The following is a 69,243-nucleotide window of genomic DNA, read 5'->3' as shown; positions in this document are numbered from 1 at the left end:
TTTTGAGATTTTGGCAAGGCATTCTTGGTGGCAGTGGAACACTTCAGGTTCACTTTGAATAGTTTCCTTGCCCACCGCATCCGGTTAATCTCAGAGATATAATAATATTATCTACTAACCTCGGTTTCTCGGTCCGTACCTGTAAGTTACGGATTCCTCATTTTTTTCCGTGGCTTATGGGCCTGCGCGCTTCGCACTGGGGCCCGAAATCAATGGGAAAAACTCAGTCCGTAACTTACAGTATGACCGAGGGGAAACAAGGTTAGTAAGATATTTATTTCTGACTGTGATTGTTCAAAGGTATATAGCCCTAAATTCAATATCGTACTCAGGAGAATTATTAGATATGGCCAAACAAATTGAGTTATCTACTGGGTCATGATTACCCTGGCCCCAGTGTTTCAAAGACTTGATAACTCTAACCCCGATGGATAAGTCGTCCCAATCTAACAGTTTCAGTGCATGCAACTATTTTCCAGTATTTAGTTGCAAAGCCTGGAATATGCCCCACTCTGAGCACTTAGAACTTACAATGCAAGTAAAAGGACTGGCCAAACGTCCAAAATGGGATTATATTTTATACTCTGGATAGTATTTTAACCGCTGCGTAACTTAAACAACATTTCATGATGGATAGCATTGCAACTCGTTCAAACAAACCAGGGGTCAGCAAATTGACGACGATGCGAGGTGTACCTCACATACAACTTACTTTTACCAACCCGTTGAGGAAGCAGGAGGTCATTTGCCAGGAAGCCAGGTGTGTGAGAACTCCTTTGTCATGAGTCTCCATACTAAACAAAACAATGTTTGCATAAACTGCATTGCTACAAAATCAATGACAAGGACATTACTTTGTGACACTGCAGAAAACTAACCTTGCCCTCAAACAAGCCTGCTGCGTATTTTTCTTTTTTTTTTTTTTTTTGTTTGTTTTTTTTTTTTATTTGTTTTTTTGTTTTTTTTTGTTTTTTTTTTTACAGTACCAATGCCTGATATGTGCGAGACAGGTTAACCAAGATGCCATGAACCCTCTTGCCTACAGTTCACCCCAATGGTAGGAATTTCTTTTTCTTCCAGAGGTTTTTTGACAAATTCATGGATAGTGAAAAAACAATTTGCAAACGGAGCATGGTTTTGAGCTAAAATATTCCTACATTAATGCAGGCTGACCCCGGTTGAAATGCTCCATAAAATCCAACTAAGGGAAAGAGACCCTTATGTGGACAAAGTGACCTCACCAGAAAAAGAGCAAGGGAAAACTAGGAGGTCTTTTTTTTGCACAGGCTCTGACTAACCTGCTTTGGTGGACAGCTCAAGACAAACATGGCAGCAAGCGTCCACCAAATTAGCAGCTCTTAATAATTGAACGTAATTAGATGCACACCCAATTTTGATATCCAACACAAAGTGTCTCCTCAAATCTAAGCATTAATTTTTGCTACCCCTTTCCAACAATGGGTTACAAACATGCAAAGTTGGTAAGTGTTAGCCTTATTTTGTGGTGAGGGATACATGTATGTAAATGCTGCGGTTTGTCTTTAGGAGGACTGGACTTTGGGAGACCACTTTATAACACTAATTAGGGACTTCAAGAGGACACCCAAACTATGGACTACTGACTGCTGTTATAAAACGTTCGTGCAACTTCCTCAGCCACTGGGTCGAGTGCAGGGCTGATGGTGCGGGAAAATACCAAGTTAAAGTTACCGGACTACAGAATTATGTGGTATTGGTCAACAGCAGCAGTGTGCCGCTGGTAATAAATTAGTGACAACAACCAAAATTGTCTTTCCAAAAAACTCCAAAAAAGACCTTGTTATAGGTTTGACAGTGCACATAATCAATGAAGAAGACCACCCACCAGCAGAGCGAGCTGAGTTCAAGGAATCAAAAAAAAAAATTCAGGCATTCCACAAACCAAATCTAGAGACTGAGTGCCAAACACTAAATGCCATATTTGGCTTCTAAAGTACTGAGGTAGTTATATAAAGTGACACTACTGACTCAGAAAACCATAATTCCACTTGATAGAATTAAGCGAAATAATTATATATGGTTTCCCTCATTTGCCCTTTGGCAGCAACTTTCATTCAAACTGTTCAAGACTGCCAAAACTCTTCCAAATTATTCTGCCTAAAATGCTGCTCAACATGAAAATCATTCCACTACAAATGCTGATTGGTTCAAACCTGAAATGGAAAATGAAATGGAACTATAATTCTCTTCAAGTTGATAGAATAAATTGTTTTGCCTCCTGCCCTTCTTCCCCATTTTTGCCGCCTTTGCTGAATACGCAAAATCTTACGACTATTGATTGTTGTGAGTTCGCGACAGTGGGGTAGTCCGTAGTACGTATCTTAAAGTCCTTATTGTCTGTATTCCCAGGGAGGAGTGATGTTAGAGCAAGGGGACACTTTGTAATGCTTATCAATAATATTGTTGTGCATCTACATCTGGACTTATCTCAAAGTGTCTTGATATGCCCACCCACATCCTTGTGAGGAATTAGCACTTACAGTGTAGTCTCCTGCTCTTTTCGGATCACACCAATACTGACAGTGCCACCCACTTCCAAGAGCTTTACGATACTTGCTTACAGGAAGACTGGTCTTAATATGAAAGGCGCAAATGTACCATGGGGTTAAACACTTTAATCAACAGACTAAAGTTTGATTCACAGGCCAGCAATGGATTAGTTTCTAAAGATACTGTGATGCTGGTCTGATCAGTGAGTGAAGTAAACATGTTAATTAAAGTGAATTTATAATTGAGAATGGCCCTCAGCCAAGTAGTGAACTGGACACAAAAGGAGCCATAACATGGAGTACAGACTGTTAAAACATCCTGGGATAGAAAGATATCAGCTTCACCGTTTGGTAGGCAAATGTAACAAGAAAGCACACCATTAAGTCAGGCTGATAGGGCTGTAGAATTTTAGTCAATCATGTACATGTATTTAAGGTCCCACAAAGGTGTTACGAGACAGTGATGACAATTGAACATCCTTATCGACAAGACTCAAAAGGATGACAATTAAATTTTTGCAGATCACATTGCAAAAGCAGGGTGTTCTCCTTAAGTATTAAAGACCAGAATATTGGTCCTTCTACACAAATTTGGTGAACACAGTACATGTACACTGTATATACAGTACCTTTGCTTGAACTGCATATGAAGCTAAGAGAACAGATGCTTCTGGTGGACAGAAAATGTCCATGTTCAGAATAGCTTCCTTAACTTGAAGGAAAAATAAGTGTTGTGTGATTTCTTGCATCAATTCTTCAGCAGCATCTTCAGGATAAAACTTGACACGAAAATTGAGACTAACTGGATGATCTTTGGGAACATCTTGATCTAAAACCTGATGTGTAAGTGATACAATCAAAAGTTAGTCTTGAAAAATTTGAATCTCCAATCAGGTGAAAGCACAAGGAAAGCACAAGGAAAAAAGTGTAGGTGCTTAATTAATCCATTAACTCCTGGGAGTGAGACTTTACAGATTTTTACTCTGATGCCAGATGATTTTACTTATCAACTGAGGGCATCCTAGGACATTTGAGGTGTCAATTGATGTGTGAACAGCAGATTCAAGGTTTTCCTGTTAGCAAAGACGAGCAGCTGCAGCTACTCAGGAGTGACCGCTGTCCAGATTGTCCCTAATCCTTTTTTTTTTCTTCCACTTTCCCCTGAGATCTTGCCCTCTTTCATGATATAACAGTCTGCAACAGGTTACACTGTACTGTAGGTGCTAGGAGCATACAATACACACTGACAGTATGGATCAAAGATTACAGCATAAGAAATCATGACAACAGCACAGTTTGTTTGCAATCATTTTATGTGCAGCAAATGGTAGGTTTTTAGCACTTACTTGTACCAAGAGTACAAAACGAGTTAAATTTCATTTTAGGTTTTTAATTAAAACTTTCCAGACTAACAACTTTTTGACACAAAGTGGTTTTAAAGGCAACTCTGACTTGCCCTTTTGTGGCAACCACTTTGAAGATCTTTCACATCTATTCTGGCATAATAATTAATTTGCAAAGACACCTCTTCCTTTTGGGATGATTTATTATAAGCATGGTTGAGGACAAAGGCCATTATCCCAGATAATTACCAAAAAAGTTTAGCCATCCTACTGACTTCGAAACCTGAAAATTCTGTGTCACTCACGGCAACTGAATTTGTATTCTTAATAGCAATTTTTTTTATAATGGTACTGTAAGCTTCAAGAAATCCCTCCAAAAGATTTCTCTTCCTTTCTAGCTCTAATTTGCATCAAAACCTATGGTAACAGATACAAATGGGCTCCCTTGATGTAATATTTAACGTCCCTTTGCTCCATCACACTGATTGACAAATTATTGTTAAAATATAAACTTGTATACATGTACACTGTATGTAGATAAATCTAACTGTCACTGCTCCGCTTCTTAATAGGTGAACAAAAAAATTTGAGACATACTTGAAAAAATTGCGTTTCTGTTAAAAACTGGCATAAATTTTTTTCATTTAAATATTAGTGACCTCTCTTGTGAAAACGTTCTTTAGGAATGCATGCACGGCATTTTTAGAGATTATTTGTAACATTATGAGGTAATGCTCTCTGGGAAGATTTCACCATCCCATTTCTTCAAAAAAGACAATTTATGCTGATTTTAAGGCTCAAAGGAATGCCTTATATCATTGCCACGGTAATGATATTTTGGAAGAAAATGTGAAGTGAGAAATCTCTGATGGATACTGAACTGATAATACCCTGGACAATTTCGTCCTAATATGATTAACCTGAATATATCGAAGAACAGAATATATTAATTATTTATTTGTGTGAAAAAGGGAAACACTATTTCGAGCCTTCTTAAGTGCATGCAATCTAAGTCTGTAAATTATTTCTTTTGATGTGATCAAAATATGAATAAAAGCAACACAATATTAAAACTGCCTGCTAATTCAACACATCTCATAAACATCATACATTTACTCGAAAAATAAAATATCATTATGACTGAAATTTAAAAACACTCTGAAAAATAAAATTGCTTGCAAACCATCAAGTCTCGATAATGATAAAAATCAGTCAATGATAATTATTTGAACATCATTTTCATCACTCAATTTAACATGTTAAATTTCATTCTTTACAAAATACCCCTAAATTGTGAGATAATGATGTAATATAGTCTATCATCACCGATAATAGGCACAAGAACGCAACAATAAAAAGAGTTCCAAACCATGATAGGGAATTATCTTTAATTTTTTTTATATAAGAAAATATTCGTATGAAAATGAGAAAAAGTAAACACAAAGTGGAGGGGAAATAAACAATGACTTACACCTTTTACCGACCGCCAGCCGACAAAAGGCAATTAAAATTGTCACTATTAGAATGTCTAAAAGCTTTTACCTTTTGTTTAGATTCTCAGTAGGTTATTATAGCAGCCTACAGCATTTACATTTGGATACATGACATTTTCAAAATTAATATACCGGTAATCAGCGCTTTTTTGACGGAGTTCCCTCAATTTGCAATGTGAGACTTACATTGTATAAATACTCTTTTTAGTTTGCTAGATTCAAAGTTGGTGTGAAAACAAAAGACGTCATGGCAGAAAACTCATATATTTTGATTCATATGCAAATATAAAAAGCATACAGTACACAAACACTGGAAATAGTCACGTTCCATTACATTGTTTCGGCATACTGTACCATATAATATTGTATGCAAGAGGGGTGAAAATTCTATCAGTTCTCGACATTATCGAAATTCCACTCCTCACTGTTGTACCTACCCTCTTGTTAAATTTAAGCCAAGAACCGACGCCTTTCTTGTCCTCAAACTGTAACCCAAAATACCAAGTCTCGCGGACACCCAATGTTCGCACGATAAGATCAAACAATTCCTTCCCTGTGCATTTTTTCTGCAGAAATAAATAACAAATTGTCACATCACTAAAGAAATCTAGGAAACAGGACATTCTCATACGAATTCCCGGCTAAGCTTGTAAACATTCTGAAAGATTACAACCTCGACAGAAAACTCAAGCTCCGCGTCCAACGTCGTTATGCGAACGTCGAAAGTCTTCGGCATACTGGCCCACCATTTGGAACGATATTTTACGTCTGAAAAATACAATAAACTATCCGAAACATTCTACTCTTGAAGACTGCGTTTTTCTCCTACGTATCCTCGCTGTGCTATGTGGAGAATCCTTGACGTCCAACATGAAAACATCCGTCCATCCGCTGATAAGACCTTCTTTCGTCATGTAGACTGCACAAAACGTCTTGAACAACGCAAAGTTACGTTCGATCGAAATCGAGATTGATTTCTACAAATACCGGTCAAGATGAGCGTATGTTGGCATCTCATTAAAACACTCGTTTGTGAGGATGGAGGCCCGAACACAAGATAGGGATAAACCTTTTTTTTTTTTTTTGTAGGCCGCAACTTCGAACCCAGGCACTTTCAATAAATGACGAACTGGAACGACAAAAAAGAGGAGAAAGCCTGGGTTCCAGCTGAGCAAGTCCCTAAACCCTAAACCCTTTTTTTTTTTTCGTTTTTTAGGGGTATTTCTGTCTTTATGGAGGCGCTTTTTTTGGAGAAATTTTAGGGAGAAATTCCATGTGGTTAAGGTGGTCCCCTTATCCAGACTTTTGGTTTTTGTTTATTCCCATTAATATTATCGAGGTATTCTTGATCTTACATGCTTGACCAAAGTAACATGCACACTCATCCCTTTTGATTTAACACACTAAGTTTGTTTCCATTATCTTACAATGATTAACATGTTTTTTGGAAAGCAGGAAAGTAGCTTGTTTGAGTGATCAGTGTGACACTGTTATGAATTATAAATTACCAGATTTAACATACACAAAGTGGGCATATTCACGGATATCAAAGCAAATACTTAAATCTTTTCACAGATTGGAACGGTTGGATGGTGGCTTATCCATAAAAGATAAAGTTATCTGCCCTTTGAACAACTGGGGCCCAGGGGCCTGTTTCTCGAAAGTCCAGAAAACTCTTCAAGCCGAAAAGCCATAGACCTAATAGGCTAACTCAATGTTGTACCCAATTCAACCCCTTTGGGAATGAAACGTTTTGTTCCAGGTATTTCCATATCATTTAAATGTGAATGCTACATTATCAGGGTTTCGACAAAACACTGACCCCCGGTCAACTGACCCCCTTACTGACCCCCTACTGACCCCCTATAAAATCAATGGGAAAATGAATACTGCTTACTTAAGCCTCAACAACCCTTTTTAAACAGCATTGTTCAACAGTATTTAAGTCTAAGCATCCATTTTAAAAAGGTTACCTTACATGAAGTAATCGGCCATCACAACAATAATCGAAAACTAACCTTTTTAAAATGGGTGCTTAGACTTAAATACTGTTGAACAATGCTGTTTAAAAAGGGTTTTTGAGGCTTAAGTAAGCAGTATTCATTTTCCCATTGATTTTTTAGGGGGTCAGTAGGGGGGTCAGTAAGGGGATCAGTTGACCGGGGGTCAGTGTTTTGTCGAAACCCTACATTATCATGCAAATATAATACACAAAGAATCTTAGTCCCCGGAAGTTTGAATTGGGTACAACATTGAGTTAGCCGATTAGGTCTATTTGTGAAACTTGTTTTGGAAAGACGATCTTCTGACATGTTTTCAAGGGAACAAAGAAGCAAAATGGCTGTTAAGTTTGAGGACTTAAATCCTCTCCATTCTTGAGATACAGAGGGAATTGTAACACTCGAAATTGGCCCGTACAGTTTCGTGATCTTCGAGAAACGGGCCCCAGGCCCCAGTTGTTCAAACTGGATAGCGCTATCCACCGGATAAATCCTTATCCACCAAATAAACAATGGTAAAACCAGTAATATTATTGAGTTATTAAGTGGATAGTGATTTATCTAGTGGATAGCACGCTCCACCCTTCAAACAACTGGGACCAGTTGTTCAAACAATGGATAGCACCATCTGCCGGATAAATCACTATCCAGTGGATAAGTCATAGAGAAACCAATATTTGCACTATCCAATGAATAGTGGTTTATCTGGTGGATAATGTATCAACCTTTTGAACAACTGGGGCCAGGTGTATGATTCTCCCTGCAAGTACTTTCCATTGCATGAAGAGTGTTTTTCAGTAATTAAAAAGATCTCATAGAATAATATTTGGCCCTCAGAGATTTTACATAAGAAACATGAGCATGTGCAACATTTATTATTCTTCCTACCATCATAAATTTATTGGACAGCCATTGGAGTCACATTTCCAGATGTTTTAGTGTTATTAATACCAAATGGCTATAATTCCCTGGTAGAAATCCTATGCAGGATCCTAAAGGATCCTCAAGACCCTTCATATTCTTTAAGATCTTGTAAGAAAACCCTAAGATCCAGATCAGGATCTTGACAAGGAATGGGATCCTAATCAGGATGTTGAGAACGACTAGGTATTATTTATGGGTAGAATCCTAAATGGGAAACAGGATAGCTGGTGGGCTACATTCTCATCAAAAACGACAGAACTCCAAAGTGATTACGAAGATGTAGGCAAAGTTGCACTCGAGCCACTGGGAACTTTATCCCGTCTCTGTAGCATGAAGTGACTGAGTGTTGCTACTGTTTCCTGGATGGGATGCTAGTCTAATGCAATTTTACCCTCAGGAGTATGGTACCCATTTAAAGATCTGTGGGAAAAGAGAGAGAGAGATTGTCTAAGGATACAACACGATGACAAAGCTAGGCCAAAGACAAAAGTTTGTTATTTCCATTATTATTATTATGATCAACAAACAAGTTAGACTTTTTAACTAATATACGTAATGTTATATATGTGTGAAAATAAAAAAAATGCCAGTCTTGCCGCGTGTTGTGTAGTGCTAATGTTTACAAAAATCAATATTAGCTGTGATAAGTTGGAACAAGTCTAGCAATAAGTCGCCTACAAACTGGACAGTTGTTGACCTGTCGCGCACACTCCAAGCAACAGCATATGTGACCACAGTCTAAAATAACCACATTACGTGGTCTATCCATGCAAATAATGCATGCCCCTTGCTGAACTCCTCCTTCGACCCCAGGAAAATCATTCATCTCCTGTTGCATTCTCCTGATGAGGTCGTCTTCTTCCTCCCTGTCATGCTGCCTCTTGTAATAAAAGTAAAGTGAAACTAGAAATAGAATCCCACTACTGAATGCAAAGATTGAGCTCAGAATTTTCCATAATCTTTTCCCAGACTGTAGCTGTCTGATAATGGCATCCAGAGTTAACTGAGAGAGAATATACGTAAGTCCACATTTAGGTGGTCCAATCACAATGCCATCCTCGTTCAAGGTAATTTCACCAATTCCAGTTAACGTTATACCAACAGGGAGCATCTCTTCAACTGTCTGGAAGCCTTTTGTCTTGTCACCAGTGACCCATTGCACCAGGGAATCAGCAACAGTGCTTGAAACAGGTTCAAACTTGTCATGTATTACTTTTAACTCTAGGTTTTGTGCTGACAAAGGCTCCAAGACTTTCACCAGGACTCCATGGCTGACCAATGAGAAAGGAACAGATGTAGCACTGGAACTAATAGTTCTTTCTATGTTGTGCCTGCACATTTAAAGAAATCAAACAATAAAAGACAACCTAATGGATGATAAAGTCAAGAGCATTTACTGACAAAAAAATTAATGCTTCTAACAATTATATCATTCTTAAGGTTTCAGCTCCAAGTCAGGATCCTATACCACTTAGCTGCAGGAGGCAACCTATAGACCATATTCATAAATGGTGGCTATTAATAATTATTCTTTTGTCTTTATGCTGATCATCATCACTAGCCTCGTTAGCACAAACAAAATTCAAAAGAATTTTTGCTCGAAATTGAGGCTAGTGAGGATGATTAGCACAAAGACAAAAGTATAATTTCTTGGGTGCCATTTATCAATATGGTCTCTTAAAACTAGGTTAAGGGCCGACATTTTCACAGCACATATTTCACATATTTCAGCTTCAAACAAAGTTAGAGACAATAGTATTGTAGCGAAGGATAGTGCTAATATTGCCAAGCTCTGGTGACAATCATCCCTATAAACTGCTAGGACATAATTCTCGCATATTTTGAACTTGTTGATGCAAAAAAATTAAACCTGCCTTGAAGCACTTCATAAGACTTTGGTTCAGAAGTAGTACGTAGATTTTACTTTGTCTAATGTCCCAAGATTTTACTCATTGAGTGGGTGGGGGGGGAGGGAGGGGAGGGAGGGGAGGGAGGGGAGGGAGGGGGGCATTTCAGAGATGAAAGGGCTAAACTGAAAATCACTTAAATGTTTTATTCCAAATATAGGAAAATTGATCTTTTTAAAAAGGGAGGCGTCGTGGCCTCATGGTTAGTGTGCTTAACTCTGGATGGAGTGGTCCGGGTTCAGGTCCTGGCCAGGAACATTGTGTTGTGTTCTTGGGCACTTAACTCCCATGGTGCCTCTCCCCACCCAGGTGTATAAACGGGTACCAGCAAAATGCTGGGAGTAACCCTGCGATGGACTGGCATCCCATCCAGGGAGGAGTATAAATACTCCTAGTCGCTTCATGCCACAGAAACAGGGATAAGCTCCGGCTCTGATGGGCCACTTGGCTCGTAAACAGTATTATTTTTTTTAGTTCTGGTACAAAAATGTACACTGATTGAAGTGAATGACTGTTTTACATGTTTGACTGTAGAGAATTTAAAAAGCACAAGAAAAAATTATTCTTGTATTTTTTAACTCAAGGACTGTATTACTTTGCTTTTAAATCTCCATTCACAATTAAAAGGAACAAAAGGAACACAAAATGGTGAAATTAATCTTGATATGAAAGTCTATGTGCCAAATCTAAAAGAATAAAAGATATTTAGAAATTATGGTCTATAATATCACATGAAAAAGTGATGTTTGTAACATAGCTTTTTACAGTTTCTGTACAAACAGTGGAGGATTTAACTGTGCTAGTCAAGAATAAAATCCATCATACCAGAGTCTAGTTGTTCTACTCCATTCAGACCTATGTTCGCGCGTCTTAACACGCTGAATTAATCCAATAGCATCTGTTACATGAGGGCTTCTAATGACATCACTTCTCTTTACAGGTCTTGCCTCTCCTCTGATGACACCGTAAGGTATGGTATGGTTTTCTGCTGACCTTAATGTGTGAAACAGTTTTGGTCCAATCTCCAACTCTACTGCATCCTAAAGAAAATTATGCAAATTCTATCGTTTTAAATTTCAACCGATTTTTTCTCTAGTTACTGACCTGAGTCTATAAAAAAATTGCCAAAATACTGGATGCATCCAGGTTTGTCATTACGGGCCGTAACCCGTAAAAATTTGTTACGGCTAAGCCCAGTCATTGTTACGGGTGATGGTTGCAACAGAATTTTTATTCACGGGGCAAAACAAATTGAGATATATTTTTAAACATTTACCTTCTAAAGAAAATATAATTGCTGCCTTGTGTTGTCTGTGTTCCTGATTCTAAGATGTGTTTTTGGTAAAAATCCAAGCATTTTCCGTGAAAAAACCTTTGGGGAATATCCCCAATCGATTGTTGTTGGATTCTGATGCAATTTTCAGTAACAAAATCATTATCAATGCACAGTACTAGATAAAATTTGGATTCCGCTGACCATTTTTCATGGTTTTGTGACACATGACCATTTACATGTGCTTGGTTTATCTTTATTCATTGTGAAGTTTATCTTTTTGCCCTGTTTGCGTCACTTCTTGATTGAGAAAGTATAAAATTTACACCTCAGAGTGCAGGAAAATGAATTTCCGAGGGTCTAATTTTAAGAATTTTCTGGAGGAGCATGCCCCGAGACCTCCCCCCCAGGGCCTCAGGCCCTTCGGGCCCTTCCTTTACATGGCCTTTGCCCATGTATTTACATGTTACGGGTTAAATCGTGAGTGTTACACCTGCTTCAAAACTTAATGACAACTCTGCATACCCATCATAAGTATGCATTTTGGGTATTTAGATAAAATATAACGTACCCAATGACCACGAAAGGGCATATCTTGAGGGGAGAGCCAATTGGTATACTTCACACTTGGCTTTGTGTTTAGAGGAAAGTACTTTTGATGAGGGGGGAGGGGTTTGTGCCAGCACTTAGATCTTCTTTTTGAGAATATAATTTTTTGGGGATGTTAAAATGGTATACCTTCTAACTTTCTGAGGGGGGAGGAGGGGAGGGGTCAAAGGCATGACATTTTTATCTGGAGAGAGTGAGTTTTTTTGTAAGGGGAGTGATAAAATTCAAACATATATTCCAAACATGTGCAGACATTTTACATTTTAATTAACTCTTTTCCAATGGTTTCCCAAATGAAATTTGAGATTTTAGCAACAGTATGATCACTTCCGCTGTCTTTTCTTTCCCTGCTCTGAAATCATGAGTCCGGCTATAGATGTTACTTTAATTAAATTATTAATTTTTTTTTCTCTATTTGTGTCAGTTGAGGCTGTAATGTCACAAAATAATCCAACAGACGCGAGAAATAATTTTTCATAGTAACATTGTTGGAACACAGGGGTGAGCAGGTATGAGATCGAAGTTTTTGATCCGCCGGCATATAACAATCAAGCCTTCGGCAAGACACTTGGCAGGTATATAACATCAAGAGAGGATGGCTACCTCAAGGAAGTACCTAGAAAGCAGATCATTCTACGTGGCTCTATTAATTTCTGTGTCCTCCTGAACAGTTGTCCCAGTGCTACATAGAAATCCATGGATCTTTTTCATGACAGAATCTTCTTAGCTAAGCTAAGAAGTACTGTAGGAAGATCCAAGACTCATGATAAGTACTTGGCAACAACAAAAATTCCTTATTTAGTGTAAATAGCCCCTTGGTGATCTCATTAGATCAGGAATATGGCCTTAGAGTACATGATTTCTCCAAAAAAATCCAAAATCCTTCAAACAGAATAATGACGACATTGATACTGATCAAAGCAACGTGTGTCTATAAGCGCTTTATACCTTCAAGCTCCTAATTGATCCCTCTCGGTTCTTGTACACTGCATAGAAAATGGTCGACAAGGCAGCACTGCCAACACCAGCCCAGAACCAAATACAGTCCGACATTTTTCAAAATTAGGTCGTCTTATATGATCTTTACAGCAATTTCACTTCAGTCGCCATATTGGCCGAAACACTCATTACCAGCCTTCTGCGCATTTACAAAAAGATAAGACTTCATGTAAATGGAGTAAGTAGTATTGTAATCGCCCATTGGGCAGCTCAAGCTCCCGTAGCACAGTCGGTTAGAGCGTCGTACTTATAAGCAGTACTGGCCAGTGGGCCCGAAGGTGCTAGCTAATGACATGCGAAGGTCGCGAGTTCGAGCCTCGCCGGGAGCAATGGGCTTTTTTTTTCCCTTTCATTTCTTATTACACTCTTGTGTTCACTGATTCAAATCACCGCGAGAAATGCGAAATTTTTATCTGGCGCGTTTCTTGGAATCTATTTAAATTAAATGACACTTACACACAAGGACAAGCATTTTCGTCAAGGTTTAATCCGGTCTCATATTGGGTTTTTGTTTTCAAACTTTCCGGAAATAGACCATCTGTAGAAGGAATGAGGCCTCGAGAACTGAAACTTTCAATAAATTTGCTTTGTCTTATCTCGAAAACCAGTCTTTTAGACACTAATAAATAGACCATAGTTTCGGAAATACGATCGGAACCATTCAGTATCGTGATTCTAGGTGTCGAGAATGTCTGCAAACAAGCCGCGGATTGTAGCAATATTCAACACAGGAATTCACATTTCAATTCATACAGTTCCCAAGGGGAGACTAATTGTTTCAGGCCGTGTTCGGGTTGATTCGGTGGGTGGTATGGCACGAGCCCGTAGCCTCAGTTCAAAGCGGAAGTGAGTTCAGATTTCTCATCAAACCTGGCCCACCAAGCTGGAACTGAAATTGAAGAGCATCACCGAACACATTCCCGGAATTTGTGATCGAGTACATTACGTGAATGCTCTTTTCATAAATTTGGAGCAATTTAAACGATATTGTATTGACTGAAACGAATTTGGTAAATCAGAAGCATTGGCGATCTGACCTAATAAGTTAGCGAAACGACTTTTAGTTGTTAGCTAAACAACTGCACACGTTAGCGAAACGACTTCACTTGTTAGCGAACTGGCCCGGGTTGCTCGAAGCATGGTTAGCGCTAACCAGCGTTAAACACCACGGAAACCTATAGGTTTTGATACCTCTTCACCAACGGTTAGCGCTAACCAGGCTTCCAGCAACTGGCCCCTGGAGGTTGGCGAAACGACTTGTATTTTTAATTATCTTCTTTTTCAAATCTTTAACCCCACAAAATTTTGCATAATCATTGTTTGCAATTTCTCCTGGGACATGAACTGAATATCGAAAACAATGCCTATGCAAATTTTTGGGGGGGTAAAATAGGTGTATGATGTAGAGAATGTGAGAAGGATAGATTTTCTTTTTAATGCGTAAAATGTTCACGAGCATGAAAATGGTCTTTTCTTATTTGCCAAGGGCTTGATGTCCAACGTTTCACGAGTGAGGCAGACAACACGTTTGATTACATAAGATGGTCTGATGGAGTTATACCAACAAAGTACAGTGACATCCTTTCGTAAATGTCTTTAATTTCATGGTTTTAATACTACAAGAATAATGAAACTTCCTGTTCAGTCTCAGTATTTCATTCAATCGCTGTCTTATCCACTCCGATGTTCCATTCTTATTCTCTGTACGCTTCGAAACAGCTACGGTATCTGCAACAAACCCACTTTTTTAATGTTTCTTTGAAACCGGGGTTGCTGTGCGCCTCCTGCTGGATATTTGAAGTCCCTTGTTTCCATCGTTTGGTAACTTTCTGGAATCTACGAGGAAAAAAAATATCTCTTTCGAGACTCTGCTCGCTGGGTAAGGGTTTACCGTCAGAATTGAAAGGAATGGGATTAATGAAAGGTGGTCATGAGTGTTTGAAAAAAAAAAACTTTAAGAAAACTTACTTTGTTATTAAAAACATCTGAGCGACCGTTTACCCTAAAAAGGCTGCCTGCTAGCTGACCATGGGTGGATTGGAAACGCATGATCATCAATGCAAAACACAGTAGAAAAGCAAACATATTTGTTAACCTGAACAAATCGGGCCTTCTTCACTCTAGTTTGATTCTTTGTCACCTAACTGAGGCTGGAAGATGTCGCTTAGCCTGTTAAATATACCGTTAACCCAACGTAATTTAATGTTAGCGATTACTTGTAATTTAGATTAAGGAAAGAACTGATTACACAGGATTCTCTACATGGCGAGTTTAATTTCACTTATTTCCTCGATCTCCAGCTCCTGTATCATTCCCTTAGTTTTAATCTTATCAAACAGACACCATGAGGTAGAAATGAGATAGAGAACCTATCGATATTTTTTCTAATTTTACTTGTGGGTAGTAACACTAAAAACACAACTTCATTTGACAGATGTGCCGCAGTAGTTGTATTCCATTTACAAACCTAAGGCAAAGTCAAGAGTTTTTTAGATTTATGACATAGATGGCGCTATTCCCGAAAAATTCTCTATCCAGTGGATAACTCAATTAGTTATCATGGCAATTTTCCCTTGGAGAGTAATTTATCGAGTCAGTCGCACTATCACCTTTTGAACTACAGAGGCCCTATACCGCAACTTTTAATCAACCGTCCCACGCTACTATGATTGAAGTAGGAGGTATCTAAACGAAAAAAGTAAAACAAAAAATGTTTATGTACGGCAGGAGATATACTACTACAAGAGATTATAAATAATCTCTTGACTACTATCAATTAATAAAACATTTCTTTACTTTTTTCTTCATGGATTATATTTGATCCATCGATCATTGATTGTCGCTTTGTTATATATAATTTTGAATTATTCGCTTGTTTTAAGTTTCTGAGGCACGATTTATTCCCCCCTGCCGTGGATAATTTCGACACCGCGTTAGCAGAATCAGCACCTGCATTATTTTGTACTTTTGGCTAACCAAGAGCAGGAAGATGGCGACCAAGATGTCACTCATTCCTAGCCGGTTGTTTTAACTTTTGAATAATTCATTGCACAGATTACAGCGATACTTCACATTCCACGTTGTCACTAGTTAATATGTAAGACTAGTGCTGTTGCAGCCAAATATCAAATGCGTGCTTCCACCAGAAATTTTCTGCCGAACGTGCGTGGTTCCTTTTCTCTTCATGGTCCTTAAGAAGACTACTGGCCTCGCATGCGTTTCAGATAATCATTTTCTGCCCTTCCTGTTTCCTATTGATATTCATTAGTTTGATCAATGTAGGAAGAAAACGAAAATAAAGGTTTCTGAATTCTTTATATAGCTCAGAAATTGTATAGGTTTCTTGTTTTAACTCAGTGCGGTTTGGGATGAAACACCGAAGTTTTTTCGCTTCCTAGATCCTCGAGTATAATCTCCATGGTACATGTAGGAAAGATTACGCAACCCTATATACAGAAAACGTCAAAAAAAGTGCATCGCCCATCCAGGTAGCAGAAAAACCTTATCCTCTGTTAATACATTATACAGGTGAAAGTTGCATGAAACAAATTGCTGCAATAATATGGATATTACTATCACAGGAAAAAATATAGTTTTAAAATTGGTTTTGATGCCCAGCAGAGGCCAAAGCTGGATAATTAAATTTTACTATGATGAATTGAAAAGTTCAGCGTATCATTTTCCCTTTAACCGGAAACTAAACCGAAACCTTTTATCTCTTGGCTTCCTGACACAAGTTTGGTTGGCGTACACTTTTAGTCTGCAGTAAACAGCCGTCTTGAAAACTTCGATAGAGAAGAGAGGCCCTGGGAACGAGGCAACAGACAGAGCCGCCATATTGGATTTCTCTATCCTGTCTTCCTCAAAGTTCCAGATGGCGCCCAAATACACTGAGCTTGGGTTCGAGTCAGGGATCGATGAATCTCCCGTTTTAAGTAACTGATAAATCTCTATAATCTCAACGAAAAATTTCACACATTTTAATTGAAGAATAATAGAGCCATTAAACTGTACTGGAGATCTATGCAATGGTAATTTATCGGATTTTCTTTTTCAGGCTGCGTGCTGATTGTAAAAAGTTTCTTAAATCTTATAAAATCGATCCAACTGAATTTTTTTTGAAAATTTTATTACTCAGAAAAAACTGTTTGGTTTGACTCACGTGGTTGTCAATCAGTTTTTCTTACTAAACAGCAGGGGGTAACTTCCCAGGTTTTAGTGTAATCTTTGGGTGGATTCACCCATTCATGGTGGCAGCAGTTTGTACCTAAGCTGCCATCATCACAGCACAATCTCCCTATCAACATTGATGTGACGACAAAAACAATCATCTTGCACTGCATGCTCATGTTGTATAATTATGGTTGCAAAATATACATTCTTTTAAATTAAGGGGGAATGTGTGATTGAAATGGGGGTTATAGAAACAAGGGAGAAGTGATCCTTTCATTTATCTCGGGATAATTTAAGCAATTGCCTCTTATGGCTGGCTTCAACCGGATTTGAACCCATGACCTCTGCGATGTTGGTACCACTGCGTGCTGTGCCAACCGAGCTAGGATGGAGTATGATGGTTTCCAATCTCGTTGAAGCCTCCTGAATTTTTCAAGTTTCTATAAGAGGCTGTTTGCTTTGAAGCTTTTGCTCGCGGCTCTTCACCGCAGCTTCTGGACGGAGCCATTCTATTTGCACCACAAAGGCGGCTTATGCTATTTTTTTCAACAGTGGAGGCGACTTAAAAGGACAAAAGGACTTTCGGCCTTAACTGCTATTGGCTAACCAAGAGCAGTAAGAAGACGACCAGGATATCAATCATTTCCGCAGATTGAGATTCATGATTTTCAACCCCAAATAGTTGTTTTTATTAATCATGCAGGTTACCGAAAACCAGCTTTTATCCAGTGCATAAGAATATTACAAGATTATTTTTAAATGGTTATTAAATTTCTTAAAATTCTCAAACTGACAATTCTTTCTGTGTTAAATACAACTTGATATCGTAAGGCTATTGGCTGCTTTCGAATTTAAAGTATCTCACAGATACTTCACTTCACAATCCGTATTGTCACTAGGCAACGAGTGCGTACTTCCATCAGAAATGTTCTGGAACGTATTTGAAATCTTTTGCGTTGTTCCTTTTGTCCTTATGGTCCTTAAGAAGACTAACGGCTCTTTGCATGCGTTTCAGAAGATCCTTTTCTGTCCTTCCTGTTTCCTCTTGATATTCATTAGTTCGATCAATTCTTCTTGACCGCTCGAGGTAACTTGGATTTTCCTGTAAAAGAAAATGTCATCTGCTGCTAAATCCGGCTAATTAAAGACTTAGAACTTCTATAAACATGATAAAAGAGTAGCTTAAATCATTTTTCACGGGAATTTATAATTTAAATCGATCCATGGCACATCTCACGATAAACCGCTAAGGATGAGTTACTTTGGTTCCGGACTGACGACTTCCGTTGGCTGACCATCTGCGACTGTGGCAGCTTTATTTGCTGATCGATGAACCTGGATCCCATTGAAATCAGACGTATTTTGATGAATGGTTTACTTAGCAAAATTATGAAGGGTGCAAACCAAAATAACGGTTTAAGAAGTAGTTCATAATTTTATAATTCTAGACAGATATTTTCGGAGTTAGTTGAGTGAAACGCTATCGGGAACTTTCGTTTATTAGAACGAAATCTCTTTGATTTTAAAAGCTAACTACGTCCTTATTTTGCGGGACAAAAAAGGCCGATTAGCAAGCATTTTTGGAAAGACAAATTAAGCTCGCGAATTCGAGGAACGAGTTCCTCCCATTCCCTACACGTCAACACTCTTACCTTGTAAAGTCTGCTCTTTCCAACAGGATCAAACGATAGCTGAGAATGAATGTGTTGAAAATTTAGGCACAGCAGAATCAAACAACTCAACACAAATTTGTCCATGCTTTCTCAATAGTTAGGTCGCAAAGAGATGGTAAATCAGTTAGATACTGCTTACATTTGTTTCATTGAGATAGACCGTTGAAATCATCCTTTATATAACTCAGAAATTGTATAGGTTTCTTGCTTTAACTGTGGTTTGGGGTCGGTGAAAACAAAACATGCAAACACTGAAGTTTTCTCGTTTCCTCGAGGATAATCTCCATGATAAAAGTAGAAAAGAGGAATGTTTTGATCTCAGGCGTACAGTTTTAAGCAACACTGTGGTCAAGTTGGTCTCAGCCCAGGAGGCAAAAAAGTGCATTCCCTATTGAGATAGCGGAAAAACCTTATCCGCCATTAATTCGTTACATATAGGTGCAAGTTGTAGGTAAACAAATTGCTATAATAATATGACTATTACTATTACAGGAATAAATACAATTTCTGAACACAATCATGAAAATATGTTTGATGTCCAGCAGAGGCCAAAAAATAAATGTATTTTAATATAATGAATACAAAAGTTCGGCGTATCATTTCCTCTTTAACCGAAAATTAAATTTCCTGACACAAGTTTGGTTGTCGTACGCAGCTGTCTTGCAGAGAGGTCGAGTAAACTTTCCTGGGCTCAACAGAGCCGCCATGTTGGATTTGACACTGACAGTTGATTTCTCTCTTCAATCTTCATCTTCGTCAAAGTCCAGGGTTTCGCCAAGAAGACCCTGAACATGCGTCCGCTAAAACGCGCTCCGAGTCAGAGGATCATGAAAAGCTCCCTTTCTTCTCTTAGGTTTCTTTTAAGTCATTAAAGATCGCTCCAATCTGAAGACGCCGAAGACGCGCGCAGGGAATACCATGGTTAGGAAAATATGGTAATCTGGAGAATTGTTGGTTTTTGGTTAGGTTATCGTACGGGCGACTGTCCGTCCGCCCGTCCGTCCGTTTTTTTTCTTTTTTTTTTTTTTTTTTTCATTTAAACGCAAAAAAACCCGAGGTCTTTACCAGAAAGTTGTATGGGATAGAACATGCGGTTATTTGACGGGAAGTTGCACGGGTAGTGTATTGCATTTAACTGTTGCGTTGAAGTAAAACAAGCAAAAGTTTTGATGACAACCAAAAAACAAGATAAGCATTTTTTTTGAATTTGTCGTACGACGTGGAAAGAAGAGAAAGAGAGAGAGAGAAAAAAAAAAACAATAATCAGGTGACGAGTAAGCGATGCTCAAAGGGAAAAAGAGCGACTGAGAGGAGGTGAAACAGGTGAAATGTCAGTGACAAACAACAAAAGAGAGAGCAACAAAGAGTGCGAATAAAGAGACAAAAAGATGGTGAAGAAAGAGCAAGCACGAGCACAAGAAAACAGGCTGAATACGGCGAAAAGTGAGAGCAAGAAAGAGCACGGGAAAATAGACTAATTAATATCAACGAGCAGGCAGGATTGGTGGTATGGTAAGCACACTAGTTATAAAAATATCTGTAAACTAAAACATAACTAATAAACTAAACCATAGCTACAAATACACTTTTAGTGTCGGCTTTTCACCACAGCCTCTGGAACCATATTGATTGTTGATTGCGCCAAGGGTTTATTGTATGTTTCTAACAGTGGAGGCAAAGTCGATCGACAAAGATAAGTTTTCCACACCCAAAAGAGCTTTTCGAAACACAATCTAAAAGTCCTTTTTTTCTTGACTCCTTCTTTTCTTCTCCTCTTTACTGGCATAACATTAATTGGTTCAGTTGTGGCATTAAAAACTTAAGCGCTTACTGGCATTCTCACTGCCATCCACAACTCCTGGGTGAAAATGATTGTTTAGAACAGTAATATAACAGTTTTTATCTCCTTACAAAAAGTTGTCATAGTTTTTATTTCGTTACAAAAATTGTCATGGAAACATTAGTTTGAGGCATTTTCCCAATGTTCAACAACAGAAAATACACCGAGTCAATTACAATCTACAGATTTGTTTAATTAATCGCATTACTGTACCAAAAACATGTTTTTGTTATATAATATAATAGAGAGACGCAAACGATTACGAAGTAAAAAAAGCCCCTTCTTTGCATCAACTTAAATTCTAATTTGTAAAAATCTTACCTAATTCTCATCAGCAGATGAAAATATTTATTTCTAAGTTTTGTTTCCATAAATCAGGACTAACAAAAGTCAAATTCTGCAGCCTGTGTCGAATGTACTTCAACTTCCAAACTAAACATTCTAGGATCTATGTTAATGAGCAGAAAGTCAAAAAGATCCTCATCTTTATTTGTAATCACATCAAAAGTTCTTAATTTATTCAATAGGAATCGCCTTGAATTATCTCGGGAGAAGTTCTCTTGTTTGAAATACCTAATAACACGCCCAGAGAAAGGCAAAAATCCAGTCCAAAACTCCCCTTTGTAACTTTTTTGTCTGGAGTTTTTGGCAAAAATAGTAATATTTTATTACAGGTTGTGCCTGCCTATTTTAATGAAAGTAAACATAACGCAGCAGTTGGCAAGTGTACAAAAGCCCAAAAGTAAGTATTAATCAATCTAACACCGTAAGCGGTGGAGACGTCACGTAGTTATCAGAATCGTTGATTATTGCTTCGAGTTGCAGAGTTATTTCCACCTTGTTCTTGGAACGTTTGTTTAATCGACTAAAAATCTCAGTTTGTTGAGTTGAGTTTTCCAGAGAGGTAAGCAACAAACATTTTGATTTGGTACTTTAATTAATTTCACCCATTCTCGTTTCTTGCCAGGCTGTACAATTAAAATTTAAAGTTAAAATCGTTCTGCCTTGATTTAGCAAAGAGAGACTCAGTTCGTCGGATGCATCGGGGAGGTTTATCAGTGTTGCGGAAAATAAACTTTTTTGCGATTACTACACAGCAGTTTTTCTCGGAGTGTATTTCGCATAGCTTCGCATTTACATATACTTTGTTTAATTAATCAATGCAAGTCTTATATGTAATCCAAAATCTTACGGCCAGCCAAAATCTCACTTGTGGAAAATACCACTTTGTTCAGTACTTAGGTTGGCAGGAAACTTAAAAATGATCTGGAAAAATGTTATAAAGGAAGGCAGACAATGTTTCTCGAATATGGTTAATTACACGCGGTGAAATTATGATATGCAATAAATCCAACATCAGAATTGAATCAAAGAGACAGATATGGAAACTGTATTCGAAATTTCAACTCACACATCGCAGATATATTGCATTTGCATCTTTGTTTCAGAAAGAGTTTAAAAAAATAAATTCAATGAGGAGGTGGACGTGTCTAATCTACTTGTAGTTTTTGTTGCAGAGTAGTTAAGAGTCCCTTCCTTTGTTGTCTTTGTTGTTTCTACCCAACTGGGCAAAATTAAATTGTTTTTATGACGGCCGCGGAACGGAGTAGAAATTTATGTTAAATAGGATGAGCTTTTTTGGTAAACCTCATGTCAAGCACGATGTTCAATATATACAGTACAAAGCTGGTCATTTATGGAACAAACCACTAAATAATCAAGAGATAAAATTGAGCCGAATGTCTTAGTAAAAATAGCTGCATAATTAGAACTTGAAGATTGTGACAACGTCGTCAGCCAGCTGTTCATACAAAGAGCAAACCAACAAGCTGTTGAATACACATAACAGTTTCCACATAACCTCAGTACAATAATTTCTTACCTTGGCATAGGAAAAAAAATGATGAGAAATTGGGCAACAAAACGTAAGTCAAATATTGGCCACACTATTTTATTCTCTTTCGGTGTTGGTGGGTTTTTTGACACAGAGCCAACTTCATGCTTCAGGCTTGTTGTTCCTGGTTTTTTTGTTTGTTTGTTTGTTTGTTTTTGCGTGTCATGTGAATTTTGCCGGTGACTGAAAACATGCAACTGAAGCTGTTGTAACATCGCTGCCAATTCACCATAGCTAAACTGTATGAGGGCTACTGAGATAAGTTGTACTGATTACGAGGTGACCGTGAGGCCAATGGAAGTTCATTGTACATTTCCTTTATTGTACTTCCTTCTGTAAAAATGTATCTGCCTGGAGGTAGGCCAAAAGTATATTCTTGTCTACATATTCTACAGAGAATTCTATGTGATAGCTGCTGGATAGGCGGCTTCTTGTCTTGAACCTGTCGCCTTGTTTAGAACTGACATACTTGGAGACCCAGACGTAGATAATAGTGGGGACAAGGGAAAATGCACAAGTCCTGTCGTTTTCCGGCCTGTTGTTCACAATAGCCATTGAGTTATTTCGGGTGAATTACCCCAGGGTCTTCCCTTTAACATAATTCGGTATGTGGAACTCGGAAAACGAGGCCCTTCAGTTGAAAGGACTCATCGGCCACTGTAAACAACAACTGAATCCACAAAAAATTATGTTTGCCTTTTTCTTTTGATGCTTTTTTTTTCTGCGGGGATCTTCGTTGTCCGGGTCTTCGATCTTAGTGTTTTTCCGCAGATCCAGTGAGCCTCGAAAGCTGGTTTGCTTAATGACAAATTGCTATAACAAAAACGACCAATAGTCTAATAACGCACACAACTTCCAGTTTGCACGCTGATAGTAATAGCAGATACCACACCAGTAAATAATGAGGCTTGAAGGTGATTAGAAATGTACCCTCCGAGAAGCCGAAGAGAAACAAGACACCTTCCCGAAGTTGTGACTCACCCTCATATTTCTTGGTGGAATATGCTAAAACGATTATTCATCTCTACTTTGTATGGTAAACACTACAGTCCATCTGACTTAACTTGGGCTCTACCCGCCAGTAGTGTTTATGGTGTATAAAATAAACAGTTAGACATGAATGTCAGGACTTGCTAAGCTTCAAGTAAGTTTCGAGATCAAAACAAGAATTTTCGATTAGATGATGCTTCTGCATGCGAGAGAAAATGTTTTGAAATAATAGATGGTGGTTGGTTGTCAAGAATACTTTTTCCATGGGTGAAAACCATCCATAAAGCCAGGGTTGAGCGTTTGAACATTTGTCTTTGATTAACGCGAAAAAAATAATGTCGCCTTTATTTCCGGCAGTTATGAGTCGCTAACAACTTACAAATCTGCATGGCTTTTTGGAGAAATTGTTCAAGGATGTCGGTTGATAGGCTATAAAAAAATCAATCGTGTTGGTAAACAAACTGGAGCTGTCTCATATTGCGCTTTTGTACAATTAGAGGTCTCTAAATAATGATTAGAACACGATTATAATGTTAGTCACAATATTTTCGCTCGAAGTAGGTCAATGAAACTTGTAAGTGTTACTCGTGATTGTACGAAAACTCTTTCTGAGAGCATGATTTCCACTTTTCAGTTTTCTTAATGCAAACGACCGAGTCATTAAATGAGTCATTAACGGAGTGAATACTTCGTTCACCCTCATAACGTTCTGCTTATGGAGTGATAATTCATAAAATGTGGAAAGAAGTAAGAACTCAGTTTCCTACTCTAAATTTAGTTGCGTATTTATAATGAAAGTTGCTAATAACAGGAAAAAAGTCATCTTTGCATACATTCAAAGCATCTTCCATAATAAATTGCACCTGTGCTCCAATTTCACCCGTTTTTTTTTTCATTTTTTTTCAATAAGAAATTGAGATGACCAAAGCTTAAGTTGTATGATTGAATGAAACTAATTCTAACTATCTTGTCCGTTGTTGATCAGTTGAGTCTCAGCGTGCAACTTAAGTCATGTTTATCGTTCCTTTTAATTAAAGTAGTCAATTAAGTTTCGTAAAAGTGCTTGTGCCCTTAATTTTTGTAGTAATAAAGAAAGAAATTATTAGTTTCTTTATCAACACATCTAAGGATTTTGAGAAGTTTGTTTTCGTGTCATCTGCGTGGCTTCGCCGGTTTGAGAGCAAAGAAGAAAAGATAAGCGTCATCAATAAAATAAAAAACTCAAACTAATAACAATTTTAAGTGATTCAGTTATGGTGCCAGGAGCGAAAATATAATAACCCACGGCAAAATGAAAATTCATTGCAAAGAAACTTCACACAGTTGACGCACAGTACTCTTGGGTTTAAACGGGAAAATTTTACTTGTTTTTTTGTCCAGATCTACGGCAGCAAAATGGATACAGAAGTTAACGGACTAAAAAACAAACGAGATCACTGCGTTAACGGAGTGACAGAGGCTTGGATATCAGAAAAAGAAAATGCGTCTCGAGTGATCAAGGACTTTGGCTCTTATACCACCCTTCATGGCTTCCATTTTATATTGGACTCCGGTTCCTTGATACGAAGAATTATCTGGATAACTCTGATATTGTTGGGCCTCGCTTTTCTCTTCCTCCAGTTCCGAGATAACTATCGCAAGTTCACAAGCAATGAAATCGTCATTAGCAAAGGTCTTGAACGTAATAAGAAACTCCTTTATCCTGCCATAACTATTTGTAACCAGAACATGATGAGAAAAAGCAGAATTTTAGGGACGGATGCACAAATATTTCTGGATCAGCAAGATCATCTGAAGATTCAGTTCCAAGGTGAAAGCCTTTATCATCAAGACACCGATCCGTCGTTCAACATTGAAGAAAGTGTAAAAAACAACAGCCATGATTTATCTGAGATGTTAAAGATGTGTGAATGGGGAAATCACCCCTGCTCGCCGACCAATTTTACTCCAGTACTTTCATATATGGTAAGGCTAAATAGAGGATATTACAAGGGATCTGTAGGGGGGGGGGGGAGGGGGGTTTAGGGGGATACGAATTTTATCTTCGCGTGCCATCTCGCGAACGAGTGCGAGAAGCTATCAGCACGAGAAGATAAAATTCGTATTCCCAAGCGGCCATGTAATGATCTGTTTATGATATAGATACTGATGAAATTTCCAGATTTTATTCATTTTCAAAATCATCAACCACTAAAACCCACATGTTGTGTAAACATGAAATTGTAAATATGGAAGTTATGAAAAACAAACCGTGATAATGTCAAATTGAATCATAAAAATGTTAATGTATAGAGAAAAAGTTATATTACAGCACAAAAGTATCTAGATACGCGATCTTACAAGAAAGGGGAAGCTCGCTTTTTATTGGCTGATCGTGTTAGTTACCATGATGACAGCTATATCTTCATACGTGAACGATAAAGATATTATCTTCATTGCGCACGGTAAAGATATGATTTTCTAGAAATAGGAAAATCCTAGTATTTCATTATTAGGCTTATTTTGCAACAGAACGGGAACGTCAGTGGCGACGTCGCGCGCAGCAAAACTACCAATGAGAATTTAGAATAGAGAAGAAAAGATTGGAGTCTACTCTATTTTGAATTCTCATTGGTGTTTTTTCTGCGCGCGCCGTCGCCACTGACCTTCCCGTTCTGTTGCTAAATCAGCCTAGTATCTAAATGTAATAGAGCGGTTTGCAAATGAGTGTCGTAAAACCAAAACCAACGTAATTACTTTCGCCAATCAAAAAGGACGGAGACAATCCAGTAAACCAAGTAAAACGCGAAGTAATTACACGTAGCCGACACAAGGCGCGGGAAAATGTGCGTGAGCGAGCCAAGATTGGTTTTGGTTTCACTTCTGATTGGTTGAAAAAATGACCCGAGAACTTTGAACCAATCACTAAGTGAAGTAATGCAAAACCAAAGTAATTCACTAATTACGTTCGACACTCAATTGAAAACCGCTCTAAGATAAATTATCTCTTGGAATTCTAAAACTTGATAAAACTGCCCAAATGGCCAATCTTCGGAAGGTTTACTCCTGTCAGAAGCTCGCTACCCTTGTCATTTCTTTACCAGAGATGGCACAGATATCTTTCCAAACTTCGTCATAAGAGAGTACAGCCCTAAAATCAGTGATAACCGTTGAAATTTCGACTGAATAAAATTTTTGAGTGAAAATGAATCCATAACATAACACTCACGTGAATTCCGTAGACCTACAAGTTCCTGGTAGGGGAAGGTGGAGAGATATTATGCGTTTCTGTAATGAATAACAAATTAAAGAAGACTATTTAGATAAAAAAAATCCCTGTCTTTGTGCAGAGTTTCGTTGGATATGCAACTGTTCCCCATTTCTTAGCAATCCTAAAATTAGAAGCACTTAGTATAAACTTGAAAAGAATTGTTGCTCATTTTGGAACCCACTCGTCCCTTTGAATAGCTATAAACTAGGAACGCTGACACCGGAACTATTATCCTGACGCACATTTGTGCCTTTAGTTAATTAACTTAAAAATAGCAACTGGAGCAGAAACTATTTTGCAACCTTTAAAGAACATGGTTCAAAAGGTACTTCTTAGAATATAGAACGGTTTTCAGTTGAGTGTCGAAAGTAATTTGCGAATTACTTTGGTTTCGCATTACTTAACTCAGTGATTGGTTCAAAGTTCTCGCGCCACTTTTTCAACCAATCAGAAGTGAAACCAAAACCAATCGCGACTTGCGCGTGAACATTTTCCCGCGCTTTGTGTTGGCTACGTGTAATTACTTCGAGTTTTGATTGGTTTACTGGATTGTCGCCGTCCTTTTTGATTGGCCAAAGTAATTACTTTGGTTTTGGTTTTACGACACTCATTTGAAAACCGCTCTAAGGTAATAAATAATGCGCTCTTCCGTTTCTGTTTCAGCGAGGTACTTGTCACACGTTTAACTCTGGTAAAGCAGGTCACCCAAAACTTTATGTGACTACGGCAGGAAAAACTAAAGCGTTGGCATTAAACCTTGACGCACAGCCCGAAGAATACTACGGACCATTTAGCTATGATGCCACTGGATTTAAGATTCTTGTTCATGATCAGTCTGAGTTGTATCCAAATGTTGAGGACTTTGGAGTAGACATACCACCAGGGTTCACTACTAATATTAGAGTTCAAAAAACCAAAGTAAGTTTATTGGCAGCAAAGTGCGAGCAAAGTGAAATGGAAGAGAGAGAGAAGAGTGAGATGGAATGGGATGAAATTGAATGGCTGAAAAATAAGATAGAAAAGAACGCCGCAAAACGCAAAAAATACAGAAGAAGCTACAAAGACTACAGCTGAACACTGCTAAAGTGAAGTAAACTATACTTATACTTATACTTATCAAAATAGAATGGAATACAACTGAATAGAACGGAATCAGGAGAATCGAATTAAGCTAAATTAAATAGAGCAGACTGTACAACTGAATGAAGTGGAAAGGAATGAAGTCGAAGAGAAAGAAATGGAGAGGGATGCAATGGGATAGTCGGTCTAAATGTAACATTTTACTAAACAAAAATGATGAGATGAAATGCGCAAAACGGTCATTTCGTTTTGTGGGTTGAGTTGGCTTGTTTGTGTCTGTAGATGAAGAGTCTGGAAAAACCATTCAAAACTGCTTGTGGTGAGAAGAATCTGGAACCAAGCTACAAAGTGTACTCCGACTACGCATGTCTGGTAGTCTGCTACACTAGAATAGCTGTGAATGCCTGCAATTGTCGAATGCTATCGATGCCTTCCATTGGTAAGCAAACATTTTTTTTAATGTGTAATCTGGCATGCAAAGTGTGAGAACTTTTTTGGGGCCTGGGTCAACTGCAATACAAAAAGTCACCGCATCTCGGGAATGGGGATAATCTGACCGGAAAATAAGTCACGAAGTCCTTTGAAATAAAGCAAGGCTTGCATGCTTTGCGGCTGATAGTTTTACATATCTCCAATATTTCGTCACGCAGGGTAGCCTAATTTTACGGTGCAATGTGATTTTAATTTAAATATTTAAGATTAAAGAGATTACTCTCTGCCTCACTACAGTGTTATCCCTTTGTGAGCTTTTCCCGTATTATAATTAAGTAAAGTACAATCGTCCTGGTGAGTGTAGTCCCGAGAGGGACTGTCTGAGATGGCATTGACTAGCGTTTCGACAACCTGAAGAATTCATCTTCAGAATCAAGTGATTTGTGTGTAACATCAGTAGATACTATAAAAAATTCTGGTCGTAGATGTCATTGGTCAACCTATTCGTGATGTTATTGGTCGATTGTCATTTGCATGGGCCTAGAAGTAATTGGCTCTGAAGACTAAACAGTGATTGGTGCATTTCGACCCGCCTGCACTATGTAGGTCTAAAGTCTGTGCGTGTATCGTAGAAGACGTCGGGCAGTACTGTACCGGAAAACCGTTATTCTCATCATGGTATTCATCACACTGTAGTAGTAGTGGTAGTCATAGTAGTCGTAGTAGTGAACTTTATTAACGTGTCAAGAATCACTAGCGCATAGCACTAATGTGGACACTGATAACTGTTTTCTGTATTTTAACAGGTGTCGGAGAAAATGAAACAAAATTCTGCAATGCAAAGGAACTCGCAACTTGCCTCTACCCAAAATTTGGTGAGAGATCATAAGCGTCACAAATTTAAGTTATAGTTGCGTGAATCACTTTGCAAAAGAGGCCAATTAAGCAGAAAGTCTCCATAGTTTCAACTGTGTCGAAAATAATACTCGAAAAACAAATATACTTGTGGATAAGCATTTTCATCGTAATGTTTATCACTGATTTGGGGTGCTTCGTTTTAGAGTGTTTAGGGTGTGGTTGCTTCGGTCTCAGTTTTTGATTGCTTTGTTATCAGTAGTACCGATAATTTAGTCTGACTGATTGATTGATTGATTCATTGATGGATCGTTTAATGGATTGGTTGTCATTAACATGACAGGTGCCAGGTGTAGGGTCTCAAAGAAGTGCATGACGGGGCGAAGAGTTGGGTAAAGAAGTGAGGACGATAAGCCTACAACCAAGGACCACCTTAAATAGCAAATCATTAAAACACTTTTCTTTCTTTCAGACGAATTTAACCCTAATAACTGTGATTGCCCAGTTCCTTGCGAAAAAACCACGTACAGAGTCCAATTGTCGATGGCTTACTCTCCATCTGATCATGTGTGGGACACGATTTTTCCGCTTTTCAATATTACACCTAATGAAACAGCCGCGAAAGTCGAGGAGTTTCGTAACTACGTCAGGTGATCAAATTCAAAAGAACCCTATTCCCCCGAATATAAGCGCGCTTATATGTGAATATAGGCGCACGCGCCTTTAAACCGTCAAAGTTAGACATGAACAGAATACTTCTTTTATGATACAAATTTAATTATAATAAATAATGATCGTCATTGTTTTTGGTTTTTTCATCTGAGGTATTCTTTTATCACACACTCGGCTTGAATCGCCCTTGATCTTGGTCCTTTCACATTTGTATTTAATGTTTACAATGGAGTTGATATTTTGCACTATTAAAAGGGATGACGATGATGAGAATCGGGTGCGGCTAAACGAACTTTAGTGGTCTTAATAGGCGCATGCGCCTCTAAAACGTCAATTTACGTGCTTATAAAACGTCCAAAGAAAGGAAAGGAAAGGAACTTTATTTAAGAGTGTAGTCGTTCTAGCGCTGGAGCACTAATTGGGGACACTGTAAACTGAAATTAACGATCAACGCAAATCAAGTCAAATTTTGGTTTTTGAGGAGAGGGGAAACCGGAGTACAAGGAGAAAATCTCTCGGTGCAGAGTAGAGAACCAACAAACTAAAATTGCATAAAACTCGCTTAAGGGCGCTACGCTTATTTGTGGGGAAATAGGGTATGGCATTCCCAGTCTTTAGTTAATAATATGTTTCAGAGTTGCAACACAGGCCGGGTACCTTGTTGTTTGCACGCAGCTTTATCCCTGAGGTTGTCAAAACCAAGGTTTGCGGAGCGCTACATGGACGCCGTTCTGTAGCGGCCTACATGGTGGCAGCCTAACTATCAATTGTTTCGGTGAGGTTTTGAGCGTTGAAAAGCCCGGCATTTAACAACAATTCACCGAAGTGGAGATGGCTATAGCTAGTGGTGGATGTAAGTTCGTTTTAGAGAAATTTATATCATTATATTCATATTAACATGTGTTTGTAACTTTTAGAAAAAGAATGGCTCAAGTAAACATTTACTACGAAACCCTGGATACAGAAGTAACTGAAGAGAAACCAGCTTATGACCTTAACGATTTGGGATGTAAGCCTACAAGTTATTCACTAGATTAATGATCCTAATCACTGCTTTTTTGTCGAAAATTGCGGGCCCGACGTACTTTAAGTTTACGTCAACCCAACCGGAAGAAGGGTCGTTTTCGCTCAGAACCATATTGTGTGTAATGAGACCATAATTTCATCGGTAAATGCGGGTTCCATATTAGCATTTGCGAGTTCAAAATTCGCGTTATTGAGTGAAGGTTTTTTCCAGAACACCCCATGCGCGCGACTCGTGAATGTCTATCATACTAATGCACTAGTCAGTGGAAAGCCCCGCACCCCCATACCCGGGGAATGCGGGGCATTAGCGGGGGATTTCAGCGGTTTTGGACTGTCACTTTTGCCACGGTATGCGGGGTTTTCGACAGCATTTGGCGCAAGTATCGGCGAGCGGGGACCTTGAGCGGGGCTTAGACGGGGATTTGCATTTTGACGCCAACTTGAATAGGCACTCAAAGATCACTGGGAGAGCATACGGTCTCAAGATGGTGGCTGAGTCAAGTTAAAATCCATTCTTTTCATGTTTGTAATGGGCTCTCAGTTAAATTCTGGGTTCAATCTGTAAATATTATCATTTCTTGTAGTGGAATTAGACAAAGATTATAGTTATGCTTGATTAGCGATTTATTTATAGCGTTGACCTTTTGTTTCCGTATTTCCATTGGAATGCAACGCGAACGTACGCGTAGAGGGTGACAGTGACGCCACTTTATGATTTTGTGAGATGAACCTTGAAAATGTTACCTCCGATGGGTTTCGTCTTTTTGAGTTTCTACATTACCACGGTCTGCGTGATGGTGGAACATGCAAGTTTCTACCAAGGACTCTTTCAAAGGTCTACTGTAGTTCACTAGATTTTTAATTTTCTTCGCTATAGTTTTCAGAGAAGTTTCAAAATTTGTTACCGATGAAGGGTTATTTCAAGAGATTATCAAGGTAAGAGAGAGAATACCCCCTATAGGCTTTCTACCAAAGGTGATCCCTCTTAAGTTATTTTTAGACATGGTCCCCATTTCTTCCGCGGATGTTACTCGCGCGTTGCGCGGATGTTTTCGAGGAGGATTTGTTTATGTTTCGTTTCTTTTAGTTTCAAATCGAAGGAAAACCTTTAACGCTGTGAGGATTTCTTCTTTGATATTTTAATTACAAGTAGCGTCGGCTCTCGCTATGTTTTAATACATTTCGAAAATTTAATAGGAGTTTAAATAAGAGACACATTTGCCCTGCACAAACAATAACAACTGAATGAACGGCAGAGGAATGAGTAGAAACACGAGTGCTAAGCGAACATTCGCCGAAACACAGCGCAACCAGATGGTCGAAAGTGCAGATAGACGCTCGCCGCTATTAAAGGCGGCAAAAAGCAGTTTAAGGAAAAATGGCAAGAACGCCGGAGACAACGTCGATTAAAAAACGACTTTACATGTATATTCAACCTACGAATCTAGATGCTTTCAGTTTATCTACCACTGTCAGAAATATCCCAAACAGAATATGTGAGACAGCGTCAAAATTCGAGAAAAGAAATTCTTAAAGTTGGCCGTCGTAGATCACGTTTTCTCGAATATGCAGAATGTGGTCATTTCGCGTTGTTGTTTTGTAAAGAAAGGTAATGAAATGAACAGAATTATAACCCTCGCCTACACAGCCATTGTACTCGTTGCCGTTGCGGTTTGCTTACTAAATTCTGAATAAACGGCAAAATAACGAACAGCCAAAGAGCACAAAGCAAACGAAGACCCAGCCGAACAAAAAGACAGCTGAGAGTGCAGAAAACATTTCTCTCAGTTAGTTTTCGAGAAAATCGCTTGGGCAGTCCACGCATCGCGCGAGTAACATCCTCGGAAGAACTGGGCACCATGTAAGAGGGATTACTTGGGTTTAAGGCCTATAGAGCGTTTTCACATGACGTCACGGCGGCCATGTTGGTGTTCCAAAACAAAGGAATGGCGGCCATGATGGTGTATCAAGCTAATCCTCTGGGTTTTGAACTCTATTTGTATGCAAATACTTTCTTTGTTTCAGTAATCCAATATGGCTGCTGGTCACGTGAGTGAAAACGTTCCATATAGGGGATTTACTCTCTTACCTTGGTAATTTCTTGGTTATTTGCAAAATGTAGCTCGATTATGAGGTCATAAAATTTTGGTAATAAGCCATTTCCTCAGTGAAATTTATATAGCTCTTTGAGAATTGTTGTGATAGTGAACCGTTGCAGTCGGTTGAGTGTACTTTAGATTGGGTATGCTTATGCATAGAGGGGAAATAACAAAAGAAGCTTATCTTTACAATTCATGTCAAACAGAAATTTTTGCTCGATTATGCTCGTCAAATGCATGTTTGGACTTATGTCGTTGTTATCTTAATGGTTTTGACACCAAGGAAAGAGTAATTTCTGACGTTTGAATAAATTAGTCGGAAATTATTATTCTGACGGCACGATTGAGAGGTTCGCGGGTTGTTATGGGATGTGCTAGGAATATGTAGGCTTTGCGCGGGAGATTTAGGACATTCTAGGTCCGTCAGTCGTCGCGTTCGCTCGATTTTCTTTTTCTTTTGTAATTTTTGTATGAGAGAGTTTATCTTGTAATGTATTTTTTGCATATTGATCAGTCGTACCCTTTCCTCTGGGTCTTGTGCTGCTGCATTAGATGAGGAATACGTTTCCACATATTTTTTGGCCACATCTAAAGGGTGGTTTTTTAGTGGTTTTTCGTATCTGGCGTAGCACTGTTTCTATTTCCTAGAAAAAACAGATGTAACTTCTAAAGGTCTGTGTCAGGATACATTGTACATCTGATGACTGACGGACGCATCCTTCATTAAACTTCCACGTTCAATGTCTCTTATTAGTGTAGTCAGAATCTGGTATTTTTATTCCCATTTTCAGGGCTATGCTAAACCCAGTGATTAATATTACTGTTTTTGGAGAGATTGTAAGGTTTGGAACGCCAAATCTGTAACTCACGGTAGATTTATTTGGGCTTTATGAGAAATGGACTGCATTGTTAATTTTCATGTTTGTCAAAGTTTAATTTGAGGTAAAAATTCTTAAAGTATATTAATTTTGGTCAACATTGTGTTTTATAGTTTTGGAAGTATTCTATCGTCCCGGGTGCGGGGAAGAAAAGTTTGGTTTTGACGTACGAAATTGCCCCGCATAGCGGGGAATTTGCTTCATTTAGAAGGCAGGCCTGGTCTAATGCCCCGCTATTCCCCGGGTATGGGGGTGCGGGGCTTTCCACTGACTAGTGCATAAGGGTGTCTTAGGTCGGATTTACACGACACGAATTGTTTGAGCATCGGGCTACTGTGCGGGAGGTCGCGGGATCAAAAACTCCGGCCGGACCAACACTCAGGGTCTTTAAATAACTTAAGAAAAAGTACTGCCTTTTGTAATGACACCTGTAAATGGTTGGACTCTCTAGTGTTCTGAGATAAGGATGATAACCTGTAGGCTTTCAATGATCATAACCCTGTGGGACGCGGTAAAAGAATTCACACACTATTCGCAAAGAGCAGGGCATTGAGTTTCCCGGTGTTGTGGTTGTCCTCTATAGTATATCATGATTGGGAGGGTAAATCCCCTGAGGTATTAGCTACATCAAGCTACTCTAAAATCTGAGGGCAAACAAACAGATGGTGATGATGAAGAGTAATGCAGGAGTTGTATGCAAAAATCGTACTGTCTAGATCGTCCTTAACACAACGCACTGAAGGGAAGAAAAGCACTAAGTCTTGAGAGATTCTCGCTTTCCGCTACCAGTCACAGCTCACTAATGGTTTGTTCCTTTGCTTTTCAGCCGACGTGGGAGGTAACATGGGATTATTCTTAGGCTGCAGTCTGCTGACATTATGTGAATTTGTTGATCTGATTATAATCATGTGTTTGCGATGCTGGAGAAAGAAAAATGAGGTGGATATTAACAGAGATCAGTTTCAATAAACATCCGTCGAACATTGCTCCGCTTGACAGAAGCGAAGCTGCCTTTAAGATATAACAGAACGTTATTTCTAGCTTCCTGGGGCCGGTTGCTCGAAGGCTGGTTAGCGCTAACCGTTGGTTAAGAGGTATACGTTAACCATGCTTCGAGCAGCCCGGGCCTGATTAGCCAATATCAAAAATACCACAATATTCTTTGTTTGTCCCTCCAAAATTTTGCATAAGCATCGTTTCCAGTTTCTCTTGGGATCATTTTAAGTCCCAAGAGAAAATAAAAAAAATGCTTATGCAAAACTTTGAAGGGACAATTAAAGAGTATTACGGTATTTCTGATAATGGCTAATAGCCCTTTTCACGGTTAGTTTTTCTCATCTAGCATGTATGTGAGTCAATTTCGGGCTATTTTGTAGTTTTAACCCGAAATTGCCTCGCATTCACTTTAGATTACATTGTAATGCAAATGAGAAAAACTAACCGTGAAAAGGCCTATTGGCCATCTAAATCTCGAGTACCAGCTCGTAATGTATGATCGCACCAAATTTTGCCGAGATGAAAATATGTGTGGCGGTATGCGAAATTTCCAAGTGTATCCAAACGTTCATTGAAATAATTGTTATGTTACAAGCTGGTAAAAGGGATAGAGATCTCTAACGAGTTTGGGCAAGAAAGTGATTTGTAAACACAACCTTGTAAACATCTGAAGGACCTAAAAGTAATTCCAAATAACGGACCCAGACAAAAAAAAATCAATGAAACAAAAACAATTTTTAGCTTTTACATTTTCACTTTTTAAAATATACTTTTTCGGTAAATCTTTCAAATGCGGCAAATTACACTCTTGTATAGCAGACACCATCAGAGATGATAAAGATCAATGCCTTCATTTCGTGTCTGTAATATAAGCAAGCACAAGCAAAAGGATCTAAATTTTTCCTCTGCTTGCGTTTACGCTTGGGTCGTGTGAAAACGAAACACAGCATAAGCACGCATTCGCATAATATAAGCACCAGGCCCCAGTTGTTCAAACGATGCATAGCGCTATCCACCGGATAAATCACTATCCAGTGGATAATTAATAGCGAAACCAAATGCGCTATTATATCCAATGGATAGTGATTTGTACAGTGGATAGCGTTATGCATCGTTTGAACAACTGGGGCCTGGTGCTACCCCAGGAAATTTTCAACGTCCTGGCTCGTTCCAGATTCCTCGCGTTTGAAGATTTGAACAAAATGGCGGATGCCGTGGTTGATTTTGATGCTTATGACAACGTTCGTTTTCACTAGCATAAGGTACTTATTTTTGTGCTTGTGCTTGTGCTTGCGTCGCTAGTGAAAACCTGGCTTAAGTAATCACGTAATTTTTCTCGTGCAATTTGGAATAAATAAGCAATTGTAAACTTTTTAAAAGACTACAAAAAAATGCACTCGCCCTACGGGCTCGAGCGAGCAACTTCGGTCGTCTTTGAGGAAATTTACTCGTGCTTTAATATTTATTTCAAATTGCACTCGAAATCATGTGATTACCAATACTAATGAATTAAGATGTAAACAATGACGTCAACACAACCTCGCATCTTTATACAAAAAATACTGTTTACACATATCAGCAAAAATAAACAACTCACAGGTTAAATCAAAGGTATCCTGTGGTAAGCTCGTGGAGTAAGATACTGCGTCAGGGAGGTGATATAGCGAATTATCAAGCCTATAGAGTGGTTACAAATGCAGTGTAAACATTATATTGAACATCTGTCATTGGAACATTCCATTTTTTATCTGCACCCCCCCCCCCCCCCCCCATGATTCCAACAGGTCCATTTTCTTCTGAAGTTAGATTCCGACAGGTCTCATTTACCTCTAAAGTTGGATTCCAACAGGTCCCTTTTACTCTGAAGATTGATTCCAACAGGTCCGTTTTTGAATATAACAAAAGACTCCGATTCCGACCCCCTCTACTTGGGAAGAAATTCCAGATTCCGACAGGGTCCTCCTTGACACTACAAAAAAATGCCTTCCATAGGGGATGGGGGGGGGGGTGCGGATATAAAATGGAATGTCCCATTGGTAGCCGAATAAGAGCATTCTTAACGGCTATTTAACAAATGCATGAATGCGCCTGCCGAACTTGAGACGATCAGAAATCGATTACAAATTTCCCATTGTTTATGCCTGACAGCCTGATTCCCCAACCATCCTGATAGTTCTCCACGAGCTAAAAAGGAGGATTGATTTATTTGTTGATATCGCTTTCATTACATTAATAGGGAGAGCAAAAAGATGCTCCTCGGGTAATTTTATCCAAAGACACTTTTTGTATTTTGAATCAAACTTAAATTGATGTGTGATGGATCACAAACTATATACTGAATATGGAACACAAGCAATATACGCATTAGTCAAAATCATTAGTACATTAAAAACCCCTGGTATGAATGTCTTTTTGTAAACGTTAAATACGAAAAATAATACACAACTGGCGAATGTATGTCAAGTTGGCCAATTGAAATTATGCTGTGAAATAAACTTGTTTAGCTTCTTTCAATTCTTTGCCTATCTTAATCACAAACCCTCTCATAAAAAAAAATTGAATCTCCCTAATTATTCTTATTACTATAAAGCAAACATCATTACTATTTTGTTGTTTTTTAAGAGGAAAACTTCTCACAATAACATCCATGTCTTGGGAAATTACAAGCAAATTAAAAATAAACTGAATTATGCAGCTGTTTTGTCCTTCCCAGTCAACAAACAACCTTCTGTTATTAACCCTTTATAAATAAGTGAGCCCTGAAAATTTTATGGAAACTACAACTGAATTAGTAAAAACATGTAAATTCAGCAAAGGTAAGCAAAGTCATGGGAAAATTCAAATACATGAAATGCTTCATCATGCATCTAATGTCACCGATTGAATAGTTATTACAGTTATGATCTCCTCCCTTGATAAGCTCAAATTTGTTTAGTAATTTTATGATCACTCAGCATTCTATTCTCCACATTATGAAGTTATGCACACACCCACACTGCCCTCTCATTGAAGCAGAAGCAGAAAATTATTCTTTTTCCTTTAAACCTACAACTGAGGGTCATAATACATGCAATGCTGTTGGAAAGAACCAACATCCCTCTAGACTGAAGACAAAAAGTTGTCATAGTTTTTATTTCGTTACAAAAAGTTGTCATGGAAACATTAGTTTGAGGAATTTCCCAATGTTCAACAACAGAAAATACACTGAGTCAATTACAATCTACAGATTTGTTTAATTAATCGCATTACTGTACCAAAAACATGTTTTTGTTATATAAGAGAGACGCAAACGATTACGAAGTAAAAAATAGCCCCTTCTTTGCATCAACTTAAATTCTAATTTGTAAAAATCTTACCTAATTCTCATCAACAGATGAAAATATTTATTTCTAAGTTTTGTGTCCATAAATCAGGACTAACAAAAGTCAAATTCTGCAGCCTGTGTTGAATGTACTTCAACTTCCAAACTAAACATTCTAGGATCTATGTTAATGAGCAGAAAGTCAAAAAGATCCTCATCTTTATTTGTAATCACATCAGAAGTCTACGGTGGCCCGTAACGGCCACTACCTGTATAAACTTAATTTTCCTTGTACAAACTTAATTTTCCTCTTACAAACTTAATTTTCCTTGTACAAACTTTAGTTTCCTCGTACAAACTTTATTCTAATCGTACAAACTTTATTATAACCGTATAAACTTCATTATCATCGTACAAACTTTATTGTCCTCGTACAAATTTTATTGTCATCGTACAAACTTTATTTGCTCGTACAAACTTTATTGTCATTCTCGTAAAGAACTAATCCGAAAGGAATCTGGGAACGAGCGTAAGTATTTCAAGATGGGGGAAGGTGAAGGTGACGAACGAGATGTGATCGAGCACTATTTTCACCTTGGATATACAAATGAAATCATTTTGGAGTTTCTCAAGCGCTTCCATCATATTAAAATAAGTTTGAGAGGAGTAAATAAAGTTTGTACCATGACAATAACGTTTGTACGATGACAATAAAGTTTGTACGAGTAAATAAAGTTTGTACGATGACAATAAAATTTGTACGAGGACAATAAAGTTTGTACGATGACAATGAAGTTTGTAGGAGGAAAATAAAGTTTGTAGGAGGAAAATAAAGTTTGTAGGAGGAAAATAAAGTTTGTAGGGGGAAAATAAAGTTTGTACGAGGAAAATAAAGTTTGTACAGGTAGTGGCCCTTACGGGCCACCGTGGAAGTCCTTAATTTATTCAATAGGAATCGCAACGAATTATCTCGGGAGAAGTTCTCATGTTTGAAAGACCTAAGAACACGCTCAGAGAAAGGAAAAATCCAGTCCAAAACTCCCCTTTGTAACTTTTTTGTCTGGAGTTTTTGGCAAAAATAGTAATATTTTATTACAGGTTGTGCCTGCCTATTTTAATGAAAGTAAACATAACGCAGCAGTTGGCAAGTGTACAAAAGCCCAAAAGTAAGTATTAATATCAATCTAACACCGTAAGCGGTGGAGACGTCACGTGGTTATCTGAATCGTTGATTATTGCTTCGAGTTGCAGAGTTATTTCCACCTTGTTCTTGGAACGTTTGTTTAATCGACTAAAAGTCTCAGTGTGTTGAGTTGAGTTTTCCAAAGAGGTAAGCGACAAACATTTTAATTTGGTACTTTAATTAATTTCACCCATTCTCGTTTCTTGCCAGGCTGTACAATTAAAATTTAAGGTTAAAATCGTTCTGCCTTGATTTAGCAAAGAGAGACTCAGTTCGTCGGATGCATCGGGGAGGTTTATCAGTGTTGCAGAAAATAAACTTTTTTTGCGATTACTACACAGCAGTTTTTGTCGGATGAATTTCGCATAGCTTCGCATTTACATTTACTTTGTTTAATTAATCAATGCAAGTCTTATATGTAATTCAAAATCTTACGGCCAGCCAAAATCTCACTTGTGGAAAATACCACTTTGTTCAGTACTTAGGTTGGCAGGAAACTTAAAAATGATCTGGAAAAATGTTATAAAGGAAGGCAGTCCATGTTTCTCGAATATGGTTAATTACACGCGGTGAAATTATGATATGCAATAAATCCAACATCAGAATTGAAGCAAAGAGACAGATATGGAAACTGTATTCGAAATTTCAACTCACACATCGCAGATATATTGCATTTGCATCTTTGTTTCAGAAAGAGTTAAAAAAAATAAATTCAATGAGGAGGTGGACGTGTCTAATCTACTTGTAGTTTTTGTTGCAGAGTAGTTAAGAGTCCCTTCCTTTGTTGTCTTTGTTGTTTCTACCCAAATGGCCAAAATTAAATTGTTTTTAAGACGGCCCCGGAACGGAGTAGAAATTTATGTTAAATAGGATGAGCTTTTTTAGTAAACCTCATGTCAAGCACGATGTCCAATATATACAGTACAAAGCTGGTCATTTATGGGACAAACCACTGAATAATCAAGAGACAAAATTGAGCCAAATGTTTTAGTAAAAGTAGCTGCATAATTAGAACTTGAAGATTGTGACAACTTCATCAGCCAGCTGTTCATACAAAAAGCAAACCAACAAGCTGTTGAATACACTTAACAGTTTCCACATCACCTCAGTACAATAATTTCTTACCTTGGCACAGGAAAAAAATGATGAGAAAATTGGGCAACAAAACGTAAGTCAAATATTGGCCACAATATTATAATAATCTTTCGGTGTTGGTGGGTTTTTTGACACAGAGCCAACTTCATGCTTCAGGCTTGTTGTTCCTGGTTTTTTTTTGTTTGCTTTTTTTTTGCGTGTCATGTGAATTCTGCCGGTGACTGAAGACATGCAACTGAAGCTGTTGTAACATCGCTGCCAATTCACCATAGCTAAACTCTATGAGGGCTACTGAGATAAGTTGTACTGATTATGAGGTGACCGTGAGGCCAATGGAAGTTCATTGTACATTTCCTTTATTGTACTTCCTTCTGTAAAAATGTGTCTGTCTGGAGGTAGGCCAAAAGTATATTCTTGTTTACATATTCTACAGAGAATTCTATGTGATAGCTGCTGGATAGGCGGCTTCTTGTCTTGAACCTGTCGTCTTGTTTAGAACATACTTGGAGACCCAGACGTAGATAATAGTGGGGACAAGGGAAAATGCACAAGTCCTGTCGTTTTCCGGCCCGTTGTTCACAATAGCCATTGAGTTATTTCGGGTGAATTACCTCAGGGTCTTCCCTTTCACATAATTCGGTATGTGGAACTCGGAAAACGAGGCCCTTCAGTTGAAAGGACTCATACTACAGTCCATCTGACTTAACTTGGGCTCTACCCGCCAGTGCCTTCATCTTAATATAACCGGCAAACTTCATCAGAGTGTTTATGGTGTATAAAATAAACAGTTAGACATGAATGTCAGGACTTGCTAAGCTTCAAGTAAGTTTCGAGATCAAAACAAGAATTTTCGATTAGATGATGCTTCTGCATGCGAGAGAAAATGTTTTGAAATAATAGATGGTGCTTGGTTGTCAAGAATACTTTTTCCATGGGTGAAAACCATCCATAAAGCCAGGGTTGAGCGTTTGAGCATTTGTCTTTGATTAACGCGAAAAAAATAATGTCGCCATTATTTCCGGCAGTTATGAGTCGCTAACAACTTACAAATCTGCATGGCTTTTTGGAGAAATTGTTCAAGGATGTCGGTTGATAGGCTATAAAAAAATCAATCGTATTGGTAAACAAACTGGAGCTGTCTCATATTGCGCTTTTGTACAACAAGAGGTCTCTAAATAATGATTAGAACACGATTATAATGTTAGTCACGATATTTTCGTTCGAAGTAGGTCAATGAAACTTTGCGTTACTCGTGATTGTACGAAAACGCTTGCTGAGAGCATGATTTCCACTTTTTAATGCAAACGACCAAGTCATTAACGGAGTGAATACTTCGTTGACCCTCATAACGTTCTGCTTATGGAGTGATAATTGATAAAATGTGGAAAGAAGTAAGAACTCAGTTTCCTACTCTAAATATAGCTGCGTATTTATAATGAAAGTTGCTAATAACAGGAAAAAAGTCATTTTTGCATACATTCAAAGCATCTTCCACCTGAGCTCCAATTTCACCCGTTTTTTTCTTTTTTTTCAATAAAAAATTGAGATGACCAAACCGTAAGTCAGTGTATGATTGAATGAAACTAATTCTAACTATTTTGTCCGTAGTTGATCAGTTGACGGTCATGTTTATCGTTCCTTTTAATTAAAGTAGTCAATTTAGTTTCGTAAAAGTGCTTGTGCCCTTAATTTTTGTAGTAATAAAGAAAAAATTATTAGTTTCTTTATTAACACATCTAAGGATTTTGAGAAGTTCGTTTTCGTGTCATCTGCGCGGCTTCGCCGGTTTGCGGGCAAAGAAGAAAAGATAAGCGTCATCACTAAAATAAAAAACTCAAACTAATAACAATTTTAAGTGATTCAGTTATGGTGCCAGGAGCGAAAATATAATAACCCACGGCAAAATGAAAATTCATTGCAAAGAAACTTCACACAGTTGACGCACAGTACTCTTGGGTTTAAACGGGAAAATTTTACTTGTTTTTTTGTCCAGATCTACGGCAGCAAAATGGATACAGAAGTTAACGGACTAAAAAACAAACGAGATCACTGCGTTAACGGAGTGACAGAGGCTTGGATATCAGAAAAAGAAAATGCGTCTCGAGTGATCAAGGACTTTGGCTCTTATACCACCCTTCATGGCTTCCATTTTATTTTGGACTCCGGTTCCTTGATACGAAGAATTATCTGGATAACTCTGATATTATTGTGCCTCACTTTTCTCTCTGTCCAGTTCCGAGATAACTATCACAAGTTCAGAAGCAATGAAATCGTCATTAGCAAAGGCCTTGAACGTAATAAGAAACTCCTTTATCCTGCCATAACTATTTGTAACCAGAACATGATGAGAAAAAGCAGAATTTTAGGGACGGATGCACAAATATTTCTGGATCTGCAAGATCATCTGAAGATTCAGTTCCAAGGTGAAAGCCTTTATCATCAAGAAATCGATCCGTCGTTCAACATTGAAGAAAGTGTAAAAAATAACAGCCATGATTTATCGGAGATGTTAAAAATGTGTTACTGGGGAAATCACCCCTGCTCGCCGACCAATTTTACTCCGGTACTTTCATATATGGTAAGGCTAAATAGAGGATATTACAAGGGATCTTTGGGGGGGGGGGGGGGGGGGGGTTTAGGGGCATACGAATTTTATCTTCGCGTGCCATCTCGCGAACGAGTGCGATAAGCTATTAGCACGAGAAGATAAAATTCGTATTCCCAAGTGGCCATGTAATGATCTGTTTATTATATAGTATTATATAGATACTGATGAAATTTCCAGATTTTATTCATTTTCAAAATCATCAACCACTAAAACCCGCATGTTGTGTAAACATGAAATTGTAAATATGGAAGTTATGAAAAACAAACCGTGATAATGTCAAATTGAATCATAAAAATGTTAATGTCTAGAGAAAAAATTATATTACAGCACAAAAGTATCTAGATACGCGATCTTACAAGAGAGGGGAAGCTCGCTTTTTATTGGCTGATCGTGTTAGTTACCATGATGACAGCTATATCTTCATACGTGAACAATAAAGACATTATCTTCATTGCGCACGGTGAAGATATGATTTTCTAGAAATAGGAAAATCCTAGTATTTCATCAGTATCTATGTAATAGAGCGGTTTTCAAATGAGTGTCGTAAAACCAAAACCAACGTAATTACTTTGGCCAATCAAAAAGGACGGAGACAATCCACAGGGGCACCCAACGAGAATATAGTTCAAAACCACTTAAACATAGCATTGTTAAACGTATTTTAGAATTTAGACGGTAGATGTAGGCACATTTTTATCCCCTAAAAATTTTTCATCTGTTCGGATTTCCTAGCTGAAAGTCTAGTGATCCGAAAATTAAAGGGATCAAAAGTTACCTTTTCGAAATTTTTAGCCAGAAAAAAGGCTCCGAAAATTCTAGGTGACCTTTTTGGGGTAAAAATCCGTTAAAAATGGGCAATTATACCATTTTTCAGATGTTCGAAAATCCTAGGAGAGGCAGGCAAGCAAGAAATTTTACAACGAATGTTCCGAAAATTCTAGATCTCAAATCGTCTTCCGAACAGATATTTTCCGAAAATTGGCTTTGGGTGCCCCTGAATCCAGTAAACCAATCAAAACTCAAAGTAATTACACGTAGCCGACACAAGGCGCGGGAAAATGTGCATGCGCGAGCCAAGATTGGTTTTGGTTTCACTTCTGATTGGTTGAAAAAATGGTGCGAGAACTTTGAACCAATCACTGAGTGAAGTAATGCAAAACCAAAGTAATTCACTAATTACGTTCGACACTCAATTGAAAACCGCTCTAAGATAAATTATCTCTTGGAATTCTAAAACTTGATAAAACTGCCCAAATGGCCAATCTTCGGAAGGTTTACTCCTGTCAGAAGCTCGCTACCCTTGTCATTTCTTTACCAGAGATGGCACAGATATCTTTCCAAACTTCGTCATAAGAGTATACAGCCCTAAAATCAGTGATAACCGTTGAAATTTCGACTGAATAAAATTTTTGAGTAAAAATGAATCCATACCATAACACTCATGTGAATTCCGTAGACCTACAAGTTTCTGGTAGGGGAAGGTGGAGAGAATTAATGCGTTTCGTTTCTGTAATGAATAACTAATTAAGGAAGACTATTTAGATTAAAAAAATCCCTGTCTTTGTGCAGAGTTTCGTTGGATATGCAACTGTTCCCCATTTCTTGGCAATCCTAAAATTAGAAGCACTTAGTAGAAACTTGAAAAGGATTGTTGCTCATTTTGGAACCCACTCGTCCCTTTGAATAGCTATAAACTAGGAACTATTATCCTGACGCACATTTGTGCCTTTAATTAATCAACTTAAAAATAGCAACAGGAGCAAAAACTCTTTTGCAACCTTAAAAGAAAATGGTTCACTATGTACTTCGTAGAATATAAGGTAACAAATAATGGGCTGTTTCATTTCTGTATTTCAGCGAGGTACTTGTCACACGTTTAACTCTGGTAAAGCAGGTCACCCAAAACTTTATGTGACTACGGCAGGAAAAATTAAAGCGTTGGCATTAAACCTTGACGCACAGCCCGAAGAATACTACGGACCATTTAGCTATGATGCCACTGGATTTAAGATTCTTGTTCATGATCAGTCTGAGTTGTATCCAAATGTTGAGGACTTTGGAGTAGACATACCACCAGGGTTCACTACTAATATTAGAGTTCAAAAAACCAAAGTAAGTTTATTGGCAGCAAAGTGCGAGCAAAGTGAAATGGAAAAGAGAGAGAGGAGTGAGAAGGAATGGGATGAAATTGAATGGCTGAAAATTAAGATAGAAAAGAACGCCGCAAAACGCAAAAAATACAGAAGAAGCTACAAAGACTACAGCTGAACACTGCTAAAGTGAAGTAAACTATACTTATACTTCTACTTATACTTATCAAAATAGAATGGAATACAACTGAATAGAACGGAATCAGGAGAATCGAATTAAGCTAAATTAAATAGAGCAGACTATACAACTGAATGAAGTGGAAAGGAATGAAGTCGAAGAGAAAGAAATGGAGAGGGATGCAATGGAATAGTCGGTCTAAATGTAACGTTTTACTAAACAAAAATGATGAGATGAAATGCGCAAAACGGTCATTTCGTTTTGTGAGTTGAGTTGGCTTGTTTGTGTCTGTAGGTGAAGAGTCTGGAAAAACCATTCAAAACTGCTTGTGGTGAGAAGAATCTGGAACCAAGCTACAAAGTGTACTCCGACTACGCATGTCTGGTAGTCTGCTACACCAGAATAGCTGTGAATGCCTGCAATTGTCGAATGCTATCGATGCCTTCCATTGGTAAGCAAACATTTTTTTAATTGTGTAATCTGACATGCAAAGTGTGAGAACTTTTTTGGGGCCTGGGTCAACTGCAATGCAAAAAGTCACCGGATCTCGGGAATGGGGATAATCTGACCGGAAAATAAGTCACGAAGTCCTTTGAAATAAAGCAAGGCTTGCATGCTTTGCGGCTGATAGTTTTACATATCTCCAATATTTCGTCTCGCAGGGTAGACTAATTTACGGTGCAATGTGATTTTAATTTAAACATTTAAAATTAAAGAGATTACTCGCTGCCTCACTACAGTGTTATCCCTTTGTGAGCTTTTCCCGTATTATAATTAAGTAAAGTACAATCGTCCTGGTGAGTGTAGTCCCGAGAGGGACTGTCTGAGATGGCATTGACTAGCGTTTCGACAACCTGAAGAATTCATCTTCAGAATCAAGTGATTTGTGTGTAACATCAGTAGATACTATAAAAAGTTCCGGTCGTAGATGTCATTGGTCAACCTATTCGTGATGTTATTGGTCGACTGTCATTTGCATGGGCCTAGAAGTAATTGGCTCCGAAGACTAAACAGTGATTGGTGCATTTTGACCCGACTGCACTATGTAGGTCTAAAGGCTGTGCGTGTATCGTAGAAGACGTCGGGCAGTACTGTACCGGAAAACCGTTATTCTCACTTAAGCCAATCCCTCATGTCCATAGTAGTCATAGTAGTAGTAGTAGTAGTAGTAGTAGTGAACTTTATTAACGTGTCAAGAATCACTAGCGCATAGCACTAATGTGGACACTGATAACTGTTTTCTGTATTTTAACAGGTGTCGGAGAAAATGAAACAAAATTCTGCAATGCAAAGGAACTCGCAACTTGCCTCTACCCAAAATTTGGTGAGAGATCATAAGTGCTAGTTGCGTGAATCACTTTGCAAAAGAGGCCAATTAAGCAGAAAGTCTCCATAGTTTCAAGTTTTTGATTGCTTTGTTATCAGTAGTACCGATAATTAAGTCTGACCTGATTGATTGATTGATTCATTGATGGATCGTTTAATGAATTGGTTGCATTAACATGACAGGTGCCAGGTGTAGGGTCTCAAAGAAGTGCATGACGGGGCGAAGAGTTGGGTAAAGAAGTGAGAACGATAAGCCTACAACCAAGGACCACCCTAAATAGCAAATTATTAAAACACTTTTCTTTCTTTCAGACGAATTTAACCCTAATAACTGTGATTGCCCAGTTCCTTGCGAAAAAACCACGTACAGAGTCCAATTGTCGATGGCTTACTCTCCATCTGATCATGTGTGGGACACGATTTTTCCGCTTTTCAATATTACACCTAATGAAACAGCCGCGAAAGTCGAGGAGTTTCGTAACTACGTCAGGTGATCAAATTCAAAAGAACCCTATTCCCCGAATATAAGCGCGATTATATGTGAATATAGGCGCACGCGCCTTTAAACCGTCAAAGTTAGACATGAACAGAATACTTCTTTTATGATACAAATTTAATTATAATAAATAATGATCGTCATTTTATCACACACTCGGCTTGAATCGCCCTTGATCTTGGTCCTTTCACATTTGTATTTAATGTTTACAATAGCGTTGATATTTTGCACTATTAAAAGGGATAACGATGATGAGAATTGGGTGCGGCTAAACGAACTTTAGTAGTCTTAACAGGCGCATGCGCCTCTAAAATGTCAATTTACGTGGCTATAAAACGTCTAAAGAAAGGAAAGGAACTTTATTTAAGTGTGTAGTCGTTCTAGCGCTGGAGCACTAATTGGGGACACTGTAAACTGAAATTAACAGTTAACGCAAATCAAGTCAAATTTTGGTTTTTGAGGAGAGGGGAAACCGGAGTACACGGAGAAAACCTCTCGGTGCAGAGTAGAGAACCAACAAACTAAAATTGCATAAAACTCGCTTATAGGCGCTACGCTTATTTGTGGAGAAATAGGGTATGGCATTCCCAGTCTTTAGTTAATAATATGTTTCAGAGTTGCAACACAGGCCGGGTACCTTGTTGTTTGCACGCAGCTTTATCCCTGAGGTTGTCAAAACCAAGGTTTGCGGAGCGCTATATGGACGCCGTTCTGTAGCGGCCTACATGGTGGCAGCCTAACTATCAATTGTTTCGGTGAGGTTTTGAGCGTTGAAAAGCCCGGCATTTAACAACAATTCACCGAAGTGGAGATGGCTATAGCTAGTGGTGGATGTAAGTTCATTTTAGAGAAATTTTCTGAGAAAAAAGGCTTGTCATATTAACATGTGTCTGTAACTTTTAGAAAAAGAATGGCTCACATAAACATTTACTACGAAACCCTGGATACAGAAGTAACTGAAGAGAAACCAGCTTATGACCTTAACGATTTTGGATGTAAGCCTACAAGTTATTCGCTACATTAATGGTCCTAATCACTGCTTTTTTGTCGAAAATTGCGGGCCCGACGTACTTTAAGTTTACGTCAACCCGACTGGAAGAAGGGTCGTTTTCGCTCAGAACCATATTGTGTGAAATGAGACCATAATTTCATCGGTAAATGCAGGTTCCACATTAGCATTTTCGAGTTCAAAATTCCCGTTATTGAGTGAAGGTTTTTTCCAGAACACCCCATGCGCGCGACCCGTGAATGTCTATCATACTAAGGGTGTCTTAGGTCGGATTTACACGAGACGAATTGTTTGAGCATCGGGCTACTGTGCGGGAGGTCGCGGGATCAAAAACTCCGGCCGGACCAACACTCAGGGTCTTTAAATAACTTAAGAAAAAGTACTGCCTTTTGTAATGACATCTGTAAATGGTTGGACTCTGTAGTGTTCTGAGATAAGGATGATAACCTGTAGGCTTTCAATGATCATAACCCTGTGGGACGCGGTAAAAGAACCCACACACTATTCGCAAAGAGCAGGGCATTGAGTTTCCCGGTGTTGTGGTTGTCCTCTATAGTATATCATGATTGGGAGGGTAAATCCCCTGAGGTATTAGCTACATCAAGCTACTCTAAAATCTGAGGGCAAACAAACAGATGGTGATGATGAAGAGTAATGCGGGAGTTGTACGCAAAAATCGTACTGTCTAGATCGTCCTTAACACAACGCACTGAAGGGAAGAAAAGCACTTGAGAGATTCTCGCTTTCCGCTACCAGTCACAGCTCACTAATGGTTTGTTGCCTTGCTTTTCAGCCGACGCGGGAGGTAACATGGGATTATTTTTAGGCTGCAGTCTGCTGACATTATGTGAATTTGTTGATCTGATTATAATCATGTGTTTGCGACGCTGGAGAAAGAAGAATGAGGTGGATATTCACAGAGATCAGTTTCAATAAACATCCGCCGAACGTTGCTCCGCTTGACAGAAGCGAAGGTGCCTTTAAGATATAACAGAATGTTATTTCTAGCTTCCTGAGGCCGGTTGCTCGAAGGCTGGTTAGCGCTAACCGTTGGTTAAGAGGTATACGTTAACCATGCTTCGAGCAGCCCGGGCCAGATTAGCCAATATCAAAAACACCACAATATTCTTTGTTTGTCCCTCCAAAATTTTGCATAAGCATCGTTTCCAGTTTCTCTTAGGATCATTTCAAGTCCCAAGAGAAAATAAAAAAAATGCTTATGCAAAACTTTGAAGGGACAATTAAAGAGTATTACGGTATTTTTGATAATGGCTAATAGCCCTTTTCACGGTTAGTTTTTCTCGTTTGCATTACAATATAATCTAGCATGTATGTGAGGCAATTTCGGGCTATTTTGTAGTTTTAACCCGAAATTGCCTCGCATTCACTTTAGATTACATTGTGATGCAAATGAGAAAAACTAACCGTGAAAAGGGCTATTGGCCATCTAAATCTCGAGTACCAGCTCGTAATGTATGATCCGGCACCAAATTTTGCCGAGATGAAAATATGTGTGGCGGGATGCGAAATTTCCAAGTGTATCCAAACGTTCATTGATTTGTTATGTTACAAGCTGGTAAAAGGGATAGAGATCTCTAACGAGTTTGGGCAAGAAAGTGATTTGTAAACACAACCTTGTAAACATCTGAAGGACCTAAAAGTAATTCCAAATAACGGACCTAAAAAAAAATTAATCAAACAAAAACAATTTTTAGCTTTTACATTTTCACTTTTTAAAATATACTTTTTCGGTAAATCTTTCAAATGCGGCAAATTACACTCTTGTATAGCAGACACCATCAGAGATGATAAAGATCAATGCCTTCATTTCGTGTCTGTAATAACATAAGCAAGCACAAGCAAAAGGATCTAAATTTTTCCTTTGCTTGCGTTTACGCTTGGGTCGTGTGAAAACGAAACACAGCATAAGCACGCATTCGCATAATATAAGCACCAGGCCCCAGTTGTTCAAACGATGCATAGCGCTATCCACCGGATAAATCACTATCCAGTGGATAACTAATAGCGAAACCAAATGCGCTATTAGAGCAGTTTTCAATTGAGTGTCGTAAAACCAAAACCAAAGTAATTACTTTGGCCAATCAAAAAAGTCGGAGACAATCCAGTAAACCAATCAAAACCCGAAGTAATTACACGTAGCCGACACAAAGCGCGGGAAAATGTGCACGCGCAAGCCACGATTGGTTTTGGTTTCACTTCTGATTGGTTGAAAAAATGGCGCGAAAACTTTGAACCAATCACTGAGTGAAGTAATCATAAACCAAAGTAATTCACTAATTACTTTCGACACTCAATCGAAAATGTACAGTGGATAGCGTTATGCATCGTTTGAATAACTGGGGCCTGGTGCTACCCCAGGAAATTTGCTACGTCCTGGCTCGTTCCAGATTCCTCGCGTTTGAAGATTTGAACAAAATGGCGGATGCCGTGGTTGATTTTGATGCTTATGACGTTCGTTTTCACTAGCATAAGGTACTTATTTTTGTGCTTGTGCTTGTGCTTGCGTCGCTAGTGAAAACCTGGCTTAATTAATCACATAATTTTTCTCGTTCAATTTGGAATAAATAAGCAATTGTAAACTTTTTAAAAGACTACAAATAAAATGCACTTGAGCTACGGGCTCGAGCGAGCAATTTCGGTCGTCTTTGAGGAAATTTACTCGTTCTTATTTATTTCAAATTGCACTCGAAATCATGTGATTACCAATACTAATGAATTAAGATGTAAACAATGACGTCAACACAACCTCACATCTTCATACAAAAAATACTGTTTACACATATCAGCAAAAATAAACAACTCACAGGTTAAATCAAAGGTATCCTGTGGTAAGCTCGTGGAGTAAGATACTGCGTCAGGGAGGTGATATAGCGAATTAGCATCACCCAACTAGTGGACTAATGCAAATGCTGCATTTTGATTGGCTACACTACCAGATGACTATTATTAATAGTCCTCGAGTAGCGAAAAGTGTGACGCTTTCTTTCGTTTTATTCCCAATATATTTGAAACTTGGATTTGCTAACTTTATTGTTGTCTTTTCTGTCCGACGAGTTGGGTGATACTAAAACAATTAGCCCATTCGGCTTCGCCTCATGGGCTATTGACCCGTAGGCCACAAGGGCTACGGGTCTAATTGTTAATTATCAAGCCTATAGAGTGGTTACAAATGCAGTGTAATGCATTATATTGAACGTCTTTCATTGGTAGCCAAATAAGAGCATTCTTAACGGCTATTTAACTAATGCATGAATGCGCCTGCCGAACTTGAGACGATCAGAAATCGATTACAAATTTTCCATTGTTTATGCCTGACAGCCTGATTCCCCAACCATCCCGATAGCTCTCCACGAGCTAAAAAGGAGGATTGATTTATTTGTTTATATCGCTTTCATTACTTTAATAAGGAGAGCAAAAAGATGCTCCTCGGGTAATTTTATCCAAAGACACTTTTTGTATTTTGAATCAAACTTAAATTGATGTGTGATGGATCACAAACTATATACTGATTATGGAACACAAGCAATATATGCATTAGTCAAAATCATAAGTACATTAAAAACGCCTGGTATGAATGAATGTTTTTTTGTAAACGTTAAATACGAAAAATAATACACAACTGGCGAATGTATGTCAAGTTGGCCAATTCAAATTATGCTGTGAAATAAACTTGTTTAGCTTCTTTCAATTCTTTGCCTATCTTAATCACAAACCCTCTCATAAAAAAAAATTGAATCTCCCTAATTATTCTTATTACTATAAAGCAAACATCATTACTATTTTGTTGTCTTTTAAGAGGAAAACTTCTCACAATAACATCCATGTCTTGGGAAATTACAAGCAAATTAAAAATAAACTGAATTATGCAGCTGTTTTGTCCTTCCCAGTCAACAAACAACCTTCTTTTATTAACCCTTTATAAATAAGTGAGCCCTGAAAATTTTATTGAAACTACAACTGAGTTAGTAAAAACATGTAAATTCAGCAAAGGTAAGCAAAGTCATGGGAAATTTCAAATACATGAAATGCTTCATCATGCATCTAATGTCACCGATTGAATAGTTATTACAGCTACGATTTCCTCCCTTGATAAGCTCAAATTTGTTTAGTAATTTTATGATCACTCAGCATTCTATTCTCCACATAATGAAGTTATGCACACCCACACACACCGCCCTCCCGTTGAAGCAGAAGCAGAAAATTATTCTTTTGCCTTTAAACCTACGACTGAGGGTCATAATACATGCAATGCTGTTGAAAAGAACCAACATCCCTCTAGACTGAAGACAATCGGACACCCCGGCTTGAAAAATCTCAAAAATTGGACTTTGGAATTTGAATTCCCACTCCAGATACCAGGAATCACACTAACGATTGGAATGCCAAAAACCAGGGTCCCGTTTCTTAAAATCCCCAAAAAAGTCATTTGTGAAACTACCTAAGATCTACCTATTCTGAAAATTGACCTTTTAACATCTTTTCAAGACAAAAGAAAACAAAACAACTGCAAAGTACAATGTACCATGTCTTGAAATGTTTTCCTTTTGAAGATACATAGTGTTTTATGTCACCTGAACTACACCCAAACTTTGGGAAATTTTAAGGAACACCCTACAGGATCCATTATTGTAACTGAATCCTAGTCTGATAGATGTTAAAATGTTTTTAATGATTATTTGCTATTCTCCAAACAAAAGAATCATTATTGTGTGTATTAGGTAGAGTCCTTTTTACGTAGCTTAAAAAATTTTGAACTTCTTTAACCATCAACCGCTTGTTCATACACACATATATATATAGAGTAGCACAAAGTCTTACTTTATGTTCAAGTTAATATGTCAAATATAGATCACTTGTAAGTTTGTGCATGTGATCACAACACTTGATGCAATAATGAATACTATACAAAATTATAATTTTCAGTCCCTTTGGTTTCATACCAATTTAGAGAAAAACATGTCTGAAAACAATTTATGTTGAGATCAAGAGGATTTTAAAATGGTTTTAGAGGATCGCTACAAAAATTAGCCACAGTTAAATGGGAGTACAAGAAAGTCAAACTCTAAGGACTATTACTCAGCAAATTTTACTATGTGCACTGTAGCTTTGTGTTTTACTCATTCGTGGACTTTGCTTCAACATGGCACATCAAGAGAGCTTTTCCACATGCACAATGATTTTTGCACATGTTTCTTTGTCTTCTACTAGTGACTTCCCCACGGAATCACCAGGTTATAGTGTAGCCACCATGCAGACCGTGTGCTTGGCTGCATGCTGCAGGCTTACATGAATCTTTCACATCAGCAGTTTTCCAGTGGATAGGAGGGAGTGGACCTCTGAACAATTCCTGTCATTGTATCCATTCCCATTGATTTGACTTTTGTCTCTATGTGAAGTTAAGTACTCAGGATGCAAGTTTCCACTGGACAGGTGATTCTTCACCCTTTTGCTCAACAGCCAATGCTTTAACATCAACAATCTTATATTTCTCTTTATTCCAATGCTCTGATGCTTGAGTGTCAGTTGCTGTTACAGTAGCAGTTGTGTTTGGTCTCCGTTTTCGTCGTTCGTGCTCGGCTCTGCAGGGAAGATGCTTAGTGAGGCATATTCTTTGGTTGAACGTTTTACTGCAAGCATCACACTTGAATGGTTTGTCCACAGAGTGAATGTAGCTGTGTTCTTGCAAATGGTGCTTCCGTTTAAAAGCTTTACCGCAAATCTGCAAGAAACATATTCAAGTTATAGGCAATGTTATTTTACAGCTCAGTGAAATGACTCACACAAGCTGTGACCATGGATTACTTATGATCTGACACTTTTTTTCACACAAAATGCTAACTGGTCTGTATTTAAATTAATTAATTAAAGAACAAAAAAAATCTTACAATCCCAGATTTCCTGAGATCAACTATTACCCAACCACCTGCTTGTAGATGGCCAACTTGTGTTCTACCCACCAATAAAGATGTTTAACTTGGTACAAAGCATGCACAGTGTATAGCGAAATCTACGGTTACCAATAATATTATGTTACCAACGAGATATGTTACCCCTGTTAAATATACTCGTATTATTATTATTATTATTATTATTATTATTATTATTATTATTATTATCATTTTCATTGACATCGCTGTCGCATGGCATGGAGTCAGCTCCTTCACTCAAAGAATAATTTCACTGATATTCCACTACACAAGCATGCCATGGTCAATATTATTCTGACATTGACAAATAATGCAATGGATTTCCAGTGGAATCATACCACAGAGTTTTACTCTAATATGACCTGGCATAAGTAAGGTCTGTCACTTGACTCGGATCCAGTACTTTTGCTTGAAACTTGGTCAGATTTACATGGGTTGGAATTTTGTGCCGCATTTTGGGTATGCTGTCTTGTTACATGCTGTTTAAGGCCGCTATTTTTTCTGAACGAGGACTCGCACTGCAAACATTTGAAGGGCTTTTCATCTGAAATAGAAGCAAAGTGAAATGTAAGCAAACTATAGACCGAATGCATAAATGGCGGCCAAAAAAATATTCTTTTGTTTTGTGCTAATTAGACTCACTAGCCTCGCTCTCGAGCAACATTTCTTTTGTATTTTGTACATACAAACAAGGCTAGTGAGTCTAATTAGCACATAAACAAAAGAATATTTTTTTGGCTGCCATTTATGCATTCTGTCTATACCAAGATGTTTTTGAGCTGGCACTACAAATATGAAATTACCTCTTGCATGGTCAACTTTGATGAATATAGCGCAATGGAATGATGCATTTTGAATAACCAAATTGCAAATTTCAGATGCACTACTAAAGTATGGGTATAGATATAGGTATTAGTAGGCTCATCACGGGTCAATTTAGCAGCCTTGGGGACTGGATTGCTTGATGAAATTAAGCCTGAAAGCATTTATTGTTCATGGATCATCTTGAAGCTAAGTGCCAGATGTAATCTTGTGCAACTTGGAATTGATAATTTTTGATCAAGGAAACCAAAGATAACCCTCAAGTCCAGATGATATTGACTAAAATTCAGCCCACATATTAACAGAGAGGTGGGAAGCATGGTTAATGAGCACATAGCCAGCCTGAGTCCCATATTGTACTGAAAGGGTATTCCCAGATAGTCACCCAACCAGGTATTAAACTTCTCCAACAAGACTGGAACAGGTGCTTTTCTTTGGCAAAGCCATAAAATGGCAACAACATGACTTGTATATGAGTGAGAATACCATGATTTATAGACTGACACTTAACTTACCCGTAACTTTTTCCTCATTCTGTGAATTTTTAGTTTTTTCTGTCTTGACAGTTATTTTGTCATCTAAAAATAAATTTGGGCAAATAAGAATCGTGATAACAACAACAGATAATTAAAATAGAACATTGTCCATCCAACTCCAATTTAGTTACATATTAAAAACAAACAGTAATATATTATTTATTATCACATCATCAACCATTGTGAAGTTGTTAGTGAATCAATGTCGTAAATTAATTATAATTATAATAGGCCTCTCAGAAGTAATCTGAAATGTACTGAAAACGGAGCAGGCCTGCCCCTATACAGTGGTTCATTTTTTTTCTAGTTGTAAGGAGACATTTAAAATTAATTTAAATGGGCACGATCCTTCAGACAACAAAGCACCCCTGCCCCTGGTTCCCTTCAAAACAAACGACACAAAAAAAAAAAATGGTCCTGTACTTTGCAAAGTCAACGTAGGAAAATGGTATTCAGTAAAAGAAGTCAGACGCTTAACTTACCTAATCCATGAACAGCTTTCATATGATTTATTAGTTCGTCCTTCTCCACAAACATAACTGCACACAAATAACATCGCCGAAGACCCACTAAATTACCGACTTGGATCACCGGTGCCTTGTTGACATATTCTTCCACACTTTGAGCTTGCTTCTTTCTTTGCTTGCCTTTTGGAGTTACAGTCTTGGTGTTCTCATCTTGTGAAGATTTCCTGTTTGATGATGTAGGGATTTTCCCCCCACATACTTTTATTTGATCTGGATTGACCCAGTCTTGATCAATGTAACTTGCCTTTCTACACTTGAAACTTTTTATCCGTTCACTAATCCTTTCACGAGGCAGTTCTGATAAAATTTCAACAGTATGACCATTTTTCTTAACAGATTCAATCCCATCACATTTCATTTTTAAGTTGATGTTTTCTTCATCTGTCCGTTTATTTGCAGTAGTGTAGTGCACTCCCTTATAAGAACTATTTAAACTACTACATCCAGGATCAATGCCATCCTCATTTTTCCTGAAAGACAGCAAAAACAACAGGACCGGTCAAACTTTCAAGACTTCTTCGATGTTCTACCCTTTCTACAGCATGAGGCATGAACACCTCACACTGTATTCCTCTGCCCCATCGCTGCAATCCACCACAGAGGATATTATATTATCAATATGTTACAACTCATGACAAAATAGGAAGGACGTGGCCAGTAATTGTGTTGAATAAAGACAAAAATGAGCTTGCTTTACGATTAATGTGGTGCAATGTGAACAATAATAATAATTAGTCACCGTATAGCTGTACTTATTGTGCATGGCAAATCTGGCATTATCAGGATAAAACTGTTCTCTAATTAAATTACCCTTAAAAACATTCAAAAGAACAACAAGTGCATGAAGCAACGCAGTTTAAATACAACTGATATGGACACACAAATGGTTCTGAGAGAACTGAAGTTCTAGTAATTCCCAACACAAACTTATTACTTATGAGTGACACAATTTCTCACCTCTTGGTTCCAGGTACTATTTGAAAATTTGTCAATTCTTTATCACCCTAAAAAAAGATACAAAATTTAGCCAACTGAATGTTAGAATGCTCACCAAAAACAAGTTAGATACACTGTGACTACAAAGGGAGTTCAGAGCAATAATTGAAAGGCTGCACAAACAATCATAAAATTATAATACGAATTATACAATACATGCTTAATTGACCGCTCCCCATCGGCACTTTTCAGGGCCAATGAAACACAACGAAACGACGGAACAGAATAACAACGATTAAGAATCCCAACTGGCCGGAGGCAAACCAGTTGGCTATTTACAAGTGCAGCTGTGAAGTTGAACCAGGGACTACCAGGAACAAATTCAACAAGTGGTCAGAGTGAGTCTTGATCTTGGATCTCCGGATTTCAAGGCAAGCGCCCTAACCACTGAGCCACACTGCCTCCTAAATCATAAACACCTTCTACTTTTATACTATGGTGTTTTTGGCAAATCATTGCCAACTTTTGAAGTTAAATATGATGCAGCGACAAAGCAATCCAACATTAAATTTTGCCTGCATAATCACTTTGACTTAGTTACTCACAGTCACTGCTTCAAGGTTTTCCAGATAATTAATATCACAGTGTTCAGAAAGCTTCTGGATGATATTCTGGAGCTTAATCCTGAAAATTGACAAATGAATAGAAAATGTCTGACTGGGCTTTCATTGGGTCTAAAATAAATGAAAACTTGTTAAGGATGTCATAGGTTTGAATCCTGCTGAAGACCCTGATGTCTTGGTTCTCCTTTTTACCTCTTGCCAAGCAACTAGCTCAATGTTCAGTGTCAATTAATTTTGCTCAAATTGGCCTTAATTTAGGCAAACAACTGGCTGTTTAACCAAAGAACATTCGCACAATTAACCCATTGACTCCTGAACTGCTCCCCCCCCCCACTGACGAGTAAAATTGTCTGACGCTAGACAGAGAAAACCTATTAGGTCTCAATCCCAGGGGTCAATGGGTTACGGTTTTCACTTGTTTTGTTGGCTTCTAGGAAGTAATCAACAGAAATCCAGAAGCAAAACAAAATGGACATAAATGATTTATTTCTCAAAAAAGAAAAAAACAAGTAAAAAAACATGCCCTTTTATCACTAGATTAGAAGCCAAGAAAACAAATTCAATAAAAAGCACGCAAGCTCACTAAAAATTAAAAATATCATTTCATATACAATCTGGGCTCAATATACTAAAACATTTAATTGGAACCAAAGCATTTTGTTTCTCATCATGGTAAATACTAAAAGATTTTGCAACATCTTATCTTCGAGACATGATATTTTTTAAGCATTAAGATCATAGAAGGAGGGATATTAAAAAGAAATATATAAATATTTGCAAATGGCAGGTCGTCCCCTGTCTTACGTATTCATAGGCCACATTTATAATTTTATTATCTTCATCCTAAGCTTGCATTATGAATCCTTTGGATCCATTCAGTTCAGGAATTAAATTATTTGTTGGTGCAGGACTACCTACAGTTAACATTATTAACCTATTCACACCTGAATTGAGGATGAAAGCATCTGGTATAAGACAGAGCAAAAGAGGACCTAGATGTTGTTTAATAATATATTTAACTCTAGTCTTATTAGTTAAGTCATAAATTTCTGAGAGCCTACAGAAGACGAGCCCAAATTCGATGCTTGAGCTTCAATTTTGAGGGAAAAAGACACCCATTAAAATCACACGGACCAACATCTGATTTGACTAAACCCACTCTCTTCTAAATCCATACATGATCATTGTACTTGTAATTCAACCTTAAAAATAAAAATAAATTCCGAATAGCAATATTATTTTTGTCTACATGTTTTTGGAGTTAAATTTCTAGATCACTGAGTATATCCGTTAGTTTACAAATTACCTCGCTTGGTCAAGAAACACACGTGTGGTCCTTATCAGTAAGAAAAAATTCGAAGTAAACATATGCACCCAGCCCCCGTCTCAACCTACGACTCCACCCCCGAAAAAAAAAACACACAAAACCTTGTGATATAAACAGCTTTGAATGAGTCCAGTGTGTGATTGAGCCTACCACAAGAAATCGCTACATTCAGCTCACTTTTACAGGCAAGATGGCAATCTATTCTGGAGTACAAGACACGGATGAAATGAGAAGTTTACGAAAACTGCGACGACGTGGTTCCAATCCAACCCACTGATATTTTAACCATCTTTTCGCATCTTGCTTCACCAAGCGCAAATAAAACGAATTCGATTCCTGTACTTTAATTACCGACATAAGCTTACCCTCGATGATCAACTGAGTTTCGAGAAATATCTTCCATTACCATTGGAAACGAACAATTCTAGAGCCCAGAAAAAAAACAGATCTTTGGTGGGAAGAAGAACGCGTTTGCTTATCAGATTACGATCCCAGAGTTCGTATCGAGCAGTTTTTGGCTCAACTTTTACAGAACGCCGAACACCAAACGCTCAACGTTACAAAATCGGTATTTGCTGGTAATAACTGTACATATACGCTGCATTAAGTAAAAGCTAACCATACTAGAAAGCGGCGCTAAGACCTAATAAATGTAGAAATGGCGATAGTCTAATTGGCGCGTGTCGGGGGTAAATTGTCGCGTGTCGCGGGGCCGGTATAAGTTGTCCTGAAGATTTTGGAAAGCCAAAATCCTGAATTCAGAAATACAGAATAGAAAAAGTATCCTAAACATCCATTACAGCTAACCTTAGGCGTAATTAGGCCTAAACAAAAGTTTTTACGTCTAAGGTTAGCTTTTATGAATATAAGTACGTACCCGCTACAATTTTCCCACGACACGCGCCAATTAGACTCGCAGAATCGAAATGTACTACCAAACTTGAAAGCTATTAACCATTCGGCGTTAGGCAAGGGTATTTTGCAAAACGCCGAATGGTTTGCTTTTAATTATGCTGGTGAATGTCTTAAGTAATTAGCAGAATTAGTTCTTGGCGCCGATTTCTAACATGGTTAGCTCTTAGTTAATGTTGTGTATACGTATAGTTATTACCGTCAAATACCGATTTTAAACGTTCGGAGTTCGACGTTCAGCAAAATTCCGTGCCGTTCCAGCCAACTTCAGTAGCCCATGCCCTGTACTATTTAGCAACTTCTTTTCCCTCGTACGATCCTTGATATGAATCAGATACACCATACTAAGATGTTGTCTAGTTGAATATTTGTGTATACTATAAAGATAATACTGATATACGTATAAACAGTCATCATATACTGACAGACCTGCCAACTCTCACGGTTTTTTGTCATTTCTCACGGTCTCACGACAAGGCTCCTCAGTCTCACGGGTTTTGGGAAAGATCATTCTGAAATGATTTAAGTTGTTGAATCAGAATAAAAATGGGAAATTAACGAGGAATGCTTGTGCCATAAATTGAAATTATTAGAATCATCAAAGAAAGCTGCATCTTCTTACAACAGGGAACACAAATAAAACATTTAAATAAACTGTTAATGATTTACCTCGATGGAAAAGGGGTTTGTTTAATCTTGATCGGGAAAAAAATAGAATCTCCAGATTTTTTTTCATGGGTCTCCAGATTTTCGTTTATCAGGGGTTTGCAGGTCTGTATACATGTATGTAACATAAATTATATAGTTTTGTTTGAAAATGGTGTAAATATGTGAAATAAAAAAAAAATGAATCAGATACATTATACACTTTCCTGACAAGGCAACGAGGGAGAGACAAACTGGGTCCTACATACGCACGTACATATTTAACTGATAATCCTAGCAGTCGGAAGACTGTACAGGTTCACTTTTGTTAAAACGGGGGCAGCAGTGACTCCCTCTAAGGGGTGACAAAGAGACCCTACGCACCCAAAGTCGCAGGTGTGACACGCATTACCGTTAATCGAGATGGCGTGAAAAGATCACGTGATTTCATGTGCCATGTGGAGGGTGGATAGGATGAGCTGAAACTCATACCGCTTCTCATCGCCGACACAGCATCAAGATTCGATCTGTTGGATGTTTAGGCAGCAATGACGGATAGTGTAACGTCGGAGAGAGCATCTTTGAACAAAAAGGTCCAATAAAAGGAAGAATAATTGCTGTGCTCGCACACTGCGCACGTTGATACACCAGCTGCGATCATGATGTTGGGAAACAGTTGCCATTTAGACCAACCATTTATGTTTGTCTTTCTCTGTGATTGATAAACCTTATGTGGCCGATTCGAAAGTTCTGTACCATTTGTCACTGTCAAAAATTTAAAATGATCATTTAAGTCATGTTTAATTTCCCACATAAAATGACCTAGGACTCTTTCTTTATGCTTATTGCCGTTAATTCCTGTGGAGAAAATTCCAGGGTAGGCTGTTATCATAGGAGTAGATAATAAACGGAGGAAAGGCATGCGCCCTTGAAAAATGTGGCCAGTCAGACTAAATTATTCTTCTCGGTCTACCTTTATAATAGTATTTAGATTCACCAAAAAGTCTGTTAAGTTTCAATAAACACATAATGCGTGCTGTGGTTGAGAACATTCATTTTTACTTTCGTTGAAATTGTGTAAGACAAAGAATCATCTTCACTAAGTTTATTGTCTGCTTGATGCCTAATATTCATCTCCTCCATCATCTTCCTCTTCTCCTGCTTCCTGTGAATCCACACCAACTTCTTCATAATCTTTCTCAAGCGCAGCCAAATCTTCACGCGCCTCAGAGAATTCTCCTTCTTCCATACCCTCGCCCACGTACCAATGAACAAAAGCGCGCTTGGCGTACATCAGATCAAACTTGTGATCCAGACGGGCCCATGCTTCCGCGATTGCTGTGGTGTTGCTCAACATACAGACAGCACGCTGAACTTTGGCCAGGTCACCTCCAGGGACAACCGTCGGGGGCTGATAATTAATACCAACCTGAAAAAGCATACACAAGTTTTTGTTTAGGTAAATTTATGAAAAGAATTCTACAGTGTTACACCAGCTTCAAATTCTCAAGAAACTGGGGAGCTGTGGCGAGAGCAAGGAGGAGGGGTTCAGTTCCATAGTTCTCTTGGACATGATCGATCCGATATTATATTTTTCTTCTGGTACTCCGATTTTCCCGTATCCTAGAAACCCACCCTTCCATTTTCTTGAAGTTGATAACCTTTGATTGGCAGCGTTCTAAATCAGTGTTCTTGTGGTAATTTCCTTTATGCCAGAAGTGTCTCTCTCATTTTGCCTTGACCAATCAGTTTACTCTATTATATAAATTTTGAATACGGGTACTTAATGCAAAATCATGGATCTTACAAGGGACGGAAGACTGCCACGTTTTTATAAGTGGAAAGTCTAGCATAAGCCGTCCTAAATATAGACAGCACCGAAAGCTTATGGTACGCATTCTATCGCAGATCGAGACTTCTGGTTATGGGCTATTATCAGTACTTTTTCTGACCTTGAATCCAGTCGGGCACCAGTCAACAAACTGAATGGTTCTCTTGGTCTTGATTGTTGCTATGGCTGCGTTCACGTCCTTCGGTACCACGTCACCTCGGAACAGCAGACAGCAAGCCATGTATTTGCCATGACGTGGATCGCATTTCACCATCTGATTGGCTGGCTCAAAACACATGTTTGTGATTTCAGCAACAGTCAGCTGCTCGTGATAGGCTTTCTCAGCGGAGATCACGGGCGCATAAGTGGCCAGTGGAAAGTGAATACGCGGGTATGGTACCAAGTTGGTCTGTTGGAAAATGTGATCACATGACATTATTAGAAGCTTGGTTCCAGTAGAATGTCTCTACTTGTCGCGTTTCTAAATTCATTATCATGCGTTAAGTCTTCTTGTTTTATTTTTTACTTAACCAGCGCGACAGACGCTAAATTCATCCGCAAGGAAACTCGTCCCTCCATCCTTCGACGAAAGGGAGGGACATACGACCAAGTCGCACTCACATTATATATAAACCCTAACCCGCATGTTCACTCTTTCTTTTTTTTCCCTTCCTGTGACTGCTTTCTATGCGAAGAGCTACGGGTCTTTTTTGATCCATCTAAAAAAACCTTTCGCGTTTTTAGAGCTATACATACGATTCTGCTTACAAACCTGAAACTCAGTTAAATCCACATTGAGGGCGCCGTCAAAGCGGAGAGAAGCGGTGATGGATGACACAATCTGTCCAATCAGACGGTTCAGATTGGTGTACGTTGGCCTTTCAATATCCAAGTTACGACGACAGATGTCATAGATGGCTTCATTGTCCACCATAAAAGCGCAGTCAGAGTGTTCCAGAGTGGTGTGGGTCGTCAGAATGGAGTTGTAAGGCTCAACTACCGCTGTTGACACTTGTGGTGCGGGATAAATGGAAAATTCTAACTTAGATTTCTTGCCATAGTCTACAGACAGTCTCTCCATAAGAAGGGATGTGAAACCAGAGCCAGTACCTCCCCCAAAGGAATGGAAGATGAGGAAACCTTGCAAGCCTGTACATTGGTCAGCCTGTGTATGAGAATTTCAATTAAAGTAAGAGGCGTATCACAGTCGCTTATTTAGAGAAGAGACTTCAGATCATTTATTTGATGTAAGTTTTGATCCACAAAGTACCCCGACATCTGTAATTTAAAAGGAATAAATTTCATATCACGAGTTGCCAAAACAATCAAATAGCCAGACATATTGAAGGGAACGGTGGGGGGGTGGGGGGGGGGGGGGGAATGACCAAAGTTCCTTACCATTTCTCCATTTTAAAACGTTGCTCTTGACCGAGCAATGGTTCTGATTTGTAATTTAAAAGGCCTTCAAAGGAGACTATACTCGACTTCAAGTCGTTGGCTTCGTCTTGAACTTAAGGACGTTCGCGCCCAAAACGTTCCCACGTACAGATTTTTTTTAAACTTGCCACGCAGAAAGGTAATGATCTACTTTTGCCAAAAAGGCAAAAAAACATTGGGGGTCACCGTGCTCGTTTTCGAGATCATGAGGTGCATTTTTAGAAGATTGCGTTACTTTAAGACGATCTTACCTTACAACTGTCAGCAATAAAAAAGCTACATGAGTGAAATTTAGATCAGGTGAACGTACTCGGTTCAACATAACTAATATGACTAAATTAACCTTTGCAGCTGATGTCTTTTTCTGAAGTGAAATAGACCTTGAAAAACGATACATGTTATTAATGTCTAAGAAAGAAAACTTCGGTCGCACAAAGGCATAAAAGGCCAAATATTTGTAACTTCTCACGTACAGATTTTTTTTGTTTTTTGTTAAAATGGACAAAATCAAGAAAGGAAGTGATCTACGGAAAGAAAAATGGGGGTCACCGAGCATTCAAGAGAGTAAAATCGCTGCGAAGTTCTCAAAGCGATTGTCTATTCGCACTGTCACGCCATTGCGTGACATTTCCGAGAAGACCTGGGTCCACAGCTATCCTATGATGCCACATACTTTCATGTTCCATTCTTGTGGAAAATGTTTGCGCCTTTAGCATCGTGTTTACTTGCGTGGTCTACGATGCATGACGTGTGCGTGACATGTGCAAAAAGATGCGCAGCAGCAATGGGCGCGAACGTCCTTAATGCAATGGAGCCTTCGAAGCCGGCTCGCCTTAGACTCGGCATCGCGTCGGAAAACGACTTTTTAAAATCCTGACGTTTCCAAGTTTCGACACTTTACATGCCATGAACTAAAGTATTTCACTTACGAGCTTCCTTAGCTTGTCGAGGACTAGATCAATCATTTCCTTTCCAACCGTGTAATGCCCGCGAGCGTAGTTGTTAGCGGCATCTTCTTTGCCGGTTATCAGTTGCTCCGGATGGAAGAGTTGTCTGTAGGTGCCAGTGCGGACTTCGTCTGTAAAATGGAATTTAAAAAAACATTTGGTAGTGGAAATTTCTATACTTTTTACACGATCAAAAACAGTGTTCTTCAGATGAAAAGTGGAGATTAATTTACGGCATGTCATATGTCTTTCGCAGCAAATGTGCCGGATACATGACCTGATCTATTATTTATGGCTTTCGGGAATAATGTCGGGAAACGCCAAGCAAAAATGCATATTTTACTTGGTTTTATTGCGAAAGAAAGTGCTTATTTATATTTTTACCTACAACAGTTGGCTCCAAATCCACAAACACTGCTCGAGGAACGTGTTTCCCTGCCCCGGTTTCGCTGAAAAAGGTATTAAAGGAATCATCTCCACCGCCGATTGTCTTGTCGCTCGGCATCTGACCATCAGGTTGAATTCCATGTTCCAAGCAATACAACTCCCAACAAGCATTTCCAATCTGAACACCAGCTTGACCAACGTGGACAGAGATGCATTCACGCTTCACAACAGAATTTTCAAAGAACGATTATTTAAAGAGCAAATGCGGCCTATGTTAAATCACAGAAAAAAATGAACCTGTTTGCAAGCAAAAAAACGATGAAAGATCAAACAAATTTTAAGACATCAAACAAAATAATGATAGTAACGCAAAAATGAAAATACCATTATGAGGTTTTTTTAAGTTCCCAAGTTGTTTCGACAGAAAGCGGATTAAGGAAGAATAAGAGGAGTATCCTTGCTTCAAATAGCAGTGACGGCCTTCGAAGTAGGGTGTGAAATGAATATGATTTGTGAAACTCGATTATTATGTTTTTAAATGCCGCAGGTGTTCTGATCGCGTTAAATTTGCATAATATTGAAAAGATTAAAGACATAATCAACTTGAGATTCATGTATTGGCTTGAGGAGGGTTATCTCATTGGCTTAGAGTAAAGCTTTTTGATTAAAATGCATTCGTTTGGTGTCCTTTAAATTAAAGTTTCACTTAGTTTTCCTTTCGTTTCATAACAGCAACCATTTGGAGCAGAACCCAATGTTGTGGGTATTAAATTGCATCACATATTCCATCCCCTGCTAAGAAAGCCGAAATGTCTACGTTCTTTTGTAGTACTTTCGCGTGATAGGTTTTGTTCGCGAACACAAGCAGAAAACGTAACGTGAAAAAGACGGTAAAACTCTACAAGAAATAAACAGATGCAAAGGTTTCTTTATAATGATTTCTAAGGCGTGTCGGATTCTCAGCTAAACATTTTAGCATCAATTTGAATTTATATATCAACCACCCAAGTGCATTTGCTATCAAATTTTTTTCCTTACTTAAAATGAATGCCTCCATGTAGTTTGAAGAAACGGATTACCATTTTAGTTGAAGGCCGGATTATAAGACAGCTATATCGGTTACGAGAAAACGAAAAGGTAGATGATCGGCACACGATTTCTAGCTGTGAAACCATGGGAAAGGAAATCGCAGACCATTTCTATGCATATTACTACAGATTTTTTTTTGTCTTTGGCTAATCAAAGGCACAATAGTAGTTGAGTTTAGAAGCCACCAACTTGACCTCTTTTTGATCAAAAGATGATCGTTATTATTAACTTAAGTTATTCCTTGGCCTGAAATCATATCCTTCAACCCGAAATTTCATCTCACACCCTCCCTAAAGAAAAGAACGCCTGATCGCAGGTTAGTTATTTCTCAGCTAGCAAGCCGGAAACAGCTGCCTCGTCACCGTGGCAATTATCTTAACGTACCGAAGCAGGAGTTGCTTTTAATACGGTATGGCAACAAGAACGCACGGCAAAGATACACCTAGACTTGCGCACAAGTTGACTCAGTGTTGCCAAGGGGATACTGATCGCCAATTATTTGAGAAGTCTAACATACACCGTAAAATATGACGGAGAGAATCACTAAGTGTATTTGAGGCAGGGAGAAAAATGTCGGACCCCAGACCACATGCTACAGACCTTTCTGCACGCCCCACCCTAATTTCTCGTTGAAAGCCATATATATTTTACAAAGAGGCGTTTTGCTTTAAATATGGTACTTTCAGATGCGATTTTTTAAAAAAATACATGCCTGCGCAACATAATAACTACAGGAATTGCGCGCATCCCAAACGAAATGCGCAAAACACAAGATAAAAAAACAACAACAAAGATAAAACAGGGAATCATTAGCGGTACCTCTGGACGTCTTGCCAGAGCGTTGTACCATGATGATGTGATTTCGACTCGCAGATCGCTCATACTCGCTACACTTTCAGATATTTGTCCCCGACAGGCAGTGAGGGAGATAAAGTAGGTCCCTAGATCATATGTGACAGATCTCTTTCATCCGGCGTAAGCGCAGTTCCTTCGTGAGCGAGTGCCATCGGACTGCCCTCGATACCTCAAGGCATGCGTCATCCATGAGCTAAAAGGAGAACTCATACAAACATTCATTGAATAGAACTTTGCAACAGAAAAAAGATTAAAAACTATAAAGAAAATACCTTAAATCACTACATGATAATTAAGTACTAACATTAAAATGGATCTTAACGTGATAAATTACCAAGAAAGCATAATGCAAAGTGTGATAAATTTACGTCATGAAACCTTTTAAGTGTGTTTATAACTATTTCGAAATCTGTCAGAGATTTGACAAGTCTCTTTATACAAGATGTAAATCCTTATGCTTCTGTCTGAATACAGGTCTCCAGTAGGAAGTGACTGACATTTTGAGTTTTGAATACGTTAAGCGGTCCATCGACATGAGCGACCTTCAGATTTGAGTATGAGGACCACTACGAGTACGAGGTCACAGTTCTGAGCACGCACACTTTGAAAAGTCTTGTTCTTTCAACGTACTGCGCGTGCCCGATACAGAAAACTCGTACTCCTAATGCACTTATCAATTGAAATCCCGACTCTCTTTCCTCCTCCCGCCCTCCCCCTCTACGGCCTGCCACGCAGGCTATCGGAGCCAGTTTCCTCACGGGTAATTTTTTCATATGATCACTGGTATTTTGATGGATTGCACGGCCGTGCTCTGTAGTTTTATAGTTCCGATATCTGGCTTTGAAAGGTAAGTTTCCTCATTTAGAATTATCCTTGGGATTTTGCCTTGAGGTTCCGTGGTTTGTTGACTGGAAAATGTTATTGTTATTCAAAACTTCTCACACAATGCAGATACACGCTCCTCTACTGAAGGTCTACTGTGTCACGGCTATCTAGTTCATTTTGTTAATATTGCCAATTACGCGGTCCCTGTCAATAAAGTCAGTCAGGGAATAACAAAGGTCTCCCCTCCTGGGTGGGGGTTTTAATAGTCAATATGCCCCAGTAGGGTGGGGGTTTGTTAAGATTTGTAATGATGTCAAGTAAAAGTCAAATCCCCACCTTGGCCTGGGGTGGGGGTTCCCTCCTCCCTACACTCCCGCGCTCCTTTTGACCCTTTCTCTCCCCTTCTACGGCCTGCCACGCAGGTTACGGCATCGATAAATATGCAAAGCAAATCCTGAGAAATCTCCCACCCCCACGGGCGAACCATGCCTTCAAATACCATAAAAATCCCCCATATATAATTGATAAGTGCATAATCTGAAGGTCGCCTTTGCTGGTGTCATTGTTTGCATTTTGTCTCATTAACATACGAGTTTGCGGATAGAAGGCATCATGTACACCTCTCAAGTCTCACGGTTTTTAGGGCAATCTCACGGTCTCACGATAAGGCACAAAATCTCAAGGTAAAGAGATTCACTTCTTCCTTGTAAAATTGATTTTCTGGCGCCAATTCTGTAGGGATCTACGGTTCTAAGGCGTATTTGTCAAATTTATTTGTCATATCATATTGGATCGACTTGTTGACAAGACACGGACCTCACATCCATATTTAGAAGACAATGCCAAATAAGGTTATCGTTGCCAGTTTGTAGCAAGATACGTTTCGTCCACTTTGTCAAAATGGCGGAAAAACGATGAATATTCAACGGACGAATCTTTCAAATAACGTTATTTTTCTGTTGCTAGGGTCGCATAATATTTTACACTGATAAACTTAAACGACAACTTTATTTTGATAAACTTGTTTTGATTCTTTTTGACGCCGTCGATAAATCTCCAGGTTTTTGGTCTTTTGGGGTTGAGTGGTCTGCATCATGCTATTCAAAACGTTGACTCCAAAAGGTAAAAGAACGTGTTAAGCTTAGGCTGCGTTCGATTGATCATATTCCGGAATAGGAATACATGGAATAGAAGTTAGAAATCCTTCGTTCTTCACGAGATTTACAACAAAATTGTCAAAAACACCTGCTAAAATGCTATTTTAAACTTATCTTTCATTTATTATCCTTGTTGCCTCAAAACGCCAGACAAACCGTTTTAAATCATCACTCCAAGTATTCTTATTCCGGAATAGGGTCAATCGAACGCGCCCTTAG

General features: G+C 38.4%; 6 protein-coding genes, 2 long non-coding RNA genes and 1 other non-coding gene across 17 annotated transcripts in view; 3 read left to right on the top strand and 6 right to left on the bottom strand.

The window, feature by feature from the left end:
• Positions 1-6,271, bottom strand: part of LOC137977609 (merlin-like) — a 44,623-nt gene extending 38,352 nt beyond the window's left edge. The window contains exons 1-3 of the mRNA XM_068824890.1: positions 6,038-6,271; positions 5,802-5,930; positions 3,158-3,364 (exon numbers count right to left, since the gene is read on the bottom strand). Coding sequence (XP_068680991.1) covers positions 3,158-3,364; positions 5,802-5,930; positions 6,038-6,100 — 399 coding nt within the window. The 5' untranslated portion in view covers positions 6,101-6,271. The remainder of the gene's footprint in view (positions 1-3,157; positions 3,365-5,801; positions 5,931-6,037) is intronic.
• Positions 6,272-8,778: 2,507 nt separating this feature from the next.
• On the bottom strand, positions 8,779-13,206 carry LOC137975052 (mitochondrial ubiquitin ligase activator of NFKB 1-like). The gene is made up of 3 exons (XM_068822089.1): positions 13,026-13,206; positions 11,021-11,235; positions 8,779-9,619 (listed from the first exon to the last, which is right to left on the bottom strand). The coding sequence occupies exons 1-3, from the start codon at positions 13,128-13,130 to the stop codon at positions 8,923-8,925; spliced, it is 1,017 nt and encodes a 338-aa protein (XP_068678190.1). The 5' UTR covers positions 13,131-13,206; the 3' UTR covers positions 8,779-8,922.
• Positions 13,207-13,290: 84 nt separating this feature from the next.
• On the top strand, positions 13,291-13,405 carry Trnai-uau (transfer RNA isoleucine (anticodon UAU)). The gene is made up of 2 exons: positions 13,291-13,328; positions 13,370-13,405. It is a non-coding gene; the product is annotated as a tRNA-Ile (tRNA).
• Positions 13,406-14,655: 1,250 nt separating this feature from the next.
• Positions 14,656-15,234, bottom strand: LOC137976361 (uncharacterized). The gene is made up of 2 exons (XR_011117752.1): positions 15,045-15,234; positions 14,656-14,912 (listed from the first exon to the last, which is right to left on the bottom strand). It is a non-coding gene; the product is annotated as an uncharacterized lncRNA (long non-coding RNA).
• A 2,673-nt stretch (positions 15,235-17,907) lies between these two features.
• On the bottom strand, positions 17,908-19,055 carry LOC137976201 (uncharacterized). The gene is made up of 2 exons (XR_011117716.1): positions 18,902-19,055; positions 17,908-18,351 (listed from the first exon to the last, which is right to left on the bottom strand). It is a non-coding gene; the product is annotated as an uncharacterized lncRNA (long non-coding RNA).
• Positions 19,056-21,527: 2,472 nt separating this feature from the next.
• LOC137977603 (acid-sensing ion channel 3-like) lies at positions 21,528-35,787 on the top strand. Of its 4 annotated transcripts, none has more exons than XM_068824880.1 (8): positions 21,528-21,666; positions 25,027-25,611; positions 27,560-27,814; positions 28,259-28,415; positions 29,215-29,283; positions 29,736-29,913; positions 30,853-30,944; positions 34,765-35,787. In XM_068824880.1, exons 2-8 carry the CDS (start codon positions 25,042-25,044, stop codon positions 34,905-34,907), a joined length of 1,464 nt encoding a protein of 487 aa, XP_068680981.1. In that variant the 5' UTR covers positions 21,528-21,666; positions 25,027-25,041; the 3' UTR covers positions 34,908-35,787. The 4 variants fall into 4 exon arrangements, with proteins under 4 accessions (XP_068680981.1, XP_068680983.1, XP_068680982.1 ...); XM_068824882.1 differs by lacking the exon at positions 21,528-21,666 and adding an exon at positions 22,504-22,687; XM_068824881.1 differs by lacking the exon at positions 21,528-21,666 and adding an exon at positions 22,824-23,013.
• Positions 35,788-35,924: 137 nt separating this feature from the next.
• LOC137977601 (acid-sensing ion channel 3-like) lies at positions 35,925-49,513 on the top strand. Of its 6 annotated transcripts, XM_068824876.1 has the most exons (10): positions 35,925-36,196; positions 39,334-39,401; positions 39,487-39,565; positions 42,507-43,091; positions 44,979-45,233; positions 45,684-45,840; positions 46,645-46,713; positions 47,028-47,205; positions 48,115-48,206; positions 49,014-49,512. In XM_068824876.1, the coding sequence occupies exons 4-10, from the start codon at positions 42,522-42,524 to the stop codon at positions 49,154-49,156; spliced, it is 1,464 nt and encodes a 487-aa protein (XP_068680977.1). In that variant the 5' UTR covers positions 35,925-36,196; positions 39,334-39,401; positions 39,487-39,565; positions 42,507-42,521; the 3' UTR covers positions 49,157-49,512. The 6 variants fall into 6 exon arrangements, with proteins under 6 accessions (XP_068680977.1, XP_068680978.1, XP_068680979.1 ...); XM_068824877.1 differs by lacking the exon at positions 39,334-39,401; XM_068824878.1 differs by lacking the exons at positions 35,925-36,196; positions 39,334-39,401; positions 39,487-39,565 and adding an exon at positions 40,426-40,586.
• A 4,116-nt stretch (positions 49,514-53,629) lies between these two features.
• Positions 53,630-61,395, bottom strand: LOC137977605 (zinc finger protein OZF-like). The gene is made up of 7 exons (XM_068824885.1): positions 59,305-61,395; positions 57,595-57,673; positions 57,011-57,057; positions 56,009-56,523; positions 55,506-55,568; positions 54,531-54,712; positions 53,630-53,960 (listed from the first exon to the last, which is right to left on the bottom strand). Exons 1-7 carry the CDS (start codon positions 59,346-59,348, stop codon positions 53,646-53,648), a joined length of 1,245 nt encoding a protein of 414 aa, XP_068680986.1. The 5' UTR covers positions 59,349-61,395; the 3' UTR covers positions 53,630-53,645.
• A 140-nt stretch (positions 61,396-61,535) lies between these two features.
• LOC137977604 (tubulin alpha-1D chain-like) lies at positions 61,536-65,613 on the bottom strand. The gene is made up of 6 exons (XM_068824884.1): positions 65,483-65,613; positions 65,096-65,318; positions 64,694-64,842; positions 63,100-63,492; positions 62,449-62,736; positions 61,536-61,925 (listed from the first exon to the last, which is right to left on the bottom strand). The coding sequence occupies exons 1-6, from the start codon at positions 65,483-65,485 to the stop codon at positions 61,620-61,622; spliced, it is 1,362 nt and encodes a 453-aa protein (XP_068680985.1). The 5' UTR covers positions 65,486-65,613; the 3' UTR covers positions 61,536-61,619.
• Positions 65,614-69,243: the final 3,630 nt, after the last annotated feature.

The sequence above is a fragment of the Montipora foliosa genome, chromosome 11 (assembly GCF_036669935.1).
Source record: "Montipora foliosa isolate CH-2021 chromosome 11, ASM3666993v2, whole genome shotgun sequence".
NCBI classification, from domain to species: Eukaryota; Metazoa; Cnidaria; class Anthozoa; order Scleractinia; family Acroporidae; genus Montipora; species Montipora foliosa.
This window is presented reverse-complemented; position numbering and strand designations above follow the sequence as displayed.

Bases quoted from the DNA above. Each gene is read 5' to 3' on its own strand.
- LOC137977601 (XM_068824874.1), top strand. The intron at 47,206-48,114 runs GTGATCAAATTC...TGTAACTTTTAG, and splicing joins GAGTTTCGTAACTACGTCAG to AAAAAGAATGGCTCACATAA. The intron at 48,207-49,013 runs GTAAGCCTACAA...CTTGCTTTTCAG, and splicing joins TGACCTTAACGATTTTGGAT to CCGACGCGGGAGGTAACATG.
- LOC137977603 (XM_068824880.1), top strand. From the start codon at position 25,042: ATGGATACAGAAGTTAACGGACTAAAAAACAAACGAGATCACTGCGTT. The intron at 28,416-29,214 runs GTAAGCAAACAT...GTATTTTAACAG, and splicing joins GCTATCGATGCCTTCCATTG to GTGTCGGAGAAAATGAAACA. The intron at 29,284-29,735 runs GTGAGAGATCAT...TCTTTCTTTCAG, and splicing joins TTGCCTCTACCCAAAATTTG to ACGAATTTAACCCTAATAAC.
- LOC137977605 (XM_068824885.1), bottom strand. From the start codon at position 59,348: ATGGTAATGGAAGATATTTCTCGAAACTCAGTTGATCATCGAGG. The intron at 54,713-55,505 runs GTAAGTTAAGTG...CTTCTATTTCAG, and splicing joins GAATGAGGAAAAAGTTACGG to ATGAAAAGCCCTTCAAATGT. The intron at 53,961-54,530 runs GTCATATTAGAG...TGTTTCTTGCAG, and splicing joins ACAGACCTTACTTATGCCAG to ATTTGCGGTAAAGCTTTTAA.
- LOC137977604 (XM_068824884.1), bottom strand. The intron at 62,737-63,099 runs GTTTGTAAGCAG...ATTTTCCAACAG, and splicing joins TGGATTTAACTGAGTTTCAG to ACCAACTTGGTACCATACCC. The intron at 61,926-62,448 runs GTCAGAAAAAGT...ATGCTTTTTCAG, and splicing joins GGTGCCCGACTGGATTCAAG to GTTGGTATTAATTATCAGCC.
- LOC137975052 (XM_068822089.1), bottom strand. From the start codon at position 13,130: ATGTCGGACTGTATTTGGTTCTGGGCTGGTGTTGGCAGTGCTGCCTTG. The intron at 11,236-13,025 runs GTATAAAGCGCT...AATTTTCTTTAG, and splicing joins GATCAATTAGGAGCTTGAAG to GATGCAGTAGAGTTGGAGAT. The intron at 9,620-11,020 runs GTATGATGGATT...TTAAATGTGCAG, and splicing joins AGTAGAACAACTAGACTCTG to GCACAACATAGAAAGAACTA.